The sequence below is a fragment of the Echeneis naucrates genome, chromosome 21, assembly GCF_900963305.1.
Source record: "Echeneis naucrates chromosome 21, fEcheNa1.1, whole genome shotgun sequence".
Taxonomy (NCBI): Eukaryota; Metazoa; Chordata; class Actinopteri; order Carangiformes; family Echeneidae; genus Echeneis; species Echeneis naucrates.
The window spans coordinates 23009890-23068250 of NC_042531.1; the positions used below are offsets into that span (position 1 = coordinate 23009890).

The 58361-nt window shown below is 43.6% G+C and overlaps 2 protein-coding genes across 3 annotated transcripts; one reads left to right on the forward strand and one right to left on the reverse strand.

Moving 5' to 3' along the window:
• The first annotated feature begins 6462 nt into the window (after positions 1-6462).
• Positions 6463-11064, forward strand: LOC115061442 (uncharacterized). The gene is made up of 2 exons (XM_029529751.1): positions 6463-6628; positions 7901-11064. The coding sequence occupies exons 1-2, from the start codon at positions 6463-6465 to the stop codon at positions 10927-10929; spliced, it is 3195 nt and encodes a 1064-aa protein (XP_029385611.1). The 3' UTR covers positions 10930-11064.
• An 8037-nt stretch (positions 11065-19101) lies between these two features.
• Positions 19102-35094, reverse strand: LOC115061758 (integrin beta-2-like). Of its 2 annotated transcripts, XM_029530251.1 has the most exons (16): positions 35059-35094; positions 34348-34399; positions 32269-32366; positions 31566-31761; positions 31212-31382; positions 30467-30705; positions 29750-29908; positions 29345-29440; positions 29173-29262; positions 28934-29071; positions 28558-28751; positions 27657-27889; positions 25492-25711; positions 25141-25355; positions 24665-24831; positions 19102-21209 (listed from the first exon to the last, which is right to left on the reverse strand). In XM_029530251.1, exons 2-16 carry the CDS (start codon positions 34394-34396, stop codon positions 21144-21146), a joined length of 2331 nt encoding a protein of 776 aa, XP_029386111.1. In that variant the 5' UTR covers positions 34397-34399; positions 35059-35094; the 3' UTR covers positions 19102-21143. The 2 variants fall into 2 exon arrangements, with proteins under 2 accessions (XP_029386111.1, XP_029386112.1); XM_029530252.1 differs by lacking the exons at positions 32269-32366; positions 34348-34399; positions 35059-35094 and adding an exon at positions 31836-31925.
• Positions 35095-58361: the final 23267 nt, after the last annotated feature.

The following is a 58361-nucleotide window of genomic DNA, read 5'->3' on the forward strand; positions in this document are numbered from 1 at the left end:
CAAATCAAATCAGATTTATTTGTATAGCGCCAAATCATAACAAAGTTACATCAAGGCACTTTACATATAGAGCAGGTCTAGACCAAACTCTTTATAAATTTATTTAAAGAGACCCAACAGATCCCCCGATGAGCAAGCACTTGGCAGCAGTGGCAAGGAAAAACTTCCTTTAAGAGGCAGAAACCTCGAGCAGAACCAGGCTCAGGGGGGGCGGCCATCTGCCTCGACCGGTTGGGTTGAGAGTGGGAGAGAGAGAGAGAGAAAGAGAGAGAGAGAGAGAGAGAGAGAGAGAGGCATTGGAGGGGGGGGGGGTGTAGGCAGGAACATGTTATTGCATGAAGTTCATGGAGTTGAGCTGTAATACAAAATTCATGCTATATGGGACCAGCAGGTGTTGCAGGAACATGGGATGGAGATGAGTCACCACCTGTAGGATGAGGACAGGGAGAGAGAGGAGAGGAACTGGGAGAGACAGAGACTTTGGCAGAACATGGTTAGTAAATGCAGTATAAATGCTTAGAACTGGGTGAAACTGTTGGTTTTTATCAGCGCATGCAAGGAGGGAGTTAGAGAGAAAGAGGGAGAGGGGGAGAGAGGGTGACAGGGAGAGACAGAGAGAGAGAGAGAGAGAAAGAGAAGCTCAGTCCTTCCCCCAGCAGCCTAGGCCTATAGCAGCATACCTAAAGAGTAGAGGACTTTTTAACTGTACGCTCTGTCATACAGGAAAGTTTTAAGCCTGGTCTTGAAAGTTACTAAAGAGTCCGCTCCCCGGACCGATGCTGGGAGTTGGTTCTGTAGTAGTATGATATGCTGTTGGGGCTGATTGCATTCAAGTCTGCTGCTCTGCACTTCACCTGGCGCCGTAGCCTATCAACGCAGAGGGCGAGGGAATAAAAGGGGGCCGTGTCCCTCTCTCGTCCTCTCGCTTCCCGGCCTTCCGATTCCTCCTTTGTACTCGAGACGGGTAGGTGCACGGCTGCATTGTTTGCAAGTTGTTTCTTTTAGCTCTTATTAGCCTCTGCATTGAGCTGTTTAACTTTGTGTGCGTAGTGGTCCATTGTGGTTAAGGGGATGGTGGCGATTCTCCCTGTTTGCCATAGACATTAAAAAGACAAGGTATGGACACCTTAGCATTTATGTTTAGTTCCAACCATAGCTGTTAGCCAAGGTCACCTGTCCATTTTTTATAGCTGATCCCGAACGCATCACCGGCGCACCACGGACGCTCCAGTTAAATACGGAGCGGTGCCGAGGCTCCTCGTCACTATCCTCCTCGGAAGGGTTCCTGCTGTGCGGGACCCGTGGCTAACGGTGGATATATAGTAAGGTCCAGGAACACTGCTGCTTCGCCGACCCGCAGTTTGTGGTGGCTGGGTGCTATGGATGGCTCTGTTGCCCCGCTAAATAGACCGTCGGTTGTGCATCTTTTCTGCTTCGCTTGCTTTTTGCTTTGCTTGCTGCCGCTGCTACTGCCTCTACGGTGACGGTTTTCTGCAGGCTGCTGCTTGCTCCCCCCGGTCGCCGGTGTCTGGCCCCCCTCCTGGGCGCCGGGCTTAAAGAGAGCTGCTCCGTCAGGTGTGTGTGTGTGTGTGTGTGTGTGTGCGCGCGCGCGCGCGCGCGGTTGTGTTTTGTTTGTTTGTTTAGTATTTTGTTTGGGTTGTTTGCTAAATTGTTATTAAGTTAATGGTCTAATTCTTGTTTTCTTGTTTTGAGTTTCAGTCCTAGACTGGTAATATTGTTTTGTTTTGTTTTTGGACAATTGTTAGTCTAGATTTTTATAAGGGATTTGTGTTTAGGTATTTCGTTGATTAATTGTGTTTTCCCTTCCCTCCATAGTTGCTGCGAGCCGACGGTGGTGGCGGTGTCCTGGGTGGTGGCTCCTTTTTGTGTGCTGTGATTCTGGATTTGGTTGCTTTGCACTTCACCTTTGTGTGTGTGTGCCACGTGAGAGTGGGGTGTTTTTTTTCTTGTTTTGGACTCTTTCCCCCCACATTGTCCTTCACCGTTGGTAAGCCTCAGCTACTGGAGTAGGGTGTTAGTTATTAGTTTTGTTGTGAACTACCCTTTTTAACTTGTGCGACCAACTTCCAATAAACGTGTTAATTATTTTTGCCACCGTGAACCACGTCTCCTGCCCTTCCTTGTATTACTTACCTGTGTGCCTTCCTTTATAGTTATATTTATTTACAATTCCCTGGGTGCAATCCCCAGGGTGGCGTTGTTGGTTTCTTTGTCCCAAATTTAATAACTGTAGTATAACATCTTGAGCCCTTGCATCGCCACAGTTCCATAGAAGAGGAGCCTGATAACTGAACGATCTGCCTCCAGATTTACTCTTGGAGACTCTAGGAACCACAAGTAAACCTCCATCTAGAGAGCGGAGTGGCCTGCTAGGACAGTAAGGAACTATGAGCTCTCTGAGATACGATGGAGCTTGGCCATTAAGAGCTTTATACGTTAAAAGAAGGATTTTGAATTCTACTCTATATTTTACTGGCAGCCAATGAAGCTTAGCTAACACGGGAGAGATGTGATCTCTTTTTCTAGTTCCTGTTAATATTCGTGCAGCAGCGTTCTGAATTAACTGAAGGCCTTTTAGAGATTTGTTTGGACATCCAGATAGTAATGAGTTACAGTAGTCCAGCCTAGAAGTTACAAATGCATGGACTAGTTTTTCTGCATCATCCTGAGAAAGGATGTTTCTGATTTTCCTAATGTTTCTCAGGTGGAAGAAAGCTGCCCGACTAACTTGTTTTATGTGAGGGACAAAGGACATGTCCTGGTCAAAAATTACTCCAAGGTTTCTTACAGTGGAGCTGGAAGCCAAAGTAATGCCGTCCAAACTGATGAGATGATTAGATAGTATTTTTCTGAGATGCTTAGGACCGAGTACAATAACTTCTGTTTTGTCAGAGTTGAGAAGTAAAAAATTTTCAGTCATCCAGACTTTTATGTCTTCAAGACATGCCTGCAGTCTGACTATCTGACTGACTTCATTTGGCTTCATTGATAGGTACAGCTGAGTATCGTCTGCATAGCAGTGGAAATTGATGCTGTGTTTCCTGATAATGTTGCCTAGAGGAAGCAGATAAATCGTAAAGAGGATTGGTCCAAGTACCGAACCCTGCGGGACTCCATGACTGACTACAGTACATGAGGAGGCGCTGTTGTTTACATGAACAAACTGATGTCTATCTGATAAGTAGGATTTGAACCACTTTAGTGCAGTTCCTTTAATTCCAATTTCATGTTCCAGTCTTTGTAGTAAAATATTATGATCTATGGTGTCGAATGCAGCACTAAGATCTAGAAGGAGAAGTATGGAGGCTGATCCATTGTCTGAGGCCATTAGAATGTCATTGGAGACTTTAACCAGCGCTGTTTCTGTGCTATGATGGGCTCTAAATCCTGACTGACAAACTAATCAAATCTAGAATGAACGGCTCAATTACATAAAAGATCTCTTTAAAGAGGCTAGTTGGTACTGGGTCTAATAGACAGGTTGACGGTCTGGATGATGAAACTATAGAAGCTAGCTCTGAGAGATTCAGAGGTGAGAATGATTCCAGATGTGAAAGAGGTGCCGCAGCTGATTCAGCAGTTGCCGTCTTCAGAAGGGGATTTTTATCTAACGTAGGCAAGAGCTGATAAATTCTTTCTCTGATCATGAGAATTTTGTCTGAAAAAAAAAAACTATTAAAATCATTACTGCTTAGAGCTAAGGGGATCACTGGTTCAACTGAGCTATGGCTCTCTGTCAGCCTGGCTACAGTGCTGAAGAGAAACCTGGGGTTGTTCTTGTTTTCTTCTGAGTGCTGAGTAATATGAACTTCTAGCACTGCGGAGAGCTTTTTTATACGTTTTTAGGCTGTCTTTCCAGGCTCTGTGAGACTCTTCTGACTTACTGGAACGCCAGTTTCTTTCTAATTTCCTTGATGTCTGCTTCAAGGCACGGATTTGGTAACTATACCAGGGAGCCATCCTCCTCAGATTGAATACTTTCTTTTTGAGAGGGGCGGCATTATCAAGATTCGAACGCAGTGTGGCCATAGTGCTAGTCACAAGGTCATCAACCTGCGTATGGGAGAAATCCTCATTTAAATTTAGATATGGCATTGTTGGGAATGATGACCAAATGTTCTCTTTAAATTTAGCCACAGCAGCTTCAGATAAACATCTTCTATAGCTGAATTTATTCCTCAATGCTGTGGAGCTCATTAAAGTAAACTCAAATGTAATAAGGTAATGGTCAGACAGGAGAGAATTTTGGGGAGAATTGTTAGCTTGTCAATTTCAATGCCATAAGTTAGAACAAGATCAAGGATATGATTGTAAAAGTGAGTGGGTTCATTCGCATGCTGGGAAAAGCCAATTGAGTCTAGTAGGGAAAGAAACCCAGAACTAAGGTTGTCGCTTTCTACATCAACATGTATATTGAAATCTCCCAGAATAATGATTTTATCTGTACTGAGTACTAACTCTGATATAAACTCAGAAAACTCTGATAGGAATTCTGAGTACGGACCATGTGGACGGTATACTGTGACTAACAGAACTGGTTTTTCACCTTTCCAGTCCGAGTGGGAAAGACTAAGAGTGAGGCTTTCAAAAGACCTTGTTGGGATATTGTACATATTAAAAGTATGTATTCAGATAACAGTTAATTACCAGTATGCCTTTTTGTATTAAGATGTGTGCTTCCAAGCTTGATGTGTTATGAAGAATATGTAGTTGCTTGGATAGTGGAAAAGCACAGAGTGTCCGTTAGAAATGAACATACAGAAGACACATGGTTTGAAGTAGATGTCCTTGTAAAGTGTGTGCGTCAGAAAATGACAGAGAGTGTGCGTACTTGTGACAGAAAGGAAAGATCTCTCACAGACAGACAAAGAGGAGCCAGATAGCAGCGAGGTTAGGTCAATCAGAGAGAGAATAGGCGCACTGCATGCATATTCACAGCAGACCAATCAGAAGTGGAAGACGACGCGTGGACATCGACAACGGACCAATCAGAAGAGGACATCGGCTTGCGTGCACATTTATCTGAACTGTTACGTCTTATATACTGGGTCAGGGAAATACAGAGTGTGAGACTTCGTGAACTGACACACATTTGTTGGTGTTAGGGAAAGAAGTTTCGACCCAGAGCTCTGTAAGCTTTATTCTTCTGCTGGATTAAATAAATACTTGAATTGAGACCGAATATCTTCTCCTATTCTCTTCATAAAAGAACGCGCTGGAGACGGCTCACACATAGAGTACGTTGTTTAGTAGATTGAGCAGACTGTTCTCCAACAAATTGGTGACCCCGACGTGATGAAGAAGGAGAAGTGACGGAGAAAAAGGAAAAAAAAGAGTACACAGCGGAGGATCGCAGTTCGGTGACAACACTTGGCCGGCCACAAACAAAAGGTAAGCAGACGCCTGTTTAATCAAAAGTTCTGCAATTGGACATACCAAAAGTGTGTTGTCATTTAACTAAAGCCTCCTAGTAAACCTAAAGCAGAAAGAATAAAGCTTAAAAACGATAAGTTGTCGACAACAGGACGGGGGTGAGATGCCCGGAGACGGACCTTAAGTCCGCACTCTCTCCAAACACGAGACATAGTCGGGGGAGTGGCCCTGGAATGATTCATAAAATCATCTCCTAAATATTAAACATAGTCTAAGAGGCCCTGAGACTTAGGGTGTGCCATCCAGTCTCTACAGAGGTGACCTCGCCTCGGGGGAACATCCATAAGGTGGTCCCTTGGACAGGTAATGATATAGATAGCTCGGGGAGACATCCATAAGGTGGCTCCTTGGACAGCTGGTGGTATAGTCGTGAGCGTCCTGAGAGAAGTACTAAAGAGTGAAAAAGAGGTTGAAAGACCCCTGTGTTGATTGTGGAAACACAGAAAAGAGGTTACGGAGTTTTGTAAGCGGGGGAGCGTGTGCCATGTGATCCTCAACCTGAATACTATCGCTCAAATTGAGACACGTATATTCAGCGGCTTGCAAAACCACTCCATTTCTGGAGAGTGTAAGATATGAAGTATTGTTGGTTTGTATAAAATAATTGTGGTATAAATTGTGTGGGTGGTTTACCGACAACCAGCTATTTTTACGAGGCGGAAGTGCTGTGTAGGGCCTAGTAGAGGTGGCCCAAATTCCAGCGCTTTGTCGGATCTCGAGCGGTGTCGTGTTCGGTGGGGCATAAGGGAGGAAGTTGTGTAATTTTGCCTCAAGATAGAAGCTAACTGTCGCCGAGCAATAGGCATCCCGCACCCTCTTAGGAGAGAGGTGTAGAAGCTTGGATGTGTCGGCCTGCAGCTAGTGGAACTTGAGGAGCAGAATCACAGCAGTAAAAGGGAAGAGTAAGTCCGCGGTGATCTGCATGCAGTCGCAGTCACGTGGCGTGTAGTTACAAAGGAACATAGTTTGATAATTCTTGTAAAAGTGTGACTACATTGTTACATTACCATGGAGGGAGAGTTCGAGAAGGAGTGTGGGGAGTATGGAGGGTGCGACGGATTAGTACGCAACCAATATAAAAACATTAGAACACAACTATTATCTGGCATCGTAGATAAAGACAGAGCAGCCATAAATAAAAAGCAGGAAGCGGCAGAGCAGGGTCAGAGCGCAGGTATGTTGCAGAGACAGAGCTGGAAAAAGAAGGAGCAGGAGGGGGAGAAGGAGCGACAGGAGTGGTCTGAGCTGCTGGTTCACTGGCAAGGCACCAAACACCTGCATCAAAAGGAGCAACTCTCCGGACTGGTAACTGCGTCTGACACCTACACATGTCCCCCGCCATATGCACCTCCAGCGCTAGGAATGTATCCTGTGTCAACATTTTACATAGATAAAGGCATAATGAGCCTTGAAACACCCAACACACAAAACACTGAGACAGACGCGCACATTCACCATTTACCTAATAATAGCCCATTCTTAAACCACTGTACTGAAATTGGAGCTGCCATGCGTACTCACTTCCCTTTGCCCAACGCTACTGCTATACCTAAAATCACATGGGACCCAAAACAAAACCCTCGTCAATTTTTAAGTGCAGCAAAAGACATTTGGACCACTCAAACAGGACTGCATCCAGGAAATAGTGGCTCTCAGGCCGAGTGGTTCCGCCAAGCTGTTTTGAATGGAGTCCCTGAGTCAGTGCAACAGGCCATGAAAAACAATCCTGATATGCTGGGATGCCACCTGTGTGTGTGGGAAAAGCACCTCGTTCATCATCTCACTGCCGCCCAAGATAAAACACAACAAGATGAGACCTTCAAAATCAATTGCTCAAACTGCAACTAGCCAAGGTCAGGGAGGAAGTTAATGAAAAGAAAAAAGGCAAGAAAGAGCCAACTAAGATAATGGCCCAGACAGTACAGTCTGGGGAAGGAGATATCACCCCGGCTTATCCGGATGTTTCTCACACTCCGCCATGGGAGCCGCACCATAGAAGGGGTGGGATGGGAGATCCAGTCGACATGTGTGTGGGTGGGAAAGGAGGGCGTGGCAGCTGCGGTTGAGCTAACCCCCGAGCAGTTAAGATGGTACGAGGGAGCTGCAGACGCATCTCCCCATATCTCTTTAGCTATACATGCCAACCATCAAGCTAAAGACTTAGGTCCTATGTGTAAAAGACTGTCACAGCTCACCGATTGGCAACCCACACAAATTCCACAGGTATTGTTTTCCCCATCTGAGGGTGCATACCAAATAACACAGACAGCTGAAGACACAGCCGTATTGGAGCACAGGCAGATAGAAAGATGGCATGGCAGGGAGAAGACTGACCACGTAGATGCTGCTGCAATGTTGAGGGCCCTTCCAGACAGCTTGTGGTCCGCAGGATCAACTGATGTAGGGTTTTGTTCTCACATTTCTCCTGTAACCTTTGACCTCACAGACTCCACACCTATTTGGCAGACACAATATCGACACAAACCTGCCGCCGAGGCCGGCATTGCAGACACCATTGAAGGATTATTTGCCGCAGGAGTATTAGAGCCCTCCACCTCTAAGTGGAACACACCTATTCTACCAGTTGAAAAACAAAACACAGGCAAATACCGTATGGCTCATGATCTCAGGCGCATCAATGCTATTGTCTCCACCCCCACTGTCCCTGTCCCCAATCCGTATACAGCTCTCTCTAGCCTCACACCAACACATCAGTGGTTCTCCTGTATTGACTTGGCTAACGCTTTTTTCTGTTTGCCCCTTGCCCCTCACCTGCGTGACATCTTTTCCTTCACATACGGCGGTCAGCAGTTGCAGTACACTAGAGTCCCACAAGGGTTCATACTCTCACCAGGGGTGTTTAATCAGACCCTGAAACATCAATTGGCAGACCTCCCTCTGCCCCCTGACGTGGTTGTCATACAGTATGTGGATGATATCTTACTGGCGGCCCCGACCCCTTCCACCTGCCTGGAGGCCACGCAGGCAGTCCTGCTTCGCCTCTCTGACACTGGCTTTAAAGTCTCCAAGTCCAAACTTCAGTGTTGCCGCCAACAGGTGTCGTTTCTTGGCCGTGTTGTATCTAACAAAGGCACGGCCCTGTCACCTTCTCATCGGGAGTCCATTCTTAACCATCCTCTCCCTCAAACTGTGAAAGACATGCTATCTTTTCTGGGCCTTACAGGCTACAGTAAAAACTATGTAGCCGCCTACGGGGAACTGACACACCCCCTCCGGGCCCTAGTTAACGAGCAAGGCATGAGAAATCTAGCTGCACCTCTCAACTGGACCAAGGATGCAGAATCCTCGTTCATCCAGCTGAAACAATCCATGTCACGCGCAGCTGATTTGGCCATCCCAGACTACACTCTCCCGTTTTTCCTGGATGTTTCTGAAAAAGCACATACCGTATCCGGAGTTCTTTTTCAGAAAAAAGGGGGAGGTAGACAGGTACTGATGTATGCTAGCATTTCCCTAGATCCAACAGAAGAGAGACACCCACCATGCACACGACATGCGGCTGGAGTGGCTAAAATTTTGCAAAAAACAGCACACATTGTGATGGGACACGCGCTAACAGTATTAACAACACATAGCATAGTGGCCTACGTCAGCTCAGCAGCATTCACCATGACATCACTCAGACAAACAAGGCTGGAAAAAATCCTAAACGCACCTCACATAACATTCACACATGAAGGGATCAATATGGCAGATCATATAGGAGAAGGTGAGCCTCACAGGTGCGAGGAGAAAGTACAAGAAGACGTCAGGGTAAGAGAAGGGCTACACACAAAAGCTCTAGCAGACGCAGAAGAGATCTTGTACACAGACGGATGCTGTTTCAGACATCCAACAGAAGGGCTAAAAGCAGCATATGCAGTGGTCAGGCAGACAGATGCAGGGTTTCAGGAGATCATCACAGAGACAGTGAAAGGGAAAGAATCCTCCCAAAGAGCTGAACTCCAAGCGATGATTGCAGCTCTAGAATGGTCAGCTGGAAAAAAGGTGAATATCTACACCGACTCTGCCTACGTGGTAGGAGCCATCCATGTGGAGATGCCTCAATGGATGAGATCCGGTTTTTTAACAACAGCCAAAACGCCCATCAAACACAAAGAGGAGATGATGACACTTAAAGAGGCTCTTATGAAGCCAGACCAGGTAGCTGTCATCAAGTGCAAAGGACATGATAACTCAGGGACAGTAGTATCCAAAGGGAACAGAGCAGCAGATGAGGCAGCAAAAAGAAAGGCAGGGTATAGCACCCAATATGTGATGCTACAAACAGAGAAAACAATACATGATCTGTTGCCCCCGTGTGATGTAAATATGTTAATAACAGAACAAGAAAAAGTATCACCAGAAGAGCTCACTGTCTGGAGAGACAGAGGAGCAACCAAAGTAGAAGGTATATGGAGGTCCCCGGATGGGAGGCCAGCATTACCTCCAGGACTGAAATTGTCAGTCCTACAAGAAGCACACGGGATGTCTCACTGTGGAAAAACACAGATGGCAAGACACCTAACACATTGGTGGCACCCATTCTTACCAGCTATGGTAGAAAATCATGTGCGTGAGTGTGAAATATGTACAGAATATAATGTGAAGTCAACTGTGAAGCCTCATCAGGGAAGGTTTCCACTTCCAAAACTACCAGGTCAGGAGATTGTGATTGATTACACAGACATGTTGGAGCGAGTAGGAGGATACAGGTATCTTCTGGTAGCAGTGGATGCATACACTGGCTGGCCAGAAGCCATACCTGCAAAATCAGAGGATGCAAAAACAGTAATCAAATTCCTGGTAAATCAATACATTCCCAGGCACGGGTTTCCTAAACGCATCCGGTCTGACAATGGAACCCACTTTAAAAACAAAGACCTACAACAGGTAGAGAAAGCCCTGGGACTAAAACACGCATTTGGCACGGTCTATCATCCTCAATCACAAGGAAAAGTAGAAAGGATGAATCAGTCTATCAAAGGGAAGATAGGCAAAATTTGTGCTCAGACTAAGATGAATTGGGTAGATGCTTTACCCTTAGCTCTGATGTCAATCAGGAGCTCAGTCAGCTCATTAACAGGGTTTACCCCATATGAGTTGAAAACGGGTCAGCAGTTCCCGGGACCGGGAGCTGGAGTGCAGACCGTAGAGGAGGAAAGGAAAGGTTTGAAATACAAACCATATTATGATCAACTAACAGCTTTGGTGTCAGCTTTTTCCAAACAGGTGACTGAACCGGAGAAAGGTGGAGAGGAAAAGGAGCCCTCAACAGCAGAGTGGGTCCTCCTGAAAGTGCTCAAAAGAAAGTGGTCAGAACCAAGGTGGACTGGCCCCTACAAAGTCGTGGAACGGACGTCCCACGCAGTGAAACTCCAAGGGAAAGGTGACACTTGGTATCATTGGAGTCAGTGTGCCGCAGCAGAACCCCCTGCTCGAACACTGGAAGAGATAGCAAGTTGCAAAGAGTAGAAACTGAAAGACTTGAAAAGGGGGAACAAGTTCTCTTAGCTGTAGCATACAGCTGACACTTTTTAGTTTTTTTACTATTAGCAAAGTGCGGACGGTGGTCCTGTGAAAGGTGAGAAGGTTTAAAGCTCCTATAGGTGATTATTCTTGCCTAGAGTATAAGTGAGAAGACAATAGTCCAGGATCTAGAAAGATAGCTTGCATTTACATATACATTCCATTTTAAGTAGATTTAGCGGGATATTAAGATGTTTACTAGATTGGGAATAGAGCCTCACCATGATAAGTGGTGTTGGCTGGGAGTTATTACATTAACAGGTGTGATTGTTGTATCTTTAATGTTTTATGAATCTTCCTTCAGGGACGCAGACCAGACCCCACCACTGAACCACTCCAAACGCAGCACTCAGAGCACAGACTGCATCGACAGATATGGAGGCATAGAATTAAAGTACACAATGGGACAGAACACGGGGTTCCAGTTCGACCTGTGCTCTGTAATAAACTGTGGAAACAAGGAGGCGAACTGGAGGGGGTATGATGTATATTTATGTATGTTAACAAATAAAGGCAGGTGGTGTCCAACCTGGGATTCTGTGCTCACCTGGACGGGTGTTAGTTGGACACCTAGACCCTGCAAGAAAGGGAAGTGGTGTGCGAGAGATAAGGTAAACTTGCAACGACAAACATATCAATCACACCAAGGCTCACACGAGCATAACCCCATATTGCTCAGTGTATATAACCTGACACAGAACCCTCTCCCCCGTGGCCCCTGCAGCACAACAGACGGAACAGCTTATTTTATCTTAGGAGTACATCATCCTGGCACAGACACCAAAGGGTTAATTAAAATCACATTCTTACAACCGCCTCCTCCAAATAAAACTAGTACGACTACACCGCAAACCGACACAGCCCCGACTCCAGCGATGACAGTGCAAAAGGAAGGTATAATTAGCATTGACTACTCTAAATTGACACGCAGTGATATGATTAAAATTGCTACAGGATATGGTGACAGAAACTTATGGCTAGATTGGATTGCCGCTACAGCAAGCTCAATGAATATGTCAAACTGTGTAGCCTGCTCTTCAGCTAGACCTACTATGTTCACCACGCCAGCCCCTTTATTCCCGGAGGAAGATCCAAGAGGATTTAATTGCATGATTAACATGACCATGTTTGCCGAACCTAGTGGATGCCGCACACTTAGCTCAGTATTTCCTGTTGTAAAAAATCACACTGTCCCACCAACCTTTACTCCTAAAAAGAATAACTATACCTGTTTCCACAGAAACCTGTCCTCAGGCCAAGTGACGGACATGGGACATATGCAGATGGATTGGTGTAACCACCTCATCAACATGACCACCTGGGCAAACGCAAGTACAATGATAATAGCCAGAGGAGATCTGTTTTGGTATTGTGGTGATAAGACTCTCCATTTGTCTCTCCCAGCATCCTGGAGTGGCACATGTGCCATGGTGAGACTGGCAGTTCCCCTGGTCCTCCTTGGCAGTAGGGACACAGGGTCTGCACACAATAGAAGAAAGAGAAATACATTCGAAATTGGCACTGGGTCAACCACATACATGGACTCCATAGGCATCCCTAGGGGAGTGCCAGATGAGTATAAACTGGCTGATCAGGTAGCCGCAGGATTTGAAAACATACCCATATTATCCGCCCTATTCCCTATTACTCCTAATAAAAATGTTGACAGAATCAATTATGTTCATTACAATGTCCTTAGACTTGCTAACGCCACTAGAGATGCAGTGAGTGGACTGTCAGAACAGCTGGCAGCTACCTCATTAATGACAGTGCAGAACCGCATTGCCTTAGACATGTTATTGGCAGAAAAAGGGGGCGTATGTTCTATGTTTCAGGGATTGTGCTGTACTTTTATTCCCAACAACACCGCTCCGGACGGTTCGGTGACAAGAGCACTGGAAGGGCTACGCACCCTCTCACAAGAAATGCACGACAACTCAGGTATCAATAACCCAATTGGTGGTGTGTTTGAGCAGTGGTTCGGTAAGTGGAAAAATTTGGTGGTCTCGGTATTGCTCTCCCTGATTGGAATGATTGCTGTATTAGGCTTGTGTGGATGTTGTTGTATCCCATGCATTAGATCTCTTTGTGAACGCATGATAGTAGCAGCAGTGGAGAAGAAGAGTCCTTATCCTCCCCCTCCTTATCAAATGGCTCAGATCGAGACAACTGCTCTACTTGGGAACCCGAGCCCAGACTCTGAGTCGGAGGTCGAGGTGTAAGTGGTCTCATGTTTAATGAGACCAAAAGGGGGACTGTTGGGATATTGTACATATTAAAAGTATGTATTCAGATAACAGTTAATTACCAGTATGCCTTTTTGTATTAAGATGTGTGCTTCCAAGCTTGATGTGTTATGAAGAATATGTAGTTGCTTGGATAGTGGAAAAGCACAGAGTGTCCGTTAGAAATGAACATACAGAAGACACATGGTTTGAAGTAGATGTCCTTGTAAAGTGTGTGCGTCAGAAAATGACAGAGAGTGTGCGTACTTGTGACAGAAAGGAAAGATCTCTCACAGACAGACAAAGAGGAGCCAGATAGCAGCGAGGTTAGGTCAATCAGAGAGAGAATAGGCGCACTGCATGCATATTCACAGCAGACCAATCAGAAGTGGAAGACGACGCGTGGACATCGACAACGGACCAATCAGAAGAGGACATCGGCTTGCGTGCACATTTATCTGAACTGTTACGTCTTATATACTGGGTCAGGGAAATACAGAGTGTGAGACTTCGTGAACTGACACACATTTGTTGGTGTTAGGGAAAGAAGTTTCGACCCAGAGCTCTGTAAGCTTTATTCTTCTGCTGGATTAAATAAATACTTGAATTGAGACCGAATATCTTCTCCTATTCTCTTCATAAAAGAACGCGCTGGAGACGGCTCACACATAGAGTACGTTGTTTAGTAGATTGAGCAGACTGTTCTCCAACAACCTGCAGCCAGATTTTGGTCTGGGGTTGATTAATAGGCTTGACTGAAATATTGCAGCCACCCCACCTCCTCGACCTGTGGTACAAAGGATATGAAAGTTAACATGAGTTGGAGGTGTAGCTTCATTAATGCTAGCATACTCATCCTGCTGCAGCCACGTTTCAGTTATACAAAATAAATCAATATGGTGATCAGGTATGAGATCGTTAACTAGTAGAGATTTTGATGATAATGATCGAATGTTCAACAGTCCACATTTGATCGCATTTGACAGAATTTGTGGCTGTTTTAATTACAGTTAGGTTTTTGTTTTTAGCTCCTGTTCTGTTTAATTTGGGTTTTTTAACTTTTCTAAATTTAGGTGGTCGGGGGACAGACACAGTTTCTATAAAGCTAAACATAGACAGAGACTCTATTCTATTCTCGGCAGGTGACCGCTCTGACTGAGGCGCAGAGGAGCGTGTTAAACTGCGGCTCTGCCTCCTGGTCTCGACCCAGGATTGTCAGGGTTTTGGACTTCTAATAAAATCGGCCATATTTCTAGAAATGAGAGCAGCCCCGTCCACGGTGGGATGGACACCATCTCTCCTAATTAGACCAGGTCTCCCCCAGAAAGACTTCCAGTTATCTATGTAGCCCACGTTGTTTTCGGGACACCACCTCGACAGCCAGCGGTTAAATGAAGACATGCGGCTGTACATGTCATCACTGGTCCGATTGGGGAGGGGGCCGGAGAAAACTACAGTGTCCAACATCGTTTTAGCAAAAGTACACACCGATTCCACATTAATTTTTGTGAGTTCCGACTGGCGAAGTCGGGTGTCGTTACTGCCGACGTGAATAACAATATTAGCATATTTACGTTTACCCTTAGCCAGCAGTATCAGATAAGACTGGATGTCGCCTGCTCTGGCTCCCGGGATACACTTCACTATGGCCGCCGGTGTCGCTAACTTCACATTCCTCAGAATAGAATCACCAATCACTAGAGTCGGCTTTTCAGCGGGTGTGTCGCTGAGAGGGGAGAACCTGTTGGAAACGTGAACTGGTCGGTGGTGAACCGGGGGCTGCTGCCTACGACTATGCCTCTTGTCTCGGACAGTCACCCAGCCGCCCTGACTAGATCCCGGCTGCTCGGGAGCCACTGGGGGGAGGAAACTATCTTAGCTGCCGTATGAACTCGTCTAGGTTGGCCCGCACCAGCTACAGAGGGGGGGCTAGCTACACTAGCATAGGTTGGGCTAGCTAAAGTGCGGAGCCGGGATTCTAACTCATTAATCTTCGCCTCCATTTCTACCATCATCCTACATCTATGACAAGAGGTGCTATCATAAAAGGAGGCAGAAGAATAACTACACATGAGGCACAGAGAACAGGAGAGGAGAGGAGGAGGAGAAGGAGGAACAGAGAGTGGAGACAGAGAGCTAGAGGACATTGCTAAATGGGTAGTTTGATTAGCGGAGGAGCAGAAACGGTTATAACCTTTGGAGAAAGGGGAGATATTGACTTCTAAAACCTAGTGTTGGTGTGAAAATAATTTTCTGCCTGATTACTTGAGTGAATTAGGAAATAATAGCAGAAGAACAGTGGAAACAACACAGAGATGACAAAGCACAGTAGAGAACACAACCGCCAGTGACCGGAAATGATGCAACACGCTTACCGCCAATCAGAGAGAGATCCTAAGTATGGGCGAAGAATAAATAGTGCCTCGTGCTATGCACAGAGGCTATGCACAGAGGCTATGCACAGAGGCTATGCACAGAGGCTATGCACAGAGGCTATGCACAGAGGCTATGCACAGAGGCCACTACTTCTACTGTGTAGAAGTAGTGCCCTCTGTGTGGGCACTACTTGGCACTTTAGTGCCTGTGGCACTAAATTAGTATGGACAAGATTAAGTAGTGCCTCGTGCTATGCACAGAGGCCACTACTTCTACTGTGTAGAAGTAGTGCCCTCTGTGCTTATAGCCCGTGGCAGTAAATTAATAAGTATGGAGATAATACATGGAAATCACTTAGATTAGGGCCAAATCAAAGTGAAATTCATTTGGTTTGTCTTATTTGTGATAAATTGTAAGCTATTTTCTTATTGGTGTTCTATTAGTTGTAGTGCCAGCAATGCAAAACAAACCTGGCAGCAAATCTGGACCAAGCATAAAAATATAATTCAAAGTGGTATGTATTTGCTGTGCATTCATCACTCTTTTAGCGTAATGTGGATGATATATTATTTTAAGCAAACAAGAAGAAAAATTGGAGGGGGCCCCGCTCTTGCAAACCATGTATACCATGTATCACCATGTATGTAGGTATACAAGGGGGTATTCAATCAGACCCTGGTGCTGGCAGCTCCCAGTAGGAATTCTTTGTCCAGGGTATGTATAAATGCTTTGGTGGTAAAATATTAAATGCATATTTATTGTTTCTTAGATGAGAAAAGTCTTAATCTAATTTACAGTTGAAGGAGACACTGTAGTGTTGCTCAAGCCACCAGCACACAACTTTGCTGACCCTCATACCGAGGTAACTGTCAAAGAAAGTTGTCATGTACTCTTTGTTTGCTGTGTTGAATCCACTTTATTCATTTCTCTTAAACTATTCCACAGGTGGAGATCAATGAGGAGGAGACACTTCATTATTCAGAGGTACCTTTGGGGGTAGGCACCTTAAAAATCTGAATAAGAATTTAATTTAAAATTTAAATTCATCTTTTTAAATTAGAAACAATTAAGTTTCTTGCTCATTAAAGTCACACGGAGAGGACATTGTGCAAACCTCCTGTGGTGGCTGCACTATCAACCGCCCACTAGTGTCAGTGTTTTCTTTGTTCACATTTTAGGGTTACATATAGGGGTGTAACGATTAATCGATTCACTGACTGATTGATTTATGTTATTGTGATCCAACTGCATCAATCTGTGCCAGGCAAATTAGCATTCCGGAAGACACATATCGATTAAAATTGTTTGAAATGGTAAAGAAACTGCACGTTGGATTTAAGCACAAAAATTGTATGGATGTGTTTGTTTGATTGTTATTAGTACTTTAGACACGTTAAACGTTTCTCGATTCAGTCTGCCTGTCTGTGACGTCATTGTCATGCGCCAACAGCAGTGCAAAACTCAGAATGACAACAAAATGCAGCATGGCGGAGGAGACGGCGAGAAAGAAATTTACAAGCCACCTTTTCGATCCTCTGTGTGGAAACATTTTGGCTTTTGCAAAGATGGGGGTGTTCTAACTAACTCGTTCGTTGTTTGTAGAATATGTAGAAGCCAAATAAAAAACCTCAGAAACATGCCAAATCTTTCCAGCCATGGGTTTTAACAGTCCAGGCACCTCTCCTCAAGAAATGTTGGTTGTGGTTATTTTTGAGATTAAAAATTTATTATTTTTATGTTGAAAACAACAGCGGAAGTAGCAAGTAAACCTACTGTTAATTCAACCTGAAGAAATGTTGGTTGCACTTTATAGTGTATTGTTTATATTGAAAATGAGAGCAGAAGGTTAACCTTCTGGTTGCACTTCATTCAAATGAAAGGTCAATGTATTTGTCATTAATTGTTGTTTGCTTGTTTATAATGTCCATAATTAACAGGCTGTTTCATTAATTTAACATACTTCTTTGTTTCTCCCCAAGCTCCTCTGGTAAAAGCCCAAAGCTGCCTTTTTCTTCTTCTTCTTATTCTTGTTGGTGGTTGGCAAAAAAATGTTAAGGTGCATTACTGCCACCAACTGGTATGGAGTGTGGATGGAGATTATTATTTAGTCGTTCTATCTAAGGAAACTTATAAAATTAAATAAAGCAAAATTATATTCTTTTAAGCAGTCCAATTCTTCTAAGATATTGTAGCAAAGCGTCATAGCATTTTTCACTTGATACTCTCTGTAGCATGTCATTCTAACATGTCATTCTAACCTCAGCTTCTGTTTTGGCTCAAAATCAGATCTTTTCTTTCCTCCTTATACTTTGTACAGTACAGTATGGCATGTTCTGCTGTTTCCTGCTGATCACAATAGTCACATTTTCCTGATGCATGTTTCTTTATTTTATACAGTGTGCTGTTAAGTCCTGAATGACCAAATCTTAACCTTGTTATTATTGTTTCCTCCCTGCAGGATCTTGCTGTCTCTCTTGTAATTCCAACTCTTCTTTGAATTCTAGAAAACCCATCTGCCTGTTCTTTCTTCTTCCCACTGCTTTTTCCACCTTTCTTCTAAAAAGGCCCGAAGCCTGCTCAAGTTGGCCCTTTAAAGATAGTCCACAGGAACTGGGAAGGAGCCAGCAGGAGATGTAAGGAAGGGGGAGCTGCAGCCACAATTCCCTTAAAATTAATTTCATTGTATTTATAGTTATTTTTCTTTATGGTTTAGTTTCGCTGATGTTTGTTATATTTAGTTACTTTAAATGATTTTAGAAGTTTCCTGTTAATTGAGTCTTCCCTTGTGTACGTGTCTTGGACTAGTCCACCTGCATGTATATAACCCCCTGTGTGCTATTTGCCTGGTCAGGGCCCTAACCCTAACCCTAGAACTGGATAATAAGATAAAAGAGCTGGAGATCGAGCAACTGGAGTATGAGGGGAAAAAAGGTACTGCAGTAAATGGTACTTCAAAATATTTTGGAAAACACGACTGACATTGTACACTTATGGCTTTTCCTTTTCCCAGAAAAGGCAGAACTTAAATATATAAAACACAACCTGTGATTTATTTATTTATTTATTTTTTTTGGGTGAAAAGCTGCTGCTGATGGTTGCGTTACTGTAAATGCATGGCTTTGTTTGGCTGCATTACTTATAGGGTTCAAGATTGCAGATGTGACGTATTCCCTCAGCTGACAATCTGTATATCTCATAGAGAATATCGTCAGAAAAGCCAACGGATCACTCCAGTCTCGAAAAACTCTCTCCCTCCGAAGAGCACCTCTAACCTCACCTTTGGGCATCTAAATCTACTAGATTTTCCAAAAACAGTGAGTCAAAGTTCAAGGGCAGCACTTTTTATAGCTGACTTTCAGATGAAACTCAGAACATAACCTGGTCCAAGTTATGTTTGCAGCATAAGTTACCACTGTGATCTAGCCAGCTTAAAAGAGAGCCACCTTTGTGACACAGAAAAGTCCGGCTTTATCAAATCAGTTTTATTTATATGGCGCCAAATCATAACAAAGTTACATCAAGGCACTTAACATATAGAGCAGTTCTTGACCAAACTCTTTATAAAGTTATTTAAAGAGGCGCAACAGATCCCCTGATGAGCAAGCACTTGACAACAGTGGCAAGGAAAAACTTCTTTTAAGAATCTGAAACCTCAGGCGGAACTTGGCTCTGGGGGGGGTGGCCATCTGCCTCAACGGGTTGGGTTTAGGGTTAGAGGGGTTGAGAGAGGGAGAGAGAGAGGGTGAATGCTCAACATACGTTTATGTTTATGGGTATGTTTTACGCTCAACATACCTTGCTAACACACTAATCTCGCTTTGTAGTACACCCCTCTGGTTTAGACCAAACAGAGCTCAGGTGGGAACAGTTGGCTGACTGTTTACATCAAATACAACCTCAACAAATAGTGTTTCAAACAAAAACTGTTAAATTTGATCACTGCCTCAGATTTGAATTCATGGTAGTGTAGCGGTCCCCAACCCCTGGGCCGTGGACTGGTACTGGTCCGTGTGTCTTTTGAACCGGGCTACACAGAAAAAATAAATAACTTACATTATTTATGTTTTATTTATTATCTGAATCTGAACTGTTTTATTTTGAAAAATTACCAGATTCTCTCTGTTACATCCGTCTATGACTCACTCTTGACGCATGTCAAGATGCTTGTGTTGGTCATGTGATACGTTACAGCTAAAATTAAACCCGCTAGCTAGCGAAATGATTAAAAAAGGACAGTTTCTTTCTGAGACAGAAGAGCCTGTGACTTCCATGAAAATGAAAGCTGCATTTAGGTTCGGGGTTAGGGGGCAGAGCGGATGTTACTCATGTTATGTTGTTGGCGCGATGTTATGAGGACGCTGCTAATAAAGTTGCGTACGAGTGCACAGTAGATTCATGTTTATTATGAAATTTAGAAAATAGCACATTTTTCATGTCGATCATATCATTTTATTTTGTTGCATTTATCCGCCATACCTTAAAGGCCGGTCCGTGGAAATATTGTCTGACATTAAATCGGTCTGTGGCGCATAAAAGGTTGGGGACCTCTGGTATAGAAAGAACCTGACCTGCATGAGAATAACATTCAAACTGCAGACTGAAGGTGTTTATAATGTGCCTTGCAAAGAGAACTGAAGATACATTCACTGTAGGTTGTCATACATTGATATACTTTTCATATTCTATGCAGGCTCCACCGCTGTAGACCTTTTGTATATCATAAGTTGTGCAACATTGAAATATGACATCTTTTAAAAGCAATGAAAAAGCATTATGTTTATGTAAAATATTTAATCTACACTAATCTATTCATTACCCAACATTCATTTAAATCCATAGTTTTCATAGGGACAGAAAAGATAGACAGACTGAATAATTTGAGGAAACTGAAAGTCCTGCTGCTGTGAAGCCTGAACAGGGGCATGTGAACAATGTGACCAGAGTTAAGGGCTGTCCACACCAAGAACTATAATTATAATGATAAATATATAGTTCTAAAAATTCTTAACTCAAGTGGATGGCAGAGCCCACACTACAACTATAACGACAACGATAGTGGTGGACGATATCGTTCGTTCACTTTCAGAGCGATTTAATGAATGATAAAAACATTGACAGCTAATCAAAATCCATCAGGAATGACAGGTCGAGATGTCCCTCACGTCAATTCGTCACTCACACACTCATTCAACATGGTGGACGACGTAGGAAAGAGGCCTATCATTGAGGTACAAAAAAAATCTAGCTCTGTATGACAAGAATGACAGACTGTACAAAGATGCCACCAAGAAGAGGGACATCTGGGATGGAATTGGGCGCACCCTTGGAATAATACGCCGAGCACTCAGTGTGCTTGGTGTAACCTAGCAACACAACAATATCGTTCATTGGTATGGATGCTGGCATTTTATCATTATAGTTATAGTTCTTGGTGTGGACAGCCCTTTAGACCTGGATTCAGAATTGTGACTGTGGTAGCTGAGAGTAGGCATGTAGAAGATAATGGCATGTAGCTGTCACAATGTTTCTCATACAGATGAACAGCTGCAGTTGCACCCCTCACTCTCCTGTAAAGGTGGGGTTGGCTACAGTCGTGGTGGCTGTCTGGAACAGTGGATTTTCAGCCTGTAAACAGAGAACAAAGAAAGATTCTTCTTATGATCAGTCATGGCAGGCTCTTTCATCGTGCGTTAAACAGACAGCTGAATGATTCACATCAATAGGTGAATACTCTCAGCTCTGATTCATCAGTGCTACTTTAAGTTCAGAATTGTTGATTTAAATAATTTGTTATGAGGGTCAAGCATATGTTACAGTGCAGCTTAGTGTTGTGAGGTCCGAAGAAAGGGGGGGGTGGCGATTCCAATCCCCCACACCCCTCAAACTGTTAAGAGACTATTGCCTCCAACAGAGATTTCTCAGGTCTCTGTTAAGTGCCGTCCTGGACCCTTATCTGAACCTGGCATCTAGAGACCCTGCTCTCCCAAGACAATAGATTGCAGTCAGCGCCACAAATCAGCATGAACCTGCCTCATCCTGCAGAGAGGTACCCCTTCTCTGACCCTCCACTCAGGCTGACCTTAAACCTTATCAGGCAGCAAACGCAAATTGCTGCTCTGGAATGCATCCATACTCATAAGGACACAAGGGTTGATATAATAAGGAATAGAATACTCTGCAAAAAGAGGACTTCGTAGCAGTTCAAACTGTTTTTCTACGAGCTAATTGGAATCAATGGCGTGTTGCCACCACACCATAACCTACGTACTTGAATGAAATGTCTGAGCAAGAGAAAAAGAAAAACACTTCATACACTGTCCATAGCCATGTCTCTGATTTTCCACAGCCAGTCAACATATGCATGAAAATTATCTTTTCTTAGTTCATTTGTTTGTGTGCTCTGTGATGTTGTGGTTGCCTAATAACCATTTAATTGTGTTTTACAGTGAATGAGATAAAACCATGTCCACTGAAGTAACCACAACAAGCAAAGAAAACTGTACTTATCAAACGATACATTTATCCTTGTTTTACATATAACTTCAAACTTGGGTGAATGAAAGGCCTAGTTAAAACCGCCCTTGCTATGCCCTGAAGCTTAAGGGAGAAATTCAATTGGACCAAATTCATGTCGACAACCAGACCACACCCATGGGTCGGCCTCGAAATAAAAGTATTTTAAGATGAAGCAATAACAACCACAGCAGAAAAAGAAACTCAGAAGTCAGAATTTAGCCGCTAAGCTACAAGGGCTAAGTTCCAAGTTGAAGCTGAAGCTGCTGGAGACCGGAACAAGTTTGGCTGCACAGCACTCAGCCTCCAGCATCTCAAGTTGCTGTGGTAACCAGGGCCATTTGTGCCTCCTGCAGCGCCACTCTGTTTTCATCAGGAAAGAGAAGGATAATTCAGATATTAACTTAATAACCAAGCCAATCGCACGAAAGACAACACTGTCGCTGAAGAGGGACGAGCCGGACCGACAGCCACTTCAGTCGAGGACCAGTCTAGCTTGGGAGGCCATGACAAAGGACCTTGACGCGGCCGCTCTCGTTGGACATCTGCTCTTTTCGTGGCCAGTTGAGTCGTCTACCAAGTGAGGTGACGTTTATCTGCTTCCCCAGTGGGTTGTTCTGAGTGGTGCCAGGCACGGCTAACAGACAACAGTGAATCAAATTTTAGTTTTAGAGCTCTCCTTCCTCAGACAGACTCCCCCTTGTATTTTGATAAACGATCTGCCATTCATTCGACCAGATCCTCAAGCATCACCAGCCGCTTAATTATCATTATGTGTATAATTATCGTTATATCATGCCATTCCATTTACGTATCCAAGCTCACCTGTTTCACCTAGTTTACCCTAACCACTCACACTCAGACTTATTTGATTTGCACCTGTATATAATAAGCACATTTTTATTTACCCCTTTTTGTCAGGTTTTGAGTTAATTCTGGTGTTTAGTGTTCTGTCCATGTAACTTCCTGTTTTATTTTGTAGTCCTGGTTCCTTTGTGTTCCCCGTTATGTTACTTCCTGGTTGTGTCCCATGTTGATTGCCTTCCCTGCCCTAATGTGGATCACCTGTGTCTTGTCTAGCACTGTATTTAAGTCCCGTTTTCAGTCTAGTCCTTGTCGGATCATTGTTGTTTTGTTCCTGCCTTGTCCTTGCTCTGTCCATGCCCTGTCTAGTCCTTGTCAGATCATTGTCACTTATTCCTTGTTGCTTGTCCATGCCCTGCCTTGTTGTTTTGCCCATGCCCTGTCGTTTTGTCCTTGTTCTCTCGTTCAGTTTATGTTGTAGATATAGTTAAGATTAAAGTCCTTTTTGCCACCTACCTGGTTTTTGGCTCCTGCAATTGGGTCCTCACCCTGCAACGCACTCGCACCGCATTTCCTGGCCTGACACTTTTTAATTAATAAAAACCCCCATAAATTAAGCCATTGTTACACTCCTTCCTTCAGTAATTGTTCTTAAGTCAATCCACAGTAAAGAACATTCCTTCTAAATTGAGATTTGATAAGAGTCAACACTATACACAATCCAAGGCACAACATAAGTACACAGGAAACCATCGGGGCTGTTTAAAATGAATACATGTGACTGATAGATAAAACATTTCTCATTTATTTACAACTGCTTTCTAAAAATGTGACTGTAGCTGTAACTACAACTACTAACTAATAACTATCGGTGTGACTGCAGTTGCGGTTGGTACTGTGACTGTAACGTAGTCGTGGATGTGACTGTGTGATTGTAGTTGTGGTTATTACTGTAGGTTTGGCCATGGCTGCAACTGTAACTCTCAATGTGACTGTAGTTGTGGTTGTGGCTGTAACTCTGACTGTGACCAAGCAGTGAATATGACTCTCAGTGTGACTGTCATTCTGATTGTGAGTGCAGCTGTAAAGCGACTCCTGCTGATGGTAACACAGCTTTCATGTCTGATAAAAGTATCACTGACATTTTTTGGTGATTGTTCCAATAAATGTGCAGGCACATCATACACTGTCTTTTTCTCTTTATGGCTACAGCTACAGCAGATGCTGTGTTATGAACTGCATATGCGTTTCCAGGTCACGGGGGGTGCTGGAGCCAATCCCAGCTCACGCTAGGTGAGGGTGGGTTACACACTGGACAGGTCACCACTCCATCGCAGGGCCAACATACAGAGACAAACAACCACTCACACTCAGACTTATGGGCAATTTGAAGTCACCAATTAACCTACAGTAAACATGCATGTCCTTGGATGGTGGCAGGAAATCGGAGTACCTGCAGGAAACCCATGCAGGCATGGGGCGAACATGCAAACTTTCCACAGAAAGGCCCCAGGGCCAGTAACTGAACCAGCAACCTTCTTGATGTGGAGCAAGAGTGCTAGCCACTATTCCACCCTGCTGCCCCTTGTGTAATTCAGTTTTTAATTAATCATGTAAGATCTGGACCTGAGACAAAATAGTCAGATTAACAATCGTGGTAATATGAGCCATGGTCGCTGGCAGAACATTGCACCAAAAATAATTCTTCCAGTTCTGGATTTGTTAGCTGTAATGATGAGATGGTATCAGTGACAGTGTCTCACCTTGGCCCACTTTGCTTTCTTTTTTTCATTTTCAAATTTCCTGAACTCTTTCAAGTCGTTGATATAGATCAGTAGCTTGATGAGCATCAGCAGCAATATTCCAATGAGAGCCACAGCTGCGATAGCGCCTGCAATTATTGGTATGACACTGGGAGGTTCTGGACAGTCTGGGGGAAGAGTTATAGACAGAACAAGCTTTTACATCCATGGAGAATGTGACTGCTGACACAATTCATGTCCTCTTAGAAACATCTGAAATAGACTGCAGATTTAGCATCACAATCAGGTCAATATGTCCAGACACAGAACATCCTATCTGCATCAGTTCTTCATTGTTCAGTGATATGCAGTCCTCTTTGTGCTCAATGTACAGGTGTGGAGTGTTCTATGTGTCTCCTGTGTCATGTGACATCATCTGGGATGATCCCCCCCACCCCTACAGGTTAGAGCAGACATAAACTCTGGGTGCAGCTGACCTCTCTGCATCAGGACCTCGGCCCTGTAGTTGTCCACTCCAACCAGCTGCTCCAAGGAGAATTTGATCCAGCATCCCTGGGAATCCTTCAGCTTGCATGGCTCCTTTGAGATGGTGAACTTATCCACCTTCTCATAGTAGATACTACTATTACAGGCCAAACTGCAGTTCTTTTGGTAGGGACCAGAGTCAAAGCCCAGACACTCAATGCAGCTCCTAAGACAAGATGGACAGCAATCTTTTAGCATGTTTTAGCCAGCAGGGGACAAGCTGCATTCATTTGTGAGTAAACACTTTGCTGTCATTAGCTGAGAAACCTTCTATAAATTGACAGTAAAAGTCAAATCCTTACAGTTTTGCTGGACATGGGTCGGGGCAGCCAAGGCACTCCTTGCATTGTAGGGGCTGGTATCCTTCGTTACACTCACAGCGGTTGCACTTACAGATCCCTCTGCCGTAGCACACACTGCCGTTGGCTGTCTGACAGCCCTCCCTGGACACCATGCACTGACAGGCCGAACCCTCATACCCAGGAAAGCATTCACACGTACCACATTTGCACCTACCATTACCTGCAGGAAGGAGATACTTCTGCTTTACACAGATGTGTGTAAAATGTAGGGGTGTAGCAGATACACAGATGTACAGTGTATTCCAAATTATTATGCAAATATGATTTCATTAAAACAAACATTTGAATTTTAGTTTTCAGTTATTGTTCTCAGTTGTGCTGCTTCTTTTGCCAGTTTGTATCACTGACATCAATCTCACACAGGTTTGGGAATTAGTTTTCCAGTTGAGGCTAATTAAAGGAAACCCCTTAAAGATATTTTTCCCAAATAATTAAACAAGTCACAGGTTCAATGCAATATGGGGAAACAGAAAGATCTTTTTCCAAATGAAAAGCGTTATAGTGCAGTATCTTGCTAAAGGTATGAAAACACTGGATATTTCACCAAAAACTAAGAGAGATCACTGTAATGTAAAAAGATTTTTTTTTTGTGATTCAGGGCACAGATGGGTTCATTCAGATAAAGGTGTATTAAGGATAGTTTCTGTAAGTCAATTTCATCCTAATAAGAGACCAGCTGTGAAAAATTCACTAATGAGTTGGAAACAGGTATTTGGAGCCTCTGTTGCCTCTGGAGTTACAAGAACCTCTCAATAAAGGACTCTCCAGAGGCTTGCTAATGTGCTTAAAGCTGGATTTTGGCCACCCTTAACCTAAGTCCACAAGAACAAACTATTACAGAGGGCTCAGAAATATATGAAGACTAATTTTCCAACAGTTTTTTTCACTGATAAATACTGCATTGCACTGGATGATCAAGATGAATGGCGTTCTGGATGGTTAGTGGATGGCCACCATTTCCCCACAGGGCTGCACTAACAGCAAGGAGGTGGTGGAATGATGTTTTGGGCTGGAATCCTAGGAAGTGCGTTGGTAGGCCCCTCTAAGGTTCCTGAAGGTATCAAAATTACCTTAAAAATATATTGAATTCCTAGTAGCCCATTTCCTGTCATGGTATAAAAAGAAAAACCATGCCTTCTGCAGTGAAATCATTTTCATGCAAGACAATGCACCATCCCATGTTGCAAAAAAAAAAAAATGCCATTGAGACCTTGGCTGCTGTGGGTATAAAGGGAGAAAAAATCATGACGTGGCCACCATCATCCCCTAACCTCAACCCTATTGATAACATGTTGAACATCCTTAAAAGGAAGCTCTATGAGGGTGGACAGCAGTCACGTATATGTCATGTATAGTTTGTGCAAAGTTTCCTTTGCACAAACTATACATGGAATCCTAAGTTCAATGGATGAGAGAGTTGATAAGGTGATATCAAAGAAGAAACAGATGGGTAATTAGAAACTATCTTTTAGAAACTATTGTATGTTTTGAAACTCTGTTTTGTATAATAATTTGGAACACTGCATTTAAGTTATTTTTCAAAAAATGAAATTCTCATCATTGGTAACTTTGTTTCATAAAATCCAGATTGTAATACGATTGTTGAGGAATTAAAGATCCTATTAACTGCCACTTATGTAAACTATTTGGGAAAAGATAGACAAAAACCGTACATATACATAATAATTTGGAACACAGTGTATATCTGCTAAACACCTATTCTCAGCTGTTGGTTGTTCATTGCTGAGGGAAGAAGTCAAATTTCTGAATCCTGGTCTTGTTTAGTTCACTTTGTTTACAATTCCCTGCTTCACAGCTGCAAGTTTTCAGTTTTCTCAATCGTTAAGTCTGTCTCATCTCTTCTCTCCCTATGAAGACTATAAAGTTTAATGAATGACAGGTAATGAATAAATAAAATGTCTTGTCTTTGTTTTAGGAGAAATCTCAAAGCAGGTCACAAGTGTGATGTCCCCCTGCTGTTTTATAATCCGGAAACAATGATGAACAAGGTCTCAGGTCTCATGAGATTTAAACTTCATACTTCATAAGAAACACTCATATTAATTAAATGTTGATATGTTTACAGTGCATGAGTAAAACTCTACCTCCGCACAGTTTATTCTGGAACTTCTCGCAGTGTTCATCGTCACACTCGCAGAAGTCACCACGGTAACTGTTCCCGCTCTCTGTGCTGTGGCACTGGCATCTGCCACACACACAGTCTCCTCGACCCTCGCACTCGGTGCCATTCATCCTTCGACAGGAAGCTCTGAGGGAGCTGTCATCTTTGTCTCCAATGGCACAGTCGCAGAATTGACCCACAAAACCATCATTGCACCTGGAGCGAGGACATATTATAGAGGACTAGGAAACCCATCATTTGAAGCAAAGGGCACTCCTTCCTCTACATGACACCGCTTCCTTTATTATTTTATTTTGGTCTCCTCCATCATTTCTTTCCTGACACTAGTAGACTACTTGCCCCTTAGGTCATTGAGTGCTGCTTGTGTTTGCAGATTAAACTTGAATGAAAAATGCTGATGCTTAAAGAGAAAAAATAAACACATTATATTTTCTGTTTTCTAAGATGATAGGGGAAATTCACAGTTTGGTGGCTTCATGAATTGTTGGTTTGTGGGATTGTGTTCCTACACAAAAATGCAGCCCTTGTCTGTGTTTACTGTGAGGATTAATTCCTCCAATTTTTGGGGTGCTCTTACATGCTGGGTATGGAGGAACAAACCAAATGTATCTCAGAAAGAATCAAAATGATTGCAAGTGGTTATCTAGCTGTTGCCCCAGTGCATCAAAGGATATTTAAAACTGCAGAATCATCTCCATCCTTAAATTCTAGAGTCTTAAAGTCAAAAATATTAATCGTTATATCTGTTGTGCTTGCAGATGCTAACAGAGACAGGCTGCCCTCAGATCATTTCAGAATAACATGTTCATTTCATGCAGAAATCCTGTTTGAAATGATGAAATGACACAGGCAGTGAAGCTTACCTGCAAATACCACAGTTGACACTTCCCTTTCCCTTGCAGTGTGTATGGTGTTCGTCAGTAGGTTCCCCACATTTACACACACACTCTGCAGATATGCTAACTGTCAGTGTATCTTTTATGCCAAGGGGTCTGATGGTGAAAGACTTCTTCCCTTCCATACATGAGAATGCAGTCACAGTAATATTAAAAGAGATCTATAGAGGAAAGTAATCAGGCATGGATGTTGTATATTTTACAGGATCTAACGCAAATAATGCAAATCATTTTCAGTGTGATATGACTTTTGACAATCAGCTAAATTCTCTCTCCCAGCATGGGGGGCATCAAACGATCAATGTGGACATCACCGTCAAGATACAAATATACTTGAACTGACCTCTTGTTCTTCATGCACATCATCACAAATGCCCTCACTGTCCCTTTCTTTGACTGGTTTGGGACATACTGGGGTATAGACAATATGGACATTGTCAGGGAGATTATCATGGGTCAGAGTCACTTTGGAGGACAACCGCTGTCACAGAGCAAATATTGGAGAAGATTTTAGACAAAAAAAAAATCTAATGTGTACATAAAGAGAAACACAGCTAAACATGTCACTAACTCACAGCTTACATTATAGGCATCCTTAATCAACTTAACAACATTCTTGGAATCTGATGACAGAACTTGCACCTCTGATTTTGGAATCATTGCAGAGAGTTCCTGTGAACAAATAAGGTGAAAAAAATAATTCAGAATAAATCTCAAATCATCATGTGTGAAATGAAAATCAACTGTCACGCACCTTATATACTGACACCACATTTTCTGTCACCGCAAATATTGGCTGAATGTTGTTTTTTTCCAGCTGGGTGGCGAGTTGCCCTACAGATGGGTAGTCCTGTAGACAGCATGAGTCAAAATGTGTCATGAACTATGTGAGATGTGAAGTCTTGAACCAAACTCATACAGAGTAGTGACAGGAAGATGTGGCTATTTTCAGAGCTTTGAGCAATGACAGTGTTTAAAAGATGGACATCATCACAGCTCCCAACAGTGAAGCTAAAACATCTCCATTGCCCCAGGTACCTGGCTGCAGGCCTTCTCTGCCCCCTGCATGTTACTCGGTGAGTCATAGAAATGTCAAGTTCTGACGCTTCTGTTTTTGTCTTTTGATACAAACAGTTTCCTCTTTTGAGTCTACACTCACCATCTCACTGCTCTTTGTGTAAAGGTTGTTTTCTATGTGGCACTCTTCACTGTTGGGCTCCAGTATACCAGCCAGTTTTCCATCTCCGGCCATGTGGAAACCAGCATCAGTAGTTAAGACGATCAGCCGAGTGCTACTGTTCCTCCATCCTATTTTGTCCTAAACAACATGTGTTTGGAACCATTTCAGCAAAGTCAACTTCAAAGCTTAAGCTTAAAAAATAGCATTTATATATACCAGATACATCACAGAAAGACGATTTCTGATGATTTCAACAATCTGCTCTGAGGAGCTGATGGCAGACATGTTTGTTAACCTGGACACCTGGACCTCGGCCACCACAACACTTGTCCACATGCAGCATGTCCTTTGATGGACTGGTGTCATGTCGGCAGTGTTGTGAACCTTGTGCTTAACCACTGTGGTGAAGAGTAACGTGACTAGTCTGTCTGCCTACTGACCCTGACCTCTGCTGATTAAATGTGGTTGGGGAGGAGAATATGGGGAGTGACCTGCTGACTGAAAGACATCATTAATGACCTAATATCATCTATGGCATTAAACACCACTTTTCTCAAGACTGATGTACTTTTAGTCTTGTAGCTGAAGATTTTATTACTTATTTTTATTATTATTAACCCTGACCATTACCCTAAACTCAAATTGGACTTCTGGATTTGACTCTGCTCTAATAACAAAGCTCAGGTTATGTCTTACCCCACATACAGCAGCCTGCATCATGGCGTCCAGACTTCCCTCAGGAGAGTCCAGGTTGCCAGAGATTGACTGCTGACTCACTTTTGCTTTGAACTCAGTCATATTTGAAGTTAGAGGGAGCACATGTCTATAGCCGAAGGCCGCCTGACACTGCTGCTCATCCTCATCATCACAAGGCTTCTGCAGTTTCTTCACATTGGTGTAGGGAAGGACTGTCTTATCAACAAAGGCACCAAAACCTGTTGTCATAGAAGTGGCTGTTGGTGATTTTGTAAGTTAAGAACAGAAATGCACTGTATGTTTGCTTTTTATTTTTCCATGGCAAATTCTCTTCTTTTTTTCTTGATCTCTTCATCCCTCTACCAAGTACCCCCTTCCTCTCCTTCACACTTGCTCTCACTGTGTCTCACTTACTGCCTCTGCTTCTCTCTCTGCCCCCCTACCCCCATCTCGAGGCAGATGGCTGCCCCCCCAAGCCTGGTTTTGCCTGAGGTTTTTGCGTCTTAAAGGAAGTTTTTCCCTGCCACTGCCACCAGTTGCTTACTCAGTTTGGGTCTCTTTGACAACTCCATAAAGAGTTTGGTCTAGACCTTGTTATGATTTGTATTTGAATTGATATTACAGCATCTGTCAGGCTTTGCCGCCTCTGTCACTATACTTTTTTCATGTATGACTTCAGTGCAATCTGAAACTGAGGTTTTGCTGCATTCCACAGTTATAAACATTAAGATTACAGCCTTGTTACCTATTTGAGCATGTTGAGTGATACTATTCAGAGCTTGGAAGAGATCTTGTCCCAGCTCTTTCACATTCTTCAAGTCATCCTTCATAGAATAGGACAAGTCCATCAGGTAATACAGATCAACTGGGTACCCCTGCACTCTCTTAAAGGTCACAGTAAATGATTGTGGAAGCCCTGCACACACAAGAGAAAAACAAACTGATTAATTAAATGAGAATTACGGAGATCCGTTCCAGATAAGAACCTGCAGGGCACCAGCAGAAGCACTAGTAGCACAGGTTTCTGTTTTCACTCAAAACACCCTTGACCATGTAGTGCTGTAAGAATCAAAACTCAGCATTTACAGATCCCACTAACCGGGCCGCAGACTCAGAGTGATCTTCTGAGGTCTCAGCTGGATTGGTTCTTGCTGGATGAAGGACTGAGCCAACTCATCATCCTTGTTGATGATCAGACTGTTGGTGGGAGATACAATGTCTTTGCAGCCCCTTGTAATCAGCTGAGCTTTGGTGTCACAGCGAGTGGCTTCCTGTTCGCCTGCTTTTATGAAATTCTATACAAACACATATGAACAGAAATAACGTGTAATTGATCATTATGTTCAGTTATCTTTGACACCTTCCTTACCTTTATCTTTCCTGTCGTTGTTTCATCTGATACGGTCAAGATGAGTTATTCCTTGGCAAATGTCTACTGATCCACTTTGAGGCTCAAACAGGTTGAAGATTATATGGATTTGTTGAGTTTAGAGTATCAAGTCTAACATTCATAATAGAGAGGCCTGGCCCTTTCTGCTCTGAAATGAATGAGCAGGACAATGTTGCACAATGTGAAGAATGAGTCACATTGATGTTCAACAAGACTTAGACAACAGTATCAATCAAAAGTATGTTAGAACAGCTTCCTATGCTGTTTTCATAGTATTACATTACATAGTATTACATGTACATATACAAGCACAGACATGTCACACCTTGAACAGCTCAGTGACCAGAGTGATGTGTGTAATTTACTTGGTGTATTGACTGTGGCCCTTATTAGTACAAACAGATTATCTCACCAGCTCTTGGCACCACACACAGTACGGTCCAGATCTGATGCAGTCATCACACGAGTTGATCACTGTCTTCACACACACTTGCTCTCTTTGACAAAATCCTGCCAAAGAAACAAACTCTTAAAGAAAGGATATGCTAAACTCCTGTAGTTGGTCGGGTTGTGCTATCAGGTAAGAGTGAGAGATATGTATCTTCAGAAGAAACTGAGTCAAGGAATTTGGTTTGTAACAAAGTAGGTGAGAAAACACAATTTGTCCCCATATTTATTAATTTCTATAGTGTTCCTTATTTAATTATGCTTGTTGATTTGGTCACAGCTTCACCATTTCTCTGTAGCAGATATACAGTACTAGTCAAAGATTTGGACACACTATTTCATTCAAATGAATAAGAAAGTGTGTCCAAATATTTGCCTGGTAGTGTATATTTATTATGTATATATTTGTGTTTTGCATTACATTTGGTTTCAGCTAACATACAACAATTATTTTGTTAAAATACAACAGACAAGCATCTTTAAGCTTGAAGTTGTTCATTTGTTTAGTTGTGTTAGCCGGAAGTAAATTTTCGCACTTGTTTTTGCTTACCATACCCACCATGTGTTCCAGGGACAAAAGGAGAAAGCAGCTGATTGACCATTATTGATGTCATTAGGTTATAGAACAGGTATTGGGGGAGATAGATTACCGTAATTTCCGGACTATAGAGCGCACCTGAATATAAGCTAAATTTAAAGAGAAAAACAGTTTTGTACATATATAGGCTGCACTTGTTTATAAGCTGCTGGTGTTGGAAATAGGGGAGGAAATGGCATATGACAGGAATAATGTTGCACAGAAAGATTTCGCCTTTTTGCCAGATCGATCAACTTTAACTTGAAGGCAGCATTATATGCATTGCTTCGTGTGTTTTCCATGATTAGGGTATGTGCATGAAGCGCAAAAATAAACGACTGATCTGAAGAAGTTAGTGTGGGTGCGTCAAACAATTTCATTGGTCCACTGTAACCTCTAAGTAATTTTATTGGTCTGATGTGATATTGGTGGCATGAAGTTCGTTACCTGTAAAAATCTGTAAATTAGCTGCATAGTTGTTTAAACTGCAGGGTTCAAAGTGTGTGAAAAAGTAGCGCCTTATAATCCTGAAATTATGGTATTTGATGTGATGTCCCATTACCATTTTATATGGTAAGATGTAGGTGTGTGTTTTAACTGCGAATTAGTGAACACAAATAACAAATAACTAACTAACCCTACTTTTCTGTTGCCAAAAGAGACAGCACTTATCACAGGATGGAGCAGCCCCGATAAATGGGCTTATATAAGCAATTGGGTTTAACTGACAGGGGAGCCATGGGTTGCTTTTTGTCTTTTTGTGACTTGGATGCCCCTTTTTCTTTCTAATTAAAACACCTTTTGCTACCTGGACATTGTTTCCTACTCTGCCTCCTATCAAGATCCATCCACTTGTGGTCAGGCTCCCACTACAGGGTTAAATTTAGATTAATTTCATGATTCAATTCTCTTTTCAATCCTTTTTTTGCTTATTTTGGCACAGATGGTTCTGACATTTTTAGACAAGTCTAGTAATATCTGGTCTAGTATCACTGGTTTCATGCCAGGATAACTCATTTAATTTTTTCATTCTTATTAAATAAGTTGATCTGCATGGGATTCAGTTCAGTTAGTGTGTCAGGGTGTCTTGTTACAGACTGAAATTGGAGGAGATAACGTTGACTTGCTGCACCAACATGTGTGTGCTTTTTCCTCTTCAACACACCTGCAGGACATTGCATTGGCAACATCCTCAGTTCCACCTGATTTTGGAAGGGCAACATCGCCATGCCATATTGATCGATGTCTGGCTTCCAATAAAGATTGTGACACCCCTACGTTGGCCCTGTGATGGACTGGCGACCTGTCTGGGGTGTACTCTGCTCTCACCCAATATAAGATGGGTTTGGATAAAGCACCCCACCCATGATCCAGAAATGGATAAGCAGGAGAAGATGAATGAATGAATGATTGAGTGAATGGTTCATATTGTTTGTCTCATGTTTTCTATCTCTCTGACTGCCTTACCCTGTCTGCCCATCACCAGGAGCAGGAGAAATGGCACACACTGAACCATTTCCTGAAGACACAAACAAAGAGAAAATTACAAAGGTGATGAAGTACATGAACGACATTGGAAACGACGACCTTATCCAGACACATGAAGGGCTTGACCAATCCACAACTCTGATTATTGAGTCCTGATGGGTGTGAACAGCATAGCATGAAGACTACCATCTATTATCAGGACCTGTGTTTAAATTCAGTGCTGTCACTCGAACTGCTTGTCTCTATGTCTGTCTTCCTGCCTGCTAGTCTGTCTATGTGTCTATGCGTCAGTTGTTCCGCCAAAAAACAAGAAGTCTGTCTTCCTCATTCAAATAATGAATTCCTAACTATAGCATACCAAATCCATCATGCTGAGCATTTTATTCACATTTTTTACAATTGATCCTGCATTTTATCCATTATACCTATTATGATTTTATATTGTCTGTGTTATTCCTGCCACTGCACTACAGGCAGAGTACAATCGTAGGACAACATAACATCATGTAGTTTTCTACAAACTAGTTGATAATGTGAACTTTTAAAGTGCATTTGGTTTTTTTTTTTACCAGACTTTGTTTACAACTGATTGTATAAGAGCAACAATATAAAAAAAAAAAAAATCAGCAAAGAAAATCTAAAGCAATAAAACAGGTTTACAAACTTAAACTAATTTTAAAGCAGACTTACCAGAAACAGGAAGATGCAGCAGCTCTGTGGGGGAAAGCTGTGGTGAGCACTTTGCCGTTAGAAAAACTCCACCCTCCTAGCAGAAGTATGACGCAACACACAAAGCCTTGGGCTTGTGACACAGTGTTAGTCTGATGTGAAGTCACTGATGTGACTCTTCTACCTGACTCACTCTTAGCAACTTTCTTGTCAAGGAAACTTCATTTCACCCTTTGACAGTCTTAGGAGCATTGAGCTTATCAATTGCTTCGCTTTTGAATCATAATTGAAAAAGTGTATAAAAAGGAAAAATGTATTTCATAATGAAAGAAGAAGTTAGTGCTATTATAGTGTCCAATCTCCTCTTCATCAAGTTGAGGCCCAGCCTGAAGAACTCTACATTCAACTGCTAGGTGGCAACGAGGAGAAGTGAGATGGATTGGAATAGTTGTTTCTTTGAAGATTACTCAAGACATTTATAAACCAAACCATTCCCCAGCTGGCATCTGAGGCAAAGTTTAAATGTTTCTGTAATGCAAAAGTAAAGATTAGTTTATACTATTTCAGATGTGGATTCACATGCATCTTCAGTTAACTATTCACCGGTCGACAGCTATGATCAGCGGTGGCTGAGAGGTGCAAACCAACACTACGAAATCTCAAACACTTTTACAAACACAGAGACAACTTTACAAGTACCAAAACAAATATACATTTCAGAAAATAAATCAACAAAAAGCGAAACACCTTTACAAACGCAGAAACAAAGAAACAAACTTGAAAGGGAATATCCCAACTCTGGGGTTGAGCTGGAAGTGATAATGTGAGCAACACAGCCATTTGGAGTTTGATGTAGTTCATGGATAGTGAACAAGTGATGTTTTGCCTGTTTTAATAGTAATAATAGCACATTTGATTTATAATGCACTTTACATCAATTGAATGATTTCAGAGTGCTTACAATGCATGAGAGACATACAAACACAGCAATATCAGAATAATAACAGCTAAAACAGGACAAAAGTGGCTGCAAAGGTCCAAAAACCTAGTGTAAACATTTAAAAACAGTTTTGTGGCAAACACCCTCCGTCTGGTCTGTTGCACTTAAAAACTCTAAAGACCAACCACACAAAAAACAAAACTGCGTTTAGCGGCTCATGAGTTTGCGACAAAATGGCCAAAACATCACTTGATCGCTACCCATTGCTATCCACGCACTCTGTTGAATTTTTTTTTTTACTTTATTTACATTTTCCTGATATACAAAAACTTTCGATAGGAACATGTACACTTTTTACAATAGAAAATAGAGTGGATATTGAGAGATGCAGAGGAGGAAATAGAAGACTAGTGGTAACAATGAGTAGAATTAGGATGGGACTGTCAGGGCTGGTGAGGGTGAACCCAGGTGCAAAAAAGGGGAAGCGAGGCAGAGGTAGAGAGTCCAGTAGGGTAAGGGCTTTTAATCCAAATGGAGGCAGTGGGTCATACACAAGAAGGCTGACAGGATCAGGCAGACAAAACAGGCAATGTCAAAAAAACAATCCGGTCATACACTGGGAGCAAACAATAGGGTACGTGAGTGCGCTTAGCACACAGGAGGTAACAAAGACAATCTGGCAGAGACATGGGGAATGAGGTGGGGTTTAAATACACAGGAAACGACACAGTTGAAAAAAATTAGGACTCAACTCATGGCGGGAAAAAGAACAAAGAGGGGAAGTAAATGGCAAACAACAACATGGAACACAAGACTTTCAAAATAAAGCAGGAAGTGTACAAGACAACGAAAACAGAGTCTGACAGTACCCCCCCCCCCCCCTTCAATGGACGTCCCCAGACGTCCCAGGAATGCCTGAATTGAGTCTATGAAAGTTCGAAATGAGAGTCTTGTCAACAATGTTCCCCCAATGTACCCCTCCCAATCAACAAGATATTGCCGGCCCCTGCCCCTGGTGGCCCCTTCACTGTGTAGATGGGGCCACCAGTGATGAACCAGGGTGGAGGAGGAGGGTCAGAGGGAGGGACCAGACGACTGGTCCTGACAAGTTTCACCCTGGATAGGTGAAACGTGGGATGGATCCTCATAGTGCGAGGGGGGCGAAGACAAACAGCAGTTGGGCTGATGATCCTGGAGATTGGGAACGGGCCTACATATCTGGGACCCAGTTTATGGCACTCCCCCCTTGAATAGGTAAGTAACAGGTGGAGAGCCAGACCTTTTGTCCCATGAGATAGGGAGGAGCTGGGGTACGATGACGGTCAGCAGCTCTTTGGTATCCCGCAGCGGTGCGCAACAGAGTTGCCCAGGCTCTCTTCCAGGTGAGGTGGCAACAGCGAACCAGAGCTTGGGCTGATGAGATGGAGACCTCCCCCTCAACAACAGGAAACAGCGGCTGCTGGTAGCCGTAGACACACTGGAAGGGTGACTTGCCCGTGGATGCCACTGGGAGAGTTGTGTGGGCATACTCCATCCAGAGGAGCTGCCGGGACCAACTGGAAGGATTCTGGGAGGTGATACACTGCAGCGCTGTCTCCATCTCCTGGTTGTATCTCTCTGTCTGGCCGTTGGTCTGTGGGTGAAAGCCAGAAGAGAGACTAACAGGTGCGCCGATTAGCCTGCAGAATTCTGTCCAGAAACACAAGGTGAACTGGGGACCCCTGCCCGACACAGCATCCTGGGGAAGTCCATGTAGCCGAAAAAGGTAAAACAGAACTGCCTCCGCTGTTTCCCATGCGGAGGGCAGCTTAGGCAGGGCAATAAAATGGCCAAAATCCACCAGGTAGAAAGTGGTTAGGAGCACGTTTCGGACCATTTGGAGTCATTTGGTACCTATTTTGAAGTGTCGTTTTGGAAAAAGTGTTGGGGTTATAACTAGTTAGGGTTAGTAACTAGAGCCGGATTAGGGTTAGGGTTAGGGTTATGGCGCGAGTTAAGGTTAGGGTTATGGCGCGAGTTAAGGTTAGGTGTGAGGGTGTTTTGCACTGGCCATCAACAGGTCGCCTCCCAGTTCCCATCCGAAATTTGTTTTTTAATTATTTGTTTTTTAAAATTAAAATAAATCAAATAATAAAACATAATAAAACCCCAAATAAACAAAAATAGGCCTGTGTGCACTGTCGCGACGTTTCGACACCTTTTGGTCTTCCTCAGGCTAAGTGCACATGATGTTCCCCAAAAGAAAAGAAAAGAAATGAGAGTATGAGCCAGGCTTGGCCTTATATACTCTCTTGAGTTCCGCCCACTCTGTTTTTAACTGTTTTTAAAGTTTTTAGTTTGTTTTAGATTTTGTTTTTAAATTAACCTCAATCATGAACAGATTTTTTTAGTGAGACCCATTTTATTCCAATTGTAATTGTTTTAATCATGTTTTAATGTTGTTTTTTAATAAAGATTTTAATCCATATTTATTTAAAGGTAAGTATTTGTTATTTTTGTTTTTTCAGGTAAGTTCCAGGTAAGTAATTCAGGTAAGTATATTTTTTCCTCCACAGGTATCCAGGTAAGTATAGTTTTATTAATTTTTTGTTTTAGCTTTTTTTCAGGTGAGTCCCCAGGTGGGTATTTAGCCACCAAGTTACTGCTTTTAATAAAGATATTTTTTAATCCATTGTGTTTGTCCAATTATTAATTTAATCATAATTCCCCTCTTTCATTCCTTCCTGCTCTTTCCTTTCCATCCCACTGTTCTTCCTTAATATCCTTCCTTCCTTTTCATTTCTTTCTCTCCCCCCTCTCCTTTCCCCATACTTCCTATCCTTCCTCTAGTCTGTCTCGGCACTGAATGGTATGTAATATGTAGTCCTAATTGGCCTCACGGGGTCCACAACCTCCCGGGGCACGACAAAAAACTTAGCTTCACGGGATAACCCACAAACCCGGAGCAAATAATTTAGACCAGACAGGGATACCAGGGTCAAGGTAAGGTCTAGGGTTAGGTTTGGAAAGGGCAAGGGTCATCCCTGTGAGGGGATGGTCCTGAGGCACTCGCACTTCCCGGGGGGCCCCCCAGTCCCCTTCCCAGCTAGTAAGAATTGTTTTTGATTTTATATACATTTTTTTGTTTTTTTTATTTTTTTAATTTTTAAATCATAATAATGAATAAAATAATCATAATTAAAATAAACCCCTCAAAATAGGCTTTTAAGTAGCGCGGTATTGGGTCTTCGTCAGGCTATGGACCGCTACATCCCCCCAACAAAAAGAAACGAAAAGAAAATGAGAGAGCTGCTCTGCAGTGGCTTTTTATACTCTCTGTTAACTCCACCCACTTGAGTTTTTACTTGTTTTTAGAGTTTTAGGTTTTCGTTTTTACTTAGAAGTCTTATATGCAAATTATGATGTTTTTTTAGGGTTTGAATGGTTTTTTAATGGATTTTCAATAGATTTCAATGTTTTTAATAGTTTTTTAATACATTTTTAAGATATATGCATTTCCAATTATGATTTTTAAGACCCTTAATTTATTAATAGTTTTTAATGATAGACCCCATTTTTTCAATTTCTTCCAGGTAAGTTTATTAATTTTTCTCTTTTGTTTTTTTACTTCCACAGGTAGGTACATTCTCCATAGGTAAGTATTGTTTTTTTCATAAAGGTAAGTATTAACTTTTTTGTTTTTTTCAGGTAAGTATTTCCTTTTTTATTTTTGCAGGTAAGTATTTACTTTCTTTTTTCAGATGCAGGTAAGTATATTTTTATAAATGATTTTCATAAATAAATTCTTTTTTCCAAATTTGTGTCCGTGTCATTATTTATATTTCAATTACTGTACATAGTTCCTCCTCTTTTTATCTTTTCCCGCTCCTTCCTTTTCCTCTCCTCCATCTTTCTTTAACTTCCTACCCTCCTTTGTTCTTCTCCTTCTCACCCCCCTCGCTTTTCGCCTTTAACCACTATCCTACCTCTTCTTAGTCTCGGCACTTGTCTAGTCCCATATGAAATATGAATATGAATTGAGCTTTCACGGGGTACACCACATCCCGGAGCATAATAATCGTCGTTGGGGTTGCTAGCAAGCGGACATCCAAATATGGTTAGGGTTAGGGTTGCGTGCTACTAGGGTTAGGGTTAGGGTTGGATACAACTAGGGTTAGGGTTAAGAATTTAGGTAAAGAGAATAAATTTTGAATTGTGAAAAGTCAAATATTAGAGATACGTAGTCGTAATTAGGGTTAGGTTCCAAATTAGGGTTAGGGTTAGGGTTAGGGTCTAGGGTTAGGGTTAGGGTTAAGAATTTAATAAAGCCAATCATAATTAGGGTTAGGTTCCAAATTTAGGGTCAATAGGTCAATTGGTTTGTTTTAAATTTTTATTAGGGTTAGGGTTAGGGGTTAGGGTTGGGGTTGGGTTAGGGTTATGGGTTAATTAAAATTAATATTGCACTGGCCAACTGTGCTGAAGAACTGGTAGAATTGTAGAAGTGGAAACTAAAAAAATTTTTTTTGGGTGTAGATGGCTGTTATTGGAGATAGGATGACCTTGGGAGGGTGAACAAGAAGCAGTGCTGTGGTGCAGATGAAGGACGGAGGACCCCGGACCAGAGGAACAGGGTTGAAGCCCCAGGAGGAACGCTCTGACCGAGATAGGGCCAGGGCTGGGCCAAAGGCCAGACAAAGCCAACATTATGCTGGAGGATTGATAAAATATGGAGGCGGATCTGCGTAAAAAAAAAAAAAAAAAAAAAAAAATTTTAAATAGTTGATTACTGCTATTGAAAGTGGGATGACCATGGGAGGAAAGACAGGAGGCCGTTGCTGTGGTGCAGACAGCCCGCCGAGGACCCAGAAGCGGAGGACCAGGGTTCAAATCCCAGGCAGACCAACAAGGCAGAGGAAGGGACGGAGGCCCATGGAGGGGGACAATGTCCCAATTGAAAAAGATCGACTAGGGTGGAGAGAAAATAAAACACGGCAATTTATTATGAGTGTGATAAATGAGAATAATAAACATGAAATGAAATTGTATGTTAATATGTTGGTGATGATGGTGACAGTCCACCCCAGTCCGGGTCACAGGAATCAAAATGGAGGAAGAGCTGAGGCAAGATGGAGGTAAGTGGGGAGGCTAGAAATAGAAAAAGTAAAAAAGCAGGACAAAGACTAGACTAAAAATGCATGAGATAAGTGCTAAAAAAGAAGGGGATGCAAGCAACATGCTAAAATAAGTGCTATGATAAAAAAAAGGAAGCAACAAGCATGATACAAAAGGGTAAAATAATTTTATAATAATAAGTGCTACAAACATAGAATTATCAAAAACACATGCATATATAATATAAAATAAGTGCTGAGTTAATAATCATATAAAATAAGTGCTAAGATGCAAAAAGTAATATAAAATTAAAATATTGGAACATGCATTGGAATTTTTAGTCTTAGTCTTGTGTATAAGAATAGATAAAATCAAGAGAGGCCTGTTATATTTAAAGAATTTTATTAAGAAAATGAAGGACAGGTCTCAGATGAAGCTCCTGGAGAAATAGGGAGTAGTGTGAAATCTGAGTTGCTGTGTGGGGGATGAGGAAGGGGAGTCCTGTGGTCAATAATAGGGCCCAGGCCCGGGACGATCGCACCAGGAGTCCGGAAGCCTGGTGGGCTTTAGGCAGCGTTGAGGCCTCCTGGCACGGTGGTCCCGAGCCTGTGGATCCAAATCCGTTCCGCCCTCCTCCTCTGCCCAATGGTCCAACGGTCATTATTTTCAAGTCCAGAGATGATGAGGTGGGTTGAAGGGTGTGTTTGGAAGTGTTGTACCAAGGGGGTGGCCAGTCGGCCCTCCCCAATGTTGTACAAATGCTGGGAGAGACGGGTGTGGATAGAATGCTTGGTTTCGCCTATATAATGCTTATTGCAGAGGGTGCAGGTGATGATATATACTGCATTAGTGGTGGTGAGAGAAGGAGAACCAAGTGTAGGGTGTCCGGAGTTGGCGTGGGGATTATGGATAAATTTTCTATTTTTATAATGGTGAGAATGTTGCAATGAAGATGTGGGTCTATGGTCAGAGAACTTGGCTGTGGTGAGGATGGACTGAAGGTTCTTATGTTTTCTGTAGGCTGAGATGATTCTATGGTTATGAAAAGCCGGGTGTCGAGCCTGAAGGACGGGGAAGTTGTGTTTAATGATACGATGTAGCCCTGTGATCCTATGTGAGAAGGTGGAAACAAAAGGGATGAGGTGAGGTGAAGGGGGAGGAGGAGAGGAGTGATGGGTTGTGTGTGTGTGTAAGGAAGGTGGGTGGAGGCCGTCTCCGGGCTTGGGAAGGTCAGAGTGGGGATGGGGATCAGGTAGGGAGGAAGGAGGGTGGTTAGGGGTAGGAGAGGCCTGAGGGTGAGGATTGGGGTAAAGGGATAGAAAAGGATACAGACCCTGGTTAGGGTGGGGGGTTGGGGGGTTGGGGTTAGGATTAAAGGTAGGGGGTAGAGGGTTAAGGTTAGGGTCAGAAAAGGAAATAGTGTGAGGGTTATGCAGAGAGACAGAGGGTGGGGAACGGTTAAGGTTAGAGGAAGGGTTGGGTTGAGGGATGGGGTTAGGGTTAGAGGAAGGGTTGGGTTGAGGGATGGGGTTAAGGTTAGGAGGGGGAGGGGAAGAGTAGCAACCCTGGTCAGGGTAGATGAAGGGTTAGGGTTGGGTTAGGGTTAGTGTAGATTATATTTCTGCTGAAATTAAGTGCACTGGCCTAACTGTCAGAGGGTGAGGGTTGGGATGTATCAAAGAGTTTTTTTCTTTTTTTTGATTATTTCTTTTTCTTTTTTGGAGTAAAACGTAGCATCCCCCTTCGTTCTCTCAGTCTCCTATAGTCAACCTGCAAAGCAGCAGACCGGGGCTCTGTCGGGCAGGGTTCAAGTCCCGGTTGCGGCAGCAGCACAAAACCTCCCACAATGTCACGAGCAGCACGCCCATAAGCCCATAAGTTTGAGAGGTGAGGGATGCCCGGAGGTGAGTCCATTGCGGTCCCGTAGGTGGTGCTATTGTATTGATTTGTGTGTGGTGAATGAAGGAGGTAGCTGCAGGAATTGTGGCCTGTTGTGAAGAGTGAGTGGGAGCTAAGGAGGCCAAGGTCATATTTTTTATCTTTCTAAGGAAACGTTTGCTGTATCCCCTGTGTCTGAGACTATTGAATAATGTGCGGGTGGCTATGTGAAAGTCATGTGGAGTAGATGATATCCTATGGAAACGGATGAGTTGTGATTTGACTATACCCTGGAATGTGTGTTTTGGGTGATAACTATGTTTATGTAGAAGTGCATGAGTATCTGTGGATTTAAAATAGACTTTGGTTAGCATGATTTTATGTGTTGAGTTGATTGGTTGAAAAAAAACTGTAGTATCGAGAAAATTAATCTGGCTCGGATCTATGGTGTGTGTGACTGTAATGGAAGGATGATGGTTATTGAGGGTTTGGACAAAGTCCTGAAAGAGGTTTAGGTCATGTGTCCAAGCACCGATGATGTCATCCAGATATCTGAGAAAAAAAAGTGGTTGATGTGTACATTTCGGTAAGGCCTCCCGCTCCCACTCACTCATATAGATGTTTGCGTATGAGGGTGCATATCTGTGGCCCATGGCCGTCCCGTTTACCTGGAGATAGTATTGATTGTTGAAGGTGAAGTCATTGTTCTGAAGACATAAGTTGAGTAACTGTAGAATTTCTTGGTCAGGGCGGTTTCTGTCCGGATATCTGGAGAAGACCGTCTGTACGGCTTTGAGTCCTAGATTGGTGTTGATGTTAGTGTAAAGACTGTTGATATCAATTGTGAAGAGATGAGCGTGGTTGGGGACGACCATGGGCCGGATGGTGTCGATGAAGTGATAAGTGTCCTTAATATAGCTGGGATGTTTGGTAGAAATTGGTCCGAGAAAGTAGTCTATATACTGGGAGATATTGTATGTGGGGCTGCTGCAATCTGAGACTATGGGTCTTCCGGGGGGGACTTCATAGGGGATGGTCCATGTACGGGGGTCTTTGTGAATTTTGGGAAGTAGGTAGAACTGTCGTGGTCGTGGGTTGTTAGGTCCAGATAAGTAGTTTTTTTGTTTTGCTGTAATATATTTATTCCGGTAGAGCGTATCCAAAATTTCATGGATTACCAGTGTTGTAGTGTTTTGAAGAGTGTGGTCCAGTTTTTTATAGTATTTGGTATCAGAAAGTTGACGGTGGGCTTCCAGTAAGTATTGTTGTTTGTCCAAAATTACAATTTGGGATCCTTTATCCGCTGGTTTAATAATAATATTGGGGTTCTTGATGAGTTGTGAGAGAGCTTGACGTTCGGGAGGTGAAAGATTATCGGGTGTATCCGTCCGGGTTTTGTAAGTTCTGAGGGCTATTTGATCCAGCTTGATGAGTTTTGTGACGATATTGTGGACGTGGGAGGTGTCTGGTTCCCAGGTAGATGTTCCAGTGAAGGGGGTGTGATGAGAATCCGGTTTGGAATGAAAGTGGTCCAGAAGTTTGAGTCGTCTATGATAATCATGGAGGTCCCTATGAAGTCCCTGTCGGTCCAATTTGGTGGGGCGTGGGATAAAGGAGAGTCCTTTTTCCAGGAGTGATGTTTGTGCAGGAGAGAGGGTCAGAAGTTTGGAGAGGTTGCAGATGTTTGAAGTGGAATTGGATCCCAGTTGTTGAGTTGTAGTAGAATGAGAAGTAGGATGAGGGGTAAATGAGGATGTTGTAATGGGGTCCGGGTGTTGGTAGTGGGGGTCCTGGGTCGGTTCTGGTGTAACTATAAATTTAATTGTTTACACCAGTATTGGAAGATGGCTGTAGCAGTTGTAGGGGTCCAATGGATGTTGTCCGGTTCAGTTTTAAAAGTATCGTGAGGAATTTCCGCGAGGAATGAGAAGTGTGTGGCAATGGTATTATTGAGGAGTTTGAGATTTGCTTGTTGCTTCAAGGTGAGGTTGGATGAGTAATTGATGATAGGGAAGTAAATGTCAGCATTGGGGAAGGTGGAGCGAGCTTGTTTGGCTAAAGTCTTGAGCTGTTTGATAGAGGTCTGTTTGGCATCCTGGTCCCGGTTATTTAATCCGATGGAAAAAACGACGATCTTAACCGTGGGGTTGGTAATGGTTTTTTCACAGATTTTCCAGAAATGATAAAGATTTGCTCCAGGATAACTGTCCATTTGAATATTGGGGTTGTTGTATGATGGGATTCTGTTAATATTTGAATCCCCCAGGATTATTACCGGTTTGCGTGGTTTGAAGGACCAGTCTTGCAGTTTCCGGTTTGGTCTGGCGAGGTGGTAAGTGGGTTTCTGTTTTATGGGGGAGGGGAGAATCATGTTTGTTTCAGGTAGTAATGGTGTAGTCTGTTGTGGGTTAGCTTGAATATCAGTTTGTGGTGTGGGCAGACAGGAGGTTGAGATCCCTGCATCAATTTCTTGGTTAAGAGAGGGTTCAGATAGGGTCGTGATATCAGTCATAGTGACTTTTGGGGGCCCATTCATCATTTTTTTACCCATCTCTTCCATTACAGGGATCTGTTTTTCCTGTTTGTCTGCTTGGCCACTGGCACCATCTGCTGGAGAGAGGGGGAGAATGTTGTCAGGGGTGATTACAGAAATATGTGAGTTGGATCTTGTGGTGAGATTAGTAGGCCAGATTGTCTGGAGATGTCCCGGTGTAGTTTCAGGTTCTAGTTCTGGTAAAATCACGGGAGGGGGAGGATGTATCATGGCTTCTATTCTGTATGTCCTGGGGATAGTTGTAGGAGACGTGCCCGAAGTTGTTGAGTCCTGAGGTTGAAGTGGAGGGGAGGAAGGAGTGGGGAGGGGTTGGAGATTATTAATATGGGGAAGCTCTGGAGTGGTGGATGAAATGGATGAAAGTTGAAAGTCCGGGGTCCTGGAGGTATTTCCTCCTTGTGTAGTGGTCTGGGTAATTGAGTGGATCTTTATTGTTCCGGGTGGTAATGGAGTCGATGTTTTGGGGTCTTCTAGTGGCCGTTTAATCTCAGAGGGGTCCCAGGGTGGTGTTTGTAGAGCTATCTCTGTTGGTATGATAGGTGGTTGGTGTCCGCTGTCTGTTGGCAGTTCCTTCTGGTGTTGTCCTGGGGTCTGGGTCTGTATATGGTTGGTTGCAGTTGTTATCAGACCGGTGTGTCGTCCTAGTTGGGGTGTCTTAGGTCGGGTGTAGATTGGAAGATTTGACATGTAAGGGCGTATGGATGATTGTGTATGTGCGTTGAGGGTAGGGGTCGGGAGTAGACCAGGTTTCTTCCCGGATTGGGGAAGTGGAAAGGAGGGGGAGCCAGTTATCAGGGTCATCTCGGGAGTTTCCTGGGGAAGGTTTGGTTGTAAAATTATTGCTTGGTTAAGGGCAGGTGATGGAGCGTTTGTGGATTGGGTGGAGTGGTTCTGGGTTGTGAGCTCTTCTGTAGATGGGTTACCTGTACCAAAGCAGTGAGAAAGTTGATCCGGGGCTGTTGCTGGTGGAAGTTCTGGGAAATCTTCTTCTGGAGCTTCTGGGATGGAGGGGAGCCGGTGTTCTCGTCTTAGTTTTGGTTGTTGAGGGAGGGAGGGAGGAATTGAAGGTGACATGTGTGAGGAAGGTTCATCATCATGTCCTTGGGTTAGGTTAAGATGAGGAAGAAGGGGGGGAGGGGGAGGAGGGGGATTTGGGGGCTGTTGAGATGCTTGTGGATTTGGCTGAGATATACCAATGTGGTGTTCCACTGTATGGAGAGTGGTGGGGGATAGTCTGTTATGGAATCTCTTCTTGGCCCATCCGGTGGCGATCTGAAAAGCTTGTAGATTCTTGGGTATATTGTTGAAGGAGGACATGAGAGACGTGTAATGGTCTTTGAGAATAATCATATTATTTTGCATCCAGGTGGTGGTGTTGTCTGTGACTTTTGCAGTGGTCTCTTCTGATGGTGCTGCGGGTTAGGGTTAGGGTTAGGGTTAGGGTGGTTAGGGTTAGGGTTAGGGTTAGGGTTAGGGTTAGGAATAGGGATGATTACCACGATTAGACATTTAGGGTTAGGGTTAGGGTTAGGGTTAGGGTTTAGGGTTAGGGTTAGGGTTGGGTTAGGGTTAGTGTGGGTTGGGGTTTATACTAAACCTTAAGGCACTGGCCTAACTGTCTGAAGGTGAGAATGGAAATAGAAAATTTTTTTCTTCTTTTGTCTTTTCTAAAGGTATGAAAGTAGGTTTCCTTCCTCCTACTCCAGAACTACCGTGGCTCACCTGAAAAGCAGGGGGCCCAGGCGCAGGAGCACAGGGTTCGACTCCCCGACTGGGCACCAGCACCAACTCTCCAGCCGACGGACAGGAAGACACCTTCTCCCTTTCTTTTTGAGGGGGGGAAAAAAAAAAAAAATTAAGAAATATATCTGGATGTGAGGGTTATAGGGCCATTGGGTCTTGTGAGATCCTCAAAGCCTGTGGTCCAGTGGCTACAAAACTGCCCAAGAAGCAAAAGAACAGGGTTCAAATCCCAGCAGGAACACAGCACTCAAATACCCCAGGGAGAGTAAGAAAAAAAGCTTTTTGTGCAGATCTACCCTCAGGGAGATGGGGTTAAAGTGAGGAAGAATAAGAATAAGACTTAGTCCTGTACTCGTGGCTAGATTGAATAAGATCAGGACTATCATGCTGGGGCAGAGGGTACGAGTCCAACAAGGGACAAGGGAGTGGGACACGTATCCATAGTGACTGCAGAGAAGGGTGGCAAGTGTGTTGGGGTTATAATCCCTATATAGAGGTCTTTTAGTAGTTATTTTAAGTGGTGAGACTGGAGAAGATTCAAAGACATTTAATGTTCAACTATCAGATATCTGCAGTCACAAAGGATATCAAAAACAGGCAAAAGACAGTTAGGTCAAATAGCTTTATTGAATAATTAAACTTGTTAGCAATCCAACTTTCAGAGTGTAGGGCTAGGTCTAAAAACGGATTTGCCTGTGTTCACTGTGGAAGGAGGAGATAATAATAGTAATAAAAATCATAAAAAAAAAAAAAAAAAAAAAAAAGGGGGGGGGGGGGGGGGAAAAGGGGGTGGCTGGGGAAAAGAGGTTAGAATCAAGGAAGGGGGATGGTTAAGGTTAGGGAAGAGGAGAGGTGTAGGGTTAAGGTTAGGGAAGAGGAGGGGTATAAGGTTAAGGTCAGGGGTGCAGTGAAACAGATTTAAAAGAAAGGGGAAGAGGTTAGGGTTAGGGAAGGAAGGGGTTAACGGTTAAGGTTAGGGGTATGGAAAGGAATTACATCTAGAAGAAGAGGGAGGAGATTAGGGTTTGGAGAGGGAAGGGTTAGGGTTAGGGTTAGGGTTAGGGTTAGGGGTTAGGGTTAGGGTTAGGGTTAGGGTTAGGGTTAGGGTTAGTGGGTTAGGGTTAGGGTTAGGGTTAGTGGGTTAGGGTTAGGGTTAGGGTTAGGGTTAGGTTTAGAGTTAGGGTTGGGTTGGGGTAGGGAAAAAGGAAATGGGAAGGGGAGAGGGAAAGGTATGTGCACACTCCATACAGCCCTGCGAAGCATCACTCCTAGCCCTCATGAAGGCCTTGTGGATGCTATTGTCCCGATTTACTAATTAGGGTCCCCTTAGCTCTCTGTCTCGGGGTCTGAATCAGGCCAAATTGTGTTTTAAGACAGAGATCAGCACCGAATGGTAGTTGCGTGCTATTGTTTCATATGGATTTTAATTTGGGGTCAAATAGTAAATAATTTGGGTTATCACCAGGTGATCCTAAATGTCTGTGACATTAATAGTGTAAAGACACACATTAAAACATATTTACATATGAAGACATGTATACACACATGTATATGTACATATATATATTATTGAAAGATGTTTTTTTTATGTATACACACAAACACAGGCATAATGTTAATGTAAGTCCAGGTGCTCGGCCCAGTGTTTGAGCATGGCCTCTGCTGTCTCCTTGGACCAATGCACTTTGTCTCCCTCCGTGGTGAATTTGGAGGGAGGAAGTAGGGGGATGGAATTGCAGAAATCAGCAATGTGTTTATTCAGCCGTTGCAGAAATCTCTTTTGTGGGTGGGGGAGCTCCTGGGAAAAATTGATGAGGGGTATTTTGATTTGCGCCTGGGGAAAGCGTCTCTTTGCTGCTCTCAGAGCCATCTGGAGCTGCTTAAGGGCTGTGGAGGGAGTCTTTTGTGCCCTGTGGTTGAGGCCGAAGGATATAACAATTGTGTGGGGGTCCTGAGCAGAGGTGGCCTTGGAAACAATGGCTGCTGCATGCCTAAAATTGGCCCCCGGATAGCTGTCAATCTGGAGATTTTTGATCCTAAAGGGGGGGCACCTGGCGAGGTTGTAGTCCCCCATAATTAGGACCGGTTGTCTAATTGTTAGGCCCCAGTCCCTCATTTTTTTCTTTGTGTGGGCATGCCTGGTGGGTCGGCGTGTGAGGGCCTTCACAGAAGAGGTGCGGGAGGATGACAGGAGTGAGAGGTCCTGACTCACTGAACTGTCATCCTGGGAGCGTGTGGAGGCACCTGATGGCCGGAAGAGGCCTCCAGCAGGTGAGATGGATCTGGCAGTAATCCGGGAAAGTTGTGAAAAAGCCCGTGTTGGTGGACCAGGATGAGGACCAACCGTCGGAGTAGCAGCAGCAGAATCAGCAGTTGGAGCAGGAAGAGGAGCAACCAGGTAAGTATCAGGTAAGGAGGGGGGGTTTGAGGGAGGGGGGTTACTATTCTTGCGACTCTGTGCTGATGTTGCTGGAGGAGGAGGTCGTGGAGGAGGAGTAGAGGTGCCAATCGATCTCCTGCAGTCAGATGGAGGTGCAGGAGGTCTCGGAGGTCTGGTAGGTCTGGGAGGTGGAGTGGAGGTGGAGATGGATGTGGTCTCCACCTGCCGCACAGGTAAGTTGTGGTTCTGGGTTGTGGGGGGAGTTTTTTTATTATTTATGTATGTTGTGCTTGTGGACCGTGGGATGGGGTTACTGTCTGAGAGTTGGGCCAGAATGATGGCCTCAGTCTGTGGGATGGTGTCTGTTTTTAAACGACGGCCAAGTCTCCTCCTGGCCCAGGTGGAAGCGATCTGAAAAGGGCCCTGCCAGTCAGGCTCTTTAAATGTCATTAATTTGTCAATCTCCGTTTCCAGAATGTGATTATAATGTTCTTTGAGCAAAAGGAGCGTGGTGTGCTCCCAGTTCCTGGCGTTGCCCTGGATAAGGAGGCTTGTGGACTCTGTGGGAGCCGCCGGCCTGATGAATGCGGCCAGAGTCTCAGTCATGCGGCTGATTGTGGGTGGGACCACCTCCGCCGACACATTGATGAGGTGGTGAGCCGCTATGATAATTTTGTTTAAGATACGGACCTTTAATGTGAAATCCGGGTCCTGCGATGGGACTCTGTGTGCCGGTCGATCGGGTTGATGTGGCTGGGGATCCCGGTGCTGAGTCCCGAACCGGTGAGTAGAGCCGTGGATGGAGTGGAGGTCCGGTGGCCGGATGCTTCCAAGGATCCGTTTAAATGTCCGGGGCTGGTGAGGATCGGAGCGTTGTGTATTCGCGGCGTCCTGGATGGAACGCCGGCGGCGGCCGTAGCGGACTACGGTCCAATCATCGTCCCTCTGGTGTTGTGGCATCCCGTGCGCGTCTCGGTGCGTGAAAAAAAATATATATCTCTCCCCCCGAATTGAAGGGTAGAGGGTTTGAAAATATAAGAAAGATTCAAAAATATCGGGGAAGACTGGAATTCTTCTCACCACAATATTTTATTAAAAAATAAAACAAAAAACAAATGAGAGTCCGCACAGGATGAGCGCTACGTTTCGGTCAATAATCTGACCTTCTTCAGGCTTTTAACACAGTTTCTGAACATGTATAAAGGGCTAAAACAATACCGTGAGGAATGCCGTCCGGTGTATCTCTCCGTTGCCGGTCGGTGGGGGAGGAGACTGACGCTACCGTCTTCAGCAAATTCAAATATTGCGGTGTAAGAGGTCAGGGGTCAGTCAAAGCTCCCCACACCGCCGCCCCGTGGACAGGAGGGTAACAGCAGTTCCAACAGTAAAACCAAACATACATATACAGATGAGGGACGATGAAATAAAATACAGGTAAGTAACAATGGTACTGTACATTTCAGATGAGTGAAAATTAACATTTTTGTAAGAAGAAATATTGTAAACATATGGACATAAACAGGTAAGTAAAAAACTATTTACAAAAGAATGTGTGTGTTTTTTTGTGTGTGGACAGGAAAGCAATAAGATAATAATAAAATGTTGAAACAAACTATGTGTTGATTTATATCTGTTATATGGTTGATTGAATGGAGGAACCAGGCCCAGTTCAGGAGACGTCGGGTCATATGGTAAGTGTACAGTCTGGTTTTTTTGTATGAGGGTTCTATAAATTGGAGTTTTGCAAAGTTAGTGATGTTTATAATTAAGGTTAAGTTCAGGTAGAGTTGTGGGAATGGGGTTAAGGTTAGGGTTAAGTTTAGGTGGGGTTGTCACGGATTAGGTTAAGGTTAGGGTTAGGTTAAGGTAGGGTTGTCAAAGATGGGGTTAAGGTTAGGGTTAAGTTCAGGTGGGGTTGTTAAAAATGAGGTTAAGGTTAGGGTTAAGTTAAGGTAAGGTTGTCCAAAATGGGGTTAAGGTTAGGGTTGGGTTTAGGTGTGGTTGTCCGAAATGGGGTTAGGGTTAGGGTCCATGTTTGAGGGTTAAGTTCAGGAAACAGGGTTAGGGTCAGAGTTAGGTCCATGTCTGAGGGTTAAGGTTAGAGTCCATGTTAGAGAGTGGTTAAGGTTAGTCTGAGTTAGGCCTGGTCCAGAGGATGACCTGGTTAAGGTGAGGGCAATAAGCCATAAAATTAGAATCGAGAATATGATTGTAATTTAGAATATTGGATCACACAGGCATAGGGGGGGTCAGAGATGACACTCCGCATGGACTGCAGGCACCGGCATTGGTCAGGTTTAGAGTTAGGGTTGGGTTGGGGTAGGGAAAAAGGAAATGGGAAGGGGAGAGGGAAAGGTATGTGCACACTCCATACAGCCCTGCGAAGCATCACTCCTAGCCCTCATGAAGGCCTTGTGGATAGGGTTAGGGTTAGGGTTAGGGTTAGGGTTAGGGTTAGGGTTAGGGTTAGGGTTAGGGTTAGGGTTAGGTTTTAGAGTTAGGGTTGGGTTGGGGTAGGGAAAAAGGAAATGGGAAAGGGGAAGGGGAAGGTTGTGTGCACACTCCATACAGTCCCGCGAAGCATCCCTCCTATCCCCCATAAGGCCTTGTGGATATAAATGTCCAAATCTACAAATTAGGGTCCCCGTTGTTCTCTGTCTTGGGGTCTGATTAAGGCCGAATTGTATTTTAAGGCAGAGATAATTACAGACAACAAATGGTGTTCTGTATTCCTGAGAAGGTATCAATTTGGGGCCAAATAGTAGAAAAATTTGGGTTATCACAAGGTCATCACAAAGTAGCACTTAAAACACAGAATACAAGGAATTATGTACAATAGGTCACAAGAGACATTTATTTCAGGTCCAAGTGCTCCACCCAGTGGTGAAGCATGGCCTCTGCCGTTTCTTTGGACCAGTGCACTTTGTCCTTTTCAGTGCTGAACCTGGAGGTTGGGAGCTGAGGAATGAAATCACAATATTGTGCAATATATTTATTAACACGTTCCAGGTTCTTCCTCTGTGTTTGTGGGAGCTCTTGGGAAAAGTTAATCAGAGGCACCTTGATCTGGGTCTGAGGAAAGTGCCTCTTCGTAGCTCTCAGGGCCCTTTGGAGCTGTTTGGTGGCAAAGGATGAGGTTTTTTGGGCCCTGTGATTCAGGCCAAAGGCCAAAACGATTGTGTGTGGGGCCTGGGAGCAGGTAGCTTTAGAGATGATGGCCCCTGCGTGTCTGAAGTTGGCCCCCGGATAACTGTCAATCTGCAAATCGCGGTGTTTGAATGAGGGACAACGGGCCAGGTTGTAATCCCCCATGATCAGGACGGGCTGTCTGATTGTGAGGCCCCAGTCCCTCATTTTTTTAGTGGTGTGAATGTGCCTGGTGGGTCGGTGTTTGGAAACCTGAACAGGTGAGTTGGAAGAAAGGAGCCGTGAAGGAGCCAGAGGAGGACGTGGAGATGGACCAGGTGGAGCAGCAGCCGTTGGAGCAGCAGGACGGGTTCCAGGTAAGAGGGGGGGGCATGAGGGAGGGGGGTGGTTGTTTCCCTTGGGACGAGGTGCTGATGCTGGTGGGGGAGGTCTCGGAGGAGGAGTGGAGGTGCCAACAGAATTCCTGTTGGAGGATGCAGGTGCTGGAGGCGCTGGGGCTTTTGGAGGTCTGGGAGGTCTAGAAGGTCTGGGAGGTGGAGTGGAAGCTGGAGCAGGTGGGTTGTTATTGGTTGTGGGGGGAGAGACTTTATTGTTGTGTGTTGTGGTTATGGATTGTGTTGGTGGGACTTGGTCTGAGAGCTGGGCCAGGATGATGGCCTCAGCCTGTGGGATGGTGTCAGCCCTTAGGCGGCGGCCCAGCCTCCTTTTGGCCCAAATGGAGGCGATCTGGAAGGGGCCATGCCAGTCAAGATTTTTGAAGAACATCAGGTTATTAATTTCTTTTTCAATGATTGAGTTATAATGTTCTTTCAGGATCAGGAGTGCCGTGTGTTCCCAGTTCATGGCGTTGCCCTGGATGAGGAGGTTCGTAGACTCCGTGGGGAACGCCGGCCTGATGAATGCGGCCAAGGTCTGTGTCATACGGCTGATGGTGGGTGGAGCCTGATCCGTTGAAATATTAACCAGATGATGTGTTGCAATGATGACTTTATGGAGAATACGGACCTTAGTTGTGAAGTCCGGGTCATCTGATTGGATCCTGTGTGCGGGCCGAACCGCTTCCCGTGTGTGTTGTTGTGTCCCAGGAATCCGGTGTCGGCTCTCGGTCCGGTGTGCGGAGACTTGAATGAAGCGGCGGTCCGGATGGAGTTGGCCGTTGGAGATCCGCTGTTGGCCGGAGCCGGAGCGTTGAGCGGCCGCGGCGCTCTGCGGCAGTCGTTTGCGGCGACCGTAACGGACTACGGTCCAGAGATCGTCCCTCTCGTGTTGTAACATTCCGTACGTGTCTTAATGAGTGTGAAAAGTCTTCCCGAATAGCGGGGGAGAATGTACAACACTCTAAAAAAGGTAAGTAAATACCGGCGAGGACAAGGTTTCTCCTCGGAAAAGTATTTATTCAAAAATAAAACAAAAAACAAATAGGACTACGTACAGGATATGCGCTACGTTTCGGTCATAGAATGAGACCTTCTTCAGGCAATAGAACACGAATTCTGACCTATACAATGTGGAGGTTTGTCATCAGGAATGTTGTCCCGTGTTTCCAGATCGGCAGGAGAGAAGAGGAATGAGACTAATAAAGCCGGCGGTGTTTAAATTTTAAAAGCCGCGGCGTCAGGGAGGTTAAAGGTGAGTAAAGAAACTCATTGTTGCCGTCTGGTGGAAGGGAGGGTAACAACATTTCCCGGTACAACATTGCATATGGACATGAGGGACGATAAAACAGTATACAGGTGAGTAATAATTAGCTTTGTACAATATAAACAGGTAAGGAAAAATTGTAAATGAATATTTGAAGATACTGTGCTCATAAATATGAATTAAACAGGTAAGTATAGACATTATGTAGGGTTGTGGTAAGTATTCCCGTTTTTTTTGTCTGTAAAAAAATAAAGTGTTTTGAAATTAATCTGTAGTGTGACATTATTGAACTGAATGATGATAATTGTGCAGAAAAATATTCATAATAATGCTGCACCAGATCACTCTGACGTTCCTATATTAGTATATGAATGAAAATACAAAAAAGATTTTTCACAATGATTGTTGAACATCCTAATACAAGAATATGGGGTTACAATATGAAAAAGACATTAAACACTGGAACTGGATTGAGTGATCTGAATACAGGGGACCAAGCCGAACCCAGAAATGTCGGGTGGGGTTAGGGGTAGATTCGTAAATCGATGTGGTTATGGTTGCAGTGAGATGGGGTTAGGGTTAGGGTTACAGATGGAGGTGGTTATGGTTAGGTTTACAGTCAAATGGGGTTATGGTTAGGGTTACAGTAGAATAGGGTTAAGGTTAGGGTTGTAGTCAGATGGGGTTAAGGTTAGGGTTAGAGTCAAATGTGGTTAAGGTTAGGGTTACAGTCAGATGGGGTTATGGTTAGGGTTACAATGAAATGGGGTTAAGGTTAGGGCCAGGGTTATAAAATGGTTAAGGTTAGGATAAGTGACTGGGTTGGGCTTGGTCAAGGAGATGACCAGGTTAAAGTTAGGGCAATAAGCCGTCTGATTGAAATAGAGAGAATATTAATAATTAAGGAATTTTGATCACATAGGCGTGGGGGGGTCAGAGATGATGCCTCACATGGACTGCAGGCACCGGCATTGGTAGGGTTTAGAGTTAGGGTTGGGTTGGGGTAGGGAAAAAGGAAATGGGAAAGGGGAAGGGGAAGGTTGTGTGCACACTCCATACAGTCCCGCGAAGCATCCCTCCTATCCCCCATAAGGCCTTGTGGATATAAATGTCCAAATCTACAAATTAGGGTCCCCGTTGTTCTCTGTCTTGGGGTCTGATTAAGGCCGAATTGTATTTTAAGGCAGAGATAATTACAGACAACAAATGGTGTTCTGTATTCCTGAGAAGGTATCAATTTGGGGCCAAATAGTAGAAAAATTAGGGTTAGGGTTAGGGTTAGGGTTAGGGTTAGGGTTAGGGTTAGGGGTTAGGGTTAGGGTTAGGGTTAGGGGTTAGGGTTAGGGTTAGGGTTAGGGTTAGGGTTAGGAATAGGGATGATTACCACGATTAGACATTTGAGGATTAGACATTCTTGAATAACTTTTGATAGGAAGGTGATAGAGACACGAAACCAAGCTCTATCCCCACTAATTCGGGTACGCCCTTTCCAACGGTACCACCCCCGAGTCCGTAGGAGCTTCCGTTCGGGATATACGTCACTTCCCGTTACGACAAGGTCATAGGGTTAGGGTTAGGGTTAGGGGTTAGGGTTAGGGTTAGGGTTAGGGTTTAGGGTTAGGGTTAGGGTTAGGGTTAGGAATAGGGATGATTACCACGATTAGACATTTGAGGATTAGACATTCTTGAATAACTTTTGATAGGAAGGTGATAGAGACACGAAACCAAGCTCTATCCCCACTAATTCGGGTACGCCCTTTCCAACGGTACGGGTTAGGGTTAGGGTTAGGGTTAGGGTTAGGGGTTAGGGTTGGGGTTAGGTTAGGGTTGTGGGTTGTATTAAATTAAGGTGCACTGGCCTACTGAAATGCGGGAGGATGGTGAAGTAGGGAGGAGCGCTGCCTTCCACTCGAGGGAGCAGGGTTCGGACCCCAGGCAGAGCACCCGTACGGAGAGAGGAACCTGTAAAAGAGATTTTTTTAACAAGTTCACTGGGATGAGGTCCTTCAAGAGGTTAAAGGTGAGTAGGTAGCATCCCAGTCTTCATCGCTCGGATCCAATTCTAGATTTAAAGATTAGGAGATATAAAATAAAGGAATAATAAAAATAAAAATATAAAAAAAAGGTTAATATAAATAAAATTACTAATACATAAGTGCTGTAATGTAAGTGCTATAGAAATGATAAAATAATTAAATGAAGTGCTAAAAACAAAGGGTCATGCAAAATATAATAAGTGCTATAAAATTAAATAGAAAACCATGCAAAACATTATAAGTGCTGTAAAAAAGGTTTTATTAAAATATTAAGAAAACATGCAAATAAGTGCGATAAAATAAGTAGTAAACATGCTAAGAATTTAAAAAAATTTTTTTTTAAAATTTGTAATAAAGAAAAAAATAAAATAAAAGTAAATCTCCTGTATAAAAATAAAGGAATTTTTTTTGAAAAATATTTTCGTCCACATGGGGAATCGAACCCTGGGTGGCTAGGGGCCGAGCAAGGTTTTAAAGCTGTGAGCTAGTTCAGGGTCGAAATATTGTAGGATCCGTGCGATGGAAAAATTACAGGCACTGACCTGGGAAGATCGTGTCGGGAGGGGGAGGCCTCCCGGCTCGGTGGTCCCAAGTCTGTGGAGTAAAAACTCTTCGCTCTCTAAATCTGTTGAAAGTTATGGTCTTTTATTTAGTGGTTCAGTATTGAGAAAGAGGTAGAGGGATGGGTCCAGACAGGTTTAACGGGTTGGTGTGCTCAGTCGACCTTCCCTAATATGAAAAAAAGAGGAAACTGAAGGTTATATAGGGGGGTTAGGGTTAGGGTTAGGGTTAGGGTTAGGGTTAGGGTTAGGGTTAGGGTTTGGTTAGGGTTAGGGTTAGGGTTAGGGTTAGGGTTAGGGTTAGGGTTTAGGGTTAGGGGTTAGGGTTAGGGTTAGGGTTAGGGTTAGGGTTAGGGTTAGGGGTTAGGGTTAGGGGTTAGGGTTAGGGTTAGGGTTAGGGTTAGGGTTGGGTTAGGGTTAGGGTTAGGGTTAGGGTTAGGGTTAGGGTTGGGGTTGGGTTAGGGTTAAGTGTTTGGGTTAAACTAAGGTGCACTGGCCTACTGACCTGCGGGAAGGTGGTGGAGCGGATAGGGGAGCTGACCTCCACTCGAGAGACCCGGGTTCGAACCCCAGACAGAGCAAGTCAGCAGAGCAAGAAGAGGAGCCTGTCGAGAGAAATTTAACAAGTTTACTGGGATGGGTCCTAATTGAGGTTAAGGTAAGTGGATACCATCCCAGTCTACATCACACGGATCTCGGTGTGGAAATTAAAAAAAATAAAATATAAAGGAATACAAAAAGAATCTTTAATGATATTCTATTTTAACATAAAACAGGAGGTGTAAAATAATATTTTCTAAGTAAGTGCCAAAAGTGTTAGTAAAAAGTGCTAAAATATAAGTGCTAAAAAATACAACCAAACAATAAAATTAAGTGCTATAAAATAGGGGAAATTTTCCAAAACCATAAAAGCATGCAAATAAGTGCTATAATATGCTAAAATCCACAAAACATGCAAAAGGTTAGTAAAAGAATAGAATGAGTCTCCTGTATGTTGATAAGAATTTTTATTGGTCTCAGGGGGAGTCGAACCCTCGTCTGCTAGAGGCAGAGTAGGGTTTTTAGCTGGTGAGCTATGGTGGGTTTGAGGTTTTGTGGGGGATCCGTGTGATGGTAAAAAGTACAGGCACAGGCCTGAGAAGACCGTGTCGGGAGGAAGAGATAGAGGGTTCCCGGCACGGTGGTCCAGGCCCGTGGGGTCAATGTCCTCACTCTCCTGCTCTGCTCCAAAGTCCTAAGAAGAGAAAGGGGGTACAAAAAAAGGGGAAAAAAAATAATAATAAAGAGAGGAGGAGGTTAAGGTTAGGAATGGAAGAGGAGGGAGGTTAAGGTTAGGGTTAGGGAAAGGGCA

Coding starts and splice junctions, on each gene's coding strand:
- LOC115061442 (XM_029529751.1), top strand. CDS start 6,463: ATGGAGGGAGAGTTCGAGAAGGAGTGTGGGGAGTATGGAGGGTGCGAC. Junction 6,629..7,900: donor AGAGCAGGGTCAGAGCGCAG/GTATGTTGCAGA, acceptor TTGACCTCACAG/ACTCCACACCTATTTGGCAG.
- LOC115061758 (XM_029530251.1), bottom strand. CDS start 34,396: ATGGTTCAGTGTGTGCCATTTCTCCTGCTCCTGGTGATGGGCAGACAG. Junction 31,383..31,565: donor CACTCTGAGTCTGCGGCCCG/GTTAGTGGGATC, acceptor TTGTGTGTGCAG/GGCTTCCACAATCATTTACT. Junction 29,909..30,466: donor TGCAGGCTGCTGTATGTGGG/GTAAGACATAAC, acceptor CATGTTGTTTAG/GACAAAATAGGATGGAGGAA.